This window comes from Homo sapiens (genome assembly GCF_000001405.40).
Source record: "Homo sapiens chromosome 16 unlocalized genomic scaffold, GRCh38.p14 Primary Assembly HSCHR16_RANDOM_CTG1".
In the NCBI taxonomy this organism is placed as follows: Eukaryota; Metazoa; Chordata; class Mammalia; order Primates; family Hominidae; genus Homo; species Homo sapiens.
In genome coordinates, this window is record NT_187383.1 from 837,561 (window position 1) to 898,508 (window position 60,948).

General features: G+C 42.3%; 1 long non-coding RNA gene and 1 pseudogene across 3 annotated transcripts; both read left to right on the top strand.

Moving 5' to 3' along the window:
* Positions 1-22,007: 22,007 nt before the first annotated feature.
* Positions 22,008-37,225, top strand: LOC107987382 (protein FAM153B-like; annotated as a pseudogene). Its single transcript, NR_171659.1, has 8 exons — positions 22,008-22,080; positions 24,198-24,278; positions 26,551-26,609; positions 27,285-27,363; positions 31,523-31,593; positions 32,056-32,082; positions 36,597-36,657; positions 37,075-37,225. The product of NR_171659.1 is annotated as a protein FAM153B-like (transcript).
* A 12,398-nt stretch (positions 37,226-49,623) lies between these two features.
* On the top strand, positions 49,624-59,908 carry LOC105379535 (uncharacterized). Of its 2 annotated transcripts, none has more exons than XR_951345.2 (4): positions 49,624-49,743; positions 49,881-50,050; positions 50,820-50,908; positions 59,170-59,908. It is a non-coding gene; the product is annotated as an uncharacterized LOC105379535 (long non-coding RNA). The 2 variants fall into 2 exon arrangements; XR_951346.2 differs by lacking the exon at positions 59,170-59,908 and adding an exon at positions 57,530-57,663.
* The last annotated feature ends 1,040 nt before the right edge of the window (positions 59,909-60,948 follow it).

Genomic DNA, 60,948 nt, shown 5'->3' on the forward strand with positions numbered 1-60,948 from the left:
AATTGGAAAAAACTACTTTAAAGTTCACATGGAACCAATAAAGAGCCCACATTGCCAAGTCAATCCATAGCCAAAAGAACAAAGCTGGAGGCATCATGCAACCTGACTTCAAACTATACTACAAGGCTACAGTAACCAGAACAGCATGGTACTGGTACCAAAACAGAGATATAGACCAATGGAGCAGAACAGAGCCCTGAGAAATAATGCCGCATATGTACAACCATCTGATCTTTGACAAACCTGACAAAAACAAGAAATGGGGAAGGGATTCCCTATTTAATAAATGGTGCTGGGAAAACTGGCTAGCCATATGTAGAAAGCTGAAACAGGATCCCTTCCTTACACCTTATGAAAAATAAATTTAAGAAGGATTAAAGACTTAAATGTTAGAGATAAGCTTTGTTTTTCATACTGCATATTGGAAACACAATTTTGGAGAATCTGTGATGGTACATTTGGGAGCTAACTGTGGCCTAAGGATGAAAACGGATATCCCCAGAAAAAAACTAGAAAGAATCTATTGGTGAAACTCCTTTGTGATGTGTGGATTCATCTCACAGAGTTAAACTTTCGTTTTGATTCAGCAGGTTGAAAACACTCTGGTTTACAAATCTGCAAAGGGACATTTCAGAGCCCATTGAGTCCTATGGGAAAAACGGAATATCCCCAGATGAAAAATGGAATCTGTCTGTGACACTGCTTTGTGATGTGTGAATTCATCTAAAATTTTTGAAACTTTCTTTTGACACAACAGTTTGGAAACACTCTTTTTGGAGAATCTATGAAGGGTCATTAGGGAGCCTATTGAGTCCTAGGGAAAAAATTGAATATCCCCAGATAAGAACAAGAAAGAAACCTATCTGTGAAACCGTTTTGGGATTTGTGGATTCGTCTAACAGAGTTAAGCCACTCTTTTGATTCAGTAGGTTGGAAACACTTTTTTTGATAATCAGTAAAGGGATATTAGTAAGTCTATTGAGGCCTATGGGGAAAGAAATGAATATTGTTAGATAAAAACAAGAAAGAAGCCATCTTTAAAACTGCTTTGTGGTGAGTGGATTCATCTCACAGAATTAAACCTTTCTTTTGATTCAGAAAGTTCTAAACACTTTTTTTGGAGAATCTGTGAATTGACATTTTAGAGCCCATTGAGGCCTATGGGGAAAAACTGAAAATCCCCAGAGAAAAACAAGAAAGGATCAATCGGTGAAACTGTGTTGTAATGTGTGGATTTATCTCACAGAGTTAAACATTTCTGTTGATTCAGCAGGTGGAAAATACTCTTTTGGAGGATCTACAAAGGGACATTTGGGAGCCCACTGAGGCCTATGGGGAAAAACCCAATACCCCAAGATAAGAACTAGAAAGAAGCTGCCTGTGGATATGCTGTGTGATGTGTGGATGAATCTCATAGAATTGTACCTTTCTGTTGATTGAGTGTGCTGGAAACACTCTTTCTGTAGAATCTGTGAAGGGACAACTGAAAGTCCATTGAGGCCTATGAATCAAAACCGAATATCTTCAGATAAAAATAGAAAAGAGCTATTTCTAAAACAGCTTTGTAATCTGTGGATTCATCTCACAGACTTAAACCTTTCTTTTGTTTCAACAATTTGGAAACACTCCTCTTTGGAGAATGTGCAAAGGGACAATTGAAAGCCCATCATGGCCTAAGGGGAATAACAGAATATGCCCATATAAAAACTAGAAAGAAGTTTTCTGTGAAACTGCTGTCTGATGTGTGGATTCATCTCATGGAGAAAAACATTTCTTTTGATTCAACAGGTTGGAAACACTCTTTTTGGAGAAGTTGTAAAGGGGGTATTTGGAAGCCAAATAAGGCCTATGGTGCAAAAATATGTTCAGATAAAAACTACAAATAAGCTTTCCAAGAAACCGCTTAGTGATATGTGCATTCATGTTACATAGTTAAACCGTTCTTTTGATTCAAAAGTTTGGAAACACTGTTTTTTTTTCCATCTGTGAATGGGCATTTGGGAGCTCATTGAGGCCAATGAAAAAAAACAAATGTCCAAGGATAAAAACTTGAAGGAAGCTATCTGAGAAACTGCTTTATGATAAGTGCATTCATCTCTCAGAGGTAAACCCTTCTTCTGGCTTAGCAGTTTGGAAACAATGTTTTTGTCCATTCTGCTCATTGATATTTGGCAGTGCTTTGAGGCCTATGGTGAAAAAGAAAATATCTTCTGATAAAAATTACTAAGAAGCTTTCTGAGAAACTCCTTTGTGATGTGCTCATTCATCTCACAGTGTTAAACCTTTCTTTTAATTCAGCAGTTTGGAAACAATGTTTTTGTCCATTCTGTGAATTGACATTCAGGAGCTCATTGAGACCAATGGCAAAAAAGCAAGTATCTCAGAATTAAAACTAAAATGAAGCTATCTGAGAAACCTTTTTGTGATGTGTGCATTTGTCTCATCGAGTTAAACCTTTCTTTAGATTCAGCATTTTGGAAGAACTGATTTTGTAGTATGTGCAAATGGACATTTGGGAACTTATGAGGCCTATGGTGAAAAAGAAAATATCTTTTGATTAAAACTAGAGAGAACTTTGAAAGAAATTGCTTTCTAATGTGTGCATTTATCTCACATAGGTAAATATTTCTTCTCATTCATCATTTTAGAAACACTGTTTTTGTAGAATCTGTAAAGGGATATTTGGGAGTGCAGTGAGGCCTTTGATGAAAATGAAAATATCTTCTGATAAAAACTAGAAAGAAGCTTTCTGAAAACTTGCTTTGTTCTGTGTGCATTCATCTGACTGAGTTAAACTTTTCTTTTGATTCAGCAGTTTTGAAGCAACGTTTTTGTCCATTCTGTGAAAGGACATTTGGGAGCTTATTGAGACCAATGGTGTAAAAGTGAATATCCCAGGATTAAAAAATGCAAGGAAGCTATCAGAGAAACCACTTTGTCATATGTGCATTCATCTCCCAGAGTTAAACCCTTCTTTTGATTCTGGAGTTTGGAAACACTGTTTTTGTCCATTCTGTAAATGGACATTTGGGAGTGCATTGAGGCCTATGGTGATAAAGAAAATACCTTCCGATTAAAACTAGAAAGATTCTTTCTGAGAAATTGCATGTTATGTGTGCATTCAAATCACATAGGTAAACCTTTCTTTATTCTGTAGTTTGGAAACCTTCCTTTTGTAGAATCTGTGGAGGGACATTTTGGAGTGCATTGAGGCGTGTGCTGAAAAAGAACATATCTTCAGATAAAAACTAGAATGAAGTTTTCTGAGAAACTTCTTTGTGATGTGTACATTCATCTCATAGAGTTAAAGCTTTCATTTGATTCAGCAATTTGGAAACACTGTTTTTGCCCATTCTACGAATGGACATTTGGGAGCTCATTGAGGCCAATGATGAAAAAGCAAATGTCCCAGTATAAAAACTAGAAGTAAGCTATGTGAGAAACTGCTTTGTCATGTGTGCATTCATCTCACCGAGTTAAACCTTTTCATTCAGCAGTTTGGAAACACTGTTTTTGTAGAATCTGTGATGGGATAATGTGGGAGCTCATTGTGGCCAAAAGCGAAAAAGAGAAAATCCCGAGACACAAACTAGAAGGATGCTGTCTGAGAAACTGCTTTGTGAAGTGTGCCTTCATTTTGCAGAATTAAACTTTTCTTTTGATTCAGCAATTTGGAAACACTGTTTCTGTCCATTCTGTGAATGAATATTTGGGAGCTCATTGTGGCCATTGGTGAAAAAGGGAATATCCCTAGAGTAAAAGTAAAAGGAAGCTATCTGAGAAACTACTTTGTGATGTGCACATTCATCTCACTGAGTTAAACCCTTCTTGTGGTTCAGCAATTTGGAAACACTGTTTTTGTACATTCTGCAAATGGACATTTCGGAGTGTATTGAGGCCTGCGGTGAAAAATGAAATATGGTTAGCTAAAAACTAGGAAGAAACTTGATGAGAAACCAATTTGTGATCTGTGCATTCATCTCGAAGAGTTAAACATTTCTTTTGATTCAGCAGTTTGGAAACACTGTTTTTGTACATTCTGCAAATGGACATTTGGGAGCTCATTGAGACCAATGTTGAAAAGGGAATGTCCCATGATAAAAACTAGAAGGAAGCTATCTGAGAAACTGCTTTGTGATGTGTACGTTCACTTCACAGAGTTAAGCCTTTCCTTTGATTCAGAAGTTTGGAAACTTTTTTTTGTACATTTAGCAAATAGACATTATGGAGTGCTTTGAGGCCTATTGTGAAAAAGAAAATATCTTCTGATAAAAACTAGAAACAAGCTCTCTGAGTCACTGCTTTGAGATGTGTGCATTCACCTCACGTAATTAAACCTTCAATTTTATTCAGCAGTGTGGAAACACTGTTTTTATAGAATCTGCAAAAGGATATTTGGGAGTGCTTTGAGGCCTGTGGTGATAAAGAAAATATCTTCAGATAAAAACTAGAAAGAAGTTTCTGAGAAACTGCTGTGTGCTGTATGCCTCCATCTCACAGAGTTAAACCTTTCTTTTGATTCAGCAGTTTGGAAGCACTGTTTTTCTCCAGTCTGAGAATGGACATTTGGGAGCTCATTGAGGCCAAAGGCAAAAAAGTGAATATCCCAGAAATAAAACTGGATGGAAGCTATCTGAGAAACAGTTTTGTGATGTGTGCATTTATCTGGCAGAGTTAAACCTTTCTTTTCATTCAGCAGTTTGGAATCCCTGTAATTGTGGAATCTCTGAAGGGATATTTGGGAGTGAATTGAGGCATATGATGAAAAAGAAAATACCATCCAATAACTAGAAAGAAGCTCTCTGAGAAACTTCTTTATTTTGTGTGCATACATCTCACTGAGTTAAACCTTTCTTTTGATTCAGCAGTTTAGAAACACTGTTTCTGTCCATTCTGTGAATGGAGATTTTTAAGTGCATTGAGGTCTATGGTGAAAAAGAAAATAGCTTTTGATAAAAATTAGAAAGAAGGTTTCTGAAAAACTGATATTTGATGTGTGCATTCACTTCATATAGTTAAACCTTTCTTTGTATTCAGCAGTTTGAAAACACTGTTTTTGTAGAATCTACGAAGGGATATTTGGGAGTGCATTGAGGCCTATGGTGAAAATGAAAATATCTTCAGATAAAAAATAGAAAGAAGGTTTCTGATAACCTGCTTTGTGATGTGTGCATTCATCTCACAGACTTAAAACTTTCTTTTGTTTCTGCAGTTTGGAAACACTGTTTTTGTTCATTCTGCAACTGGACATTTCAGAGTTCATTGAGACCAAAGGTGAAAAAGCATATATCCCAGCATAAAAGCTAGAAGAAAGCTATCTGAGAAACTGCTTTGTGATGTGTGCATTCATCTCACAGTGTTAAACTTTTGTTTGAATCAGCATAATGGAAACAATGCTTTTGTCCATTGTGCGAATGGATTTTTGGGAGCTCTTTGAGGCCATTGGTGGAAAAGTGACTATCCCAAGAGAAAAACTAAAAGGAAACTATCTGAGAAACCGCTTTGTGATTTTTGCATTCATCTCACAGAATTAAGCCTTTCTCTTGATTCAGCAGTTTGGAAACATTGTTTTTTGCACGATCTGTGTATGGACATTTTGTAGTGCATTGAGGCCTATGGTGTAAAAGAAAATATCTTCTGATAAAAAATAGAAATAAGCTTTCTGAGAAACTGCTTTTTGATGTATGCATTCATCTCACAGATTTAAACTTTTTTTTTTTGTTTCAGCAGTCTGGAAACACTGTTTTTGTCCAGTCTGCAAATGGACATTTGGGAGCTCATTAAGATCAAAGGTGAAAAAGTGAATATCCCAGGATAAAAACTAGAAGGAGACTATCTGAGAAGCTGCTTTGTGATGTGCACATTCATCTCATGTTGTTAAACCTTTTTTTTTTTTTCATTCAGCAGTTTGGAAACACAGTTTTTGTACAATCTCCAAATGCATATTTCAGAGCTCACTGAGGAAAATGGCAAAAAAGCCAATATCCCAAAATATAAAGTAGAAGGAAGCTATCTGAGAAACCACTTTGTGATATGGGCATTCATTTCACCCAGTTAAAACTTTCTTTTGATTGAAGAGTTTGGAAACACTGTTATTGTACATTCTGCGATTGGACATTTCAGAGTGCATTGAGGCATATTGTGAAAAACAAATATCTACTGATAAAAAGTAGAATGAAGCTTTCTGAGAAACTGCTTTGTGATGTGTTCATTCAACTCACATAGTTAAAACTTTCTTATTATTCAGCAGTTTGCAAACACACCTTTGCAGAATCTGAGAAATGATATTTGGGAGTGCATTCAGGCTTACAGTGAAAAAGAAAATATCTTCAGATGAAATCTAGAAGGAAGCTTTGAGAAGTTGCTTTGTGATGTGTGCATTCATCTCACAGAGTTAAACCATTCTTTTGTTTCAACAGTTTAGAAACACTGTTTTTGTCCATTTTGTAAATGGACGTTTGGGAGCTTATTGAGGCCAATGGCAGAAAAGGGAATATCCCAGGATAAAAACTAGAAGGAAGCTATCTGGTAAACCGCTTTGTGATGTGGGCATTCATCTCAAAGAGTTAAACGTTTCTTTTGATTCAACAGTTTGGAAACACACCTTTTGTCCATTCTGCTAATGGCCTTTTCAGAGTGCATTCAGACCTATGGTGAAAAAGAAAATATCTTCAGATAAAAACAAGAAAGAAGCTTTCTGAGAAACTGCTTTGTGATGTGTGCATTCATCTCACAGAGTTGAACATTTCCTTTGATACAGCAGATAGGAAACACTGTTTTTGTCCATTCTGCGAAATGACATTTGGGAGCTCTTTGAGCCCAAAGGCAAAAAAGGAAATATCCCAGGATAAAAACTAGAAGGAAGATATCTGAGACACTGTTTTGTGATATGTGCATTCATCTTGCAGAGTTAAAACTTTCTTTTCATTCAGCAGTTTGGAAACACTGTTTTTTTTGAATTTGTGAAGGGATACTTGAGAGCGCATTGAGACCTATGGTAACAAACAAAATAACTTTAGATAAAATGTAGAAAGAAGCTTTCTGAGAAAGTGCTTTGTGATGTGTACATTCATCTCACAGAGTTAAAACTTTCTTTTGATTCAAGAGTTTGGAAACACTGTTTTTTTTTATTGTTATTCTGCAAATAGTCCTTTTGGAATTCATTGATGCCAGTGGTGAAAAAGGGAATATCCCAGGATAAAAACTGGAAGGAATCAATCTGAAAAAATTGCTTTGTGATGTGTGGATTCATCTCACAGAGTTAAAACTTTGTTTTCATTCGGTAGTTTGAAACTCTGTTTTTGTAGAATCTGCAAAGGGATATTTGGGAGCGTATTGAGGTCCATGGTGAAAAAGAAAATAACTTCAGATAAAAACTAGAAAGAAGCTTTCTGTGAAACTGCTTTGTGATGTGTGCATTCATCTCACAGAGTTGAACCTTTCATTTGATTCAGCAGTTTGGAAACGTTGTTTTTTTCCATTCTGCAAATGGACATTTGGGAGCTGATTGAGGCAAATGGTGAAAAGGGAATATTGCAGTGTAAAAAATAGAAGGAAGCTATCTGAGAAACGGCTTTGTGATGTGTGCATCCATCTCACAGAGTTAAACCTTTCTTTTTCATTGAGTAGTTTGGAAACACTGTTGTCCTGGAATCTGCCAAGGGATATTGGGGGGCATTGAGACCTATGGTGAAAAAGAAAATATCTTCAGATAAAACATGGAAAGAAGCTTTCCGAGAAACTGCTTTGTGATATGTGAATTCATCTCACAGAGTTAAACCTTTCTTTTGATTCAGCAGTTTGTAAACACTCTGAATGGACATTTTGGAGCTCATTGAGGCCAATGGCTAAAAAGTGAATGCCCAGGATAAAAAGTAGAAGGAAGCTATCTGATAAACCGCTTTGTTATGTGTGCAATCATCTCACAGAGTTAAACCTTTCTTTTGATTCAGCAGTTTGGAAACACCGCTTTTGTCCATTCTGCAAAAGGACATTTGGGAGCTCCTTGTGGCCAAAGGTGAAAAAGCAAATACCCCAGGATTAAAACTAGAAGGAAGATATCTAAGAAAATTCTTTGTGATGTGTGCATTCATCTCACAGAGTTAAACCTTCCTTTTCATTCAGCAGTTTGGAAACACTGTTCTTGTAGAATCTGCAAAAGGATATTTGGCAGCGCTTTGGGGCCTATGGTGGAAAATAAAATATCTTCAGATAAAAACTAGAAAAAAGCTTTCTGAGAAACTGGTTTATGATGCTTGCATTCATCTCACAGAGTTAATCCCTTCTTTTGATTCAGCAGTTTGGAAACACTGTTATTGTCCTTTCTACAGATGGACAATTTAGAGCTCATTGAGGCCAATGGCGAAAAAGTGAATATCCCAGGATAAAAACCAGAAGGAAGCTATCTGATAAACCACTGTGTTATGTGTGCAATCATCTCGCACTGTTAAACCTTTCTTTTGATTAAGTAGTTTGGAAAAACTGTTTTTTCATTTCTGCAAATCGACATTTGGGAGCTCTTGGAGGCCAATTGAGGAAAAGCAAATATCCCAGGATAAAAACTGAAAGAAAGGCATGTGAGAAACTGCTTTGTGATGTATGCATTCATCTCGCAGAGTTATACCTTTCTCTTCATTCAACAGTTTGAAAACACAGTTCACAGATAGCTTCTTTCTAGTTTTTACCTTGCGATTTTCTCTTTGTCACCATTGGCCTCAATGAGCTCCCAAATATCCCTTCATAGATTCTACAAAAACAGTGTTTTCCAACTGCTGAATACAAAGAAAGGTTTAACTATATGAAGTGAATGCACACATCAAATATCAGTTTCTCAGAAACCTTCTTTCTAATTTTTATCAAAAGCTATTTTCTTTTTCACCATAGACCTCAATGCACTTAAAAATCTCCATTCACAGAATGGACAGAAACAGTGTTTCTAAACTGCTGAATCAAAAGAAAGGTTTAACTCAGTGAGATGTATGCACACAAAATAAAGAAGTTTCTCAGAGGGCTTCTTTCTAGTTTTTATCTGATGGTATTTTCTTTTTCACCATATGCCTCAATTCGTTCCCAAATATCCCTTCAGAGATTCCACAATTACAGGGATTCCAAACTGCTGAATGAAACTTTTCCCCACCTTTGTGGTTTTATCTACTTTTGGTCTTTGATGATGGTGATGTACAGATGTGTTTTTGGTGTGGATGTCCTTTCTGTTTGTTAGTTTTCCTTCTAACAGAGAGGACCCTCAGCTGCAGGTCTGTTGGAATACCCTGCTGTGTGAGGTGTCAGTGTGCCCCTGCTGGGGGGTGCCTCCCAGTTAGGCTGCTCGGGGGTCAGGGGTCAGGCACCCACTTGAGGAGGCAGTGTGCACCTTCTCAGATCTCCAGCTGCATACTGGGAGAACCACTGCTCTCTTCAAAGCTGTCAGACAGGGACATTTAAGTCTGCAGAGGTTACTGCTGTCTTTTTGTTTGTCTGTGCCCTGCCCCCAGAGGTGGAGCCTACAGAGGCAGGCAGGCCTCCTTGAGCTGTGGTGGGCTCCACCCAGTTGGAGCTTCCCAGCTGCTTTGTTTACCTAAGCAAGCCTGGGCAATGGCGGACGCCCCTCCCCGAGCCTCGCTGCCGCCTTGCAGTTTGATCTCAGACTGCTGTGCTAGCAATCAGTGAGACTCCGTGGGAGTAGGACCCTCCGAGCCAGGTGCGGGATATAATGTCGTGGTGCGCTGTTTTTTAAGCCAGTCCGAAAAGCGCAATATTCGGGTGGGAGTGACCCGGTTTTCCAGGTGCGTCCGTCACCCCTTTCTTTGACTTGGAAAGGGAGCTCCCTGACCCCTTGCACTTCCCAAGTGAGGCAGTGCCTCGCCCTGCTTCGGCTTGTGCATGGTGCGCTCACCCACTGACCTGTGCCCACTGTCTGGCACTCCCTAGTGAGATGAACCTGGTACCTCAGATGGAAATGCAGAAATCACCCGTCTTCTGCATCGCTCACGCTGGAAGCTGTAGACCGGAGCTGTTCTTATTCGGCTATCTTGGCTCCTCCCCCGATTCAGCAGTTTTTAAAGACTATTTGAATAAAATCTGCAAAGGGACATTTGTGGGCTCATTGAGGCTTATGGTGAAAAAGCAAATATCACAAAATAAAAACTGAAAAGAAGCTATCTGTGAAACTGCTTTGTGATGTGTGGATTCATCACACAGAGTTAAACTTTTCTGTTAATTCTGGAGATTGGAAACACTTTTTTTGTTGTTTAAATCTATGAATTGACATTTGGGAGCACATTGAGGCCTATAGTGAGGAAGCAAATATCCCCAGATAAAAACTAGAAAGAAGCCACCAGCTAACCTGATTTGTGACATGTGGATTCATCTCAGAGAGTTAAAATTTTCTTTTGATTAAGTAGTTTTGAAACACTGTTGTTTCAGAGTCCGTGAGAAAACATCTGGGAGCTCTTTGAGGCCTATGGTGAGAAAGCAAATATCCCAAGATAAAAACTAGACAGAAGTTGTCTTTGAAACCGCTTTGTGATGTGTGGATTCTTCTTACAGAACTAAACTTTTCTTTTCATTCAGCAGGTTGGAAACAGTCCTTTTTTAGTATCTGTGAAGGGATGTGTGGAGTCCATTGAGGCCTATGGTGACAAACTGAATATCCCCAGATAAAAACTAGAAATAAGTTATCTGTGAAACTGCTTTGTGACAAGTGGATTCATCTCACACAGTTAAAGCTTTCTTTTGATTCAACAATTAGTAAACACTGTTTTGTTAGATTCTGCGAAGGTATATTTGGGAGCCCATTGAGGCCTATGGTGAAAAAACAAATATCCCCAGATAAAAACTACAAAGCAATTATCTGTGAAGCTGCTTTGTGATATGTGGATTCATCTCACAGAGTTAAACCTGTCTTTTGATTCAGCTGGTTGTAAACAATTCTCTCATAGAATCTGCGAAGGGATGTTTGGGAGTTTGTTGAGGCCTATGGGAAAAAGTGAATATCCCCAGATTACAACTAGAAAGAAGCTATCTATGAAACTGCTTTGTGATGTTTGGATTCATGTCATGGAGTTAAATCTTACTTTTGGTTCAGCAGTTTGGAAACACTGTTTTGTACTATCTATCTGCAAAGGGACATTTTTGCTCATTGAGGGCTTTTTTGACAAAGCAAATATTCCCAGATTAAAAATAGAAAGTTTTCTGTGAAACTGCTTTGTGATGTGTGGATTCATCTGACAGAGTTAAACCTTTCTTTTGATTCAGCACATTGGAAACAGTCCTTTCATGGAATCTGTGAAGGGACATTTGGGACTGCATTGAATCCTATTGTGACAAACTGAATATCTCCAAACAAAAACTAGACAGAAGGTATCTGTGAAACTAGTTTATGATGTTTGGACTCATCTCACAGACTTAAAAGTTTCTTTTGATTCAGCAGTTTGGAAACACTATTTGTGTAGAATCTGTGAAGGGATATTTGGGAGCTCATTAAGGCCTATGTTTAACAAGCAAATAGTTCCAGGTAAAAACTAGAAAGAAGTTATCTGTGAAACTGCTTTGTGATCTGCAGATTCATCTCACAGAGTTAATCCTTTCTTTTGATTCAGCAGTTTGGAAACACTATTTTTGTATAATCTGCAAGGGGACATTCAGCAGTGCCTTGAAGACTATGGTGAAAAAGAGAATATCCACAGATAAAAAATAGAAAGAAACTATCTGTGAAACTGCTTTGTGATGTGTGGATTCATCTCACAGAGTTAAACCTTTCTTTTGGTTCAGCAGTTAGGAAACACTATTTTTGTAGAATCTGCAAAGGGACATTTGGGAGCCCAGGGAGGCCTACAGTTAAAAGGTGAATATCCCCGGATAATAACTAGAAAGAATCTATCTGTGAAACCACTTTGTGATGTGTGGATTTATTTCACAGACTTAAACCTTTCCTTTTATTCAGCAGTTTGGAAACACTGTTTTTGTATAATCTGTGAAGGGACATTTTGGAGCTCATTGAGGCCTATGGTGGAAAAGAAAATATCCCCAGATAAAAACTAGAAAAATGTTGTTTGTGAAACTGCTTTGTGATGTGTTGATTCTTATCACAGAGTTTAAACTTTCTTTTGATTCAGCAGTTACAAAGAGTCCTTTTGTAGAATCTGCAAGGGGACCTTAAATAACTCATGGAGGCCTATGGTGACAAACTGAATATCCCCAGATAAGAAGTAGAAAGAAGCTATTTGTGAAACTGTTTTGTGATGTGTGGATTCATCTCACAGAGTTAAATCTTTCTTTTGATACAGCTGTTTGGAAAAACTTTTTTTAGAATCTGCAAAAAGATATCTAGGAGTGCAATGAGGCCTATAGTGAAAAAGCAAATATCCCCAGACAAAAACTAGAAAGAAGCTATCTGTGAAACTGCTTTCTGATGTGTGGACTCATTTCTCAGAGTTAAACCTTTCTTTTGATTCAGCTGTTTGGAAACACTGTTTTTGTGGGATCTGTGAAGGGATATTTGGGAGCCCATTGAGACCAATAGGGAAAAACCAAATATCCACAGATATAAACTAGAAAGAAGCTATCTGTGAAAGTGCTTTGTCTGTGTGGATTCACGTCTCAGAGGTAAACCTTTCTTTGGATTCTACAGATTGACAACAGTCTTTGTGGACAGTCTGCGAAGAAACATTTAAGAGCCCATTGAGGCCAATGAAGAAAAACTGAATATCCGCAGATAAAAACTACAAAAAAAATCTGTGAAACTACTCGATTATGTGTGGATTCATCTCAGAGTTTAACCTTTCTTTAGTTTCAGCAAGTTGGAAGCACTCTTTTTGTAAAATCTGTGAACGGACATTTGGCAGCCCATTGAGGCCAATGGGGAAAAACCGAATATCCCAGTTAAAAACTAGCAGGAATCCATCTGTGAAACTGCTTTGTGATGTGTCAATTAATCTTCCAGAGTTAAATGTTTCTTTTGATTTAGCAGTTTGGAAACCGTATTTTGGAGAATCTGCAAAGGTACATTTTGTAGCCCATTGAGCCCTATTGGGAAAACCAGATATCACCAGGAAAAAAACTAGAAAGAAGCTGTGAAACTGCTTTGTGATGTGTGGATGCATCTCACTGAATTAAACCTTTCTTTTGACCCAGCAGGGTGAAAACACTCTGTTTGCAGAATCTGAGAAGGGACATTTGGGAACCCACTTAGGCCTATGGGGAAAAACTCAATATCCACAGGTAAAACTTAGAAAGAACCTATTTGTGAAACTGCTTTCAGATGTGTGGATGCATCTCACGGAGTTAAACCTTTCTTTTGATCCAGCAGGTTGAAAACACTCTTTTTGCAGAATCTGAGAAGGGACATTTCAGAACCCACTGAGGCCTATGGGAAAAATCTCAATATCTGCAGGTAAAACTTAGAAAGAACCTATTTGTGAAACTGCTTTCAGATGTGTGGATTCATCTCACAGAGATAAAACTTTCTTTTGATTCAGCAGGTTGGAAACACACTTTTTGGAGAATCTGCATAGGAATGTTTTGGAGCACATTGAGGCCTATGTGGCAAAACCTAATATGCACACATAAAACTGAGAAGAAGCTATCTGTGAAACAGCTTTGTGATGTGTGGATTCATCTCACAGAGTGAAACATTTCATTTGATTCAGCAGGTTGGAAATGCTCTTGTTGTAGAGTCTGCGAAAAGACATAAGGGAGCACATTTTCTTCTTTGAAGAAAAATCGAATATCCACAGATAAAAACTAGAAAGAAGATATCTGAGAAACTGCTTTGTAATAAGTGAGTTAATCTCACAGAGTTAAACCTGTCTTCAGATTCAGCAGGCTGGAAACAATCTATTTGGTGAATCTGCAAATTTACATTTGGGAGCCCATTGAGGGTTATCTACTAATAGGTATAATTAATATTAATTCTAATAAGATCCCAGTTATGCTCCCAAAGTAATGCTTTATAACAAGCATCAGTCCTATGTTTTAAAAAAAGAAAAGAAAAGAAAAAAAACATGATCTGAAGTCTGCACACAAGTGTACATCACTTTTTTTGAAGGTAGAGTCTTGATGTTTCCCAAGCTGGCCTCAAACTTCTGGAATCCTCAAGTGATCCTCCTGCCTCAGCCTTCCAAGTAGTTGGGAATACAGGCATGCATCACTGTGCCTTCTTATGCATTTAATACTCTATACAATTATTATTGATTTAAAATGCATTTTACCTTTTTCTTTAATAGATTCTGGGAGTTCTAATGAACCTGCAGTCAGGTAGGATTTTACAGATTTAAAAACTATCTTAACTAAGGAAATATAGATGGAAGAGGTTAATATCTGTTGTGTTGTATTCTGGGCTAAACCCCTATTATGTGCTATGCATTTGTCATCCCATAAAGCCATTGCAACATCTGTGTTCTTATAACCTACTGTTTATTACATAGACAACTGTGGTTTAGAGGTTGATTAATTGGCTCATGATCCCGTAGTTAACAAAGTAGCTGACCCACAGTTAAACCATCAGCCTGTCTGGCTTCCAGATCCCTTATCTTGCTCCTCAACATAGATTGATAGAGATGTGTGCAGCACTTGGATCAAGGTATATGTCTGGATCAGATTAATTTAGACAGTCAAATCTAGTTATATGTTAACTCTCATTTAAGGTTATTGTTAGAAATGTTATTAGTCCAAGAGTTTCTCCTAATAAATTTGACAATTTCAGTGGTAGCCAATATCTTATTTTACCATCAAAGGCTTTAGGGCAAAGTAAAGGTTTGGCCATATGATTATAATTTTACAAAAGCAAGATTAGACAAGTCTTAGAAATTATTTGACTTCCCAGTTTGGTTTTCCCTTTAGGCTAGTATTTCTGCTTACTTCCATAATACTTTTTTTTGGACTTTTTTCTTTTTCCATGACATTTCTATAATCCTGTCTTGATGTTTTAAAACTTCCTTCTCTGCTTTTCTTCGTGTTTCTTTTGTCATATTATTTCTTCAAAATCTGCCAACTGTGTATTCCCAATTTTCTTGTAGACAGAATCAAAAGCACATAGAATTATAGAATTTTAAGGAATCACAGGAACAATTAAAATAACCTCTAGTACTTCAACCTGTGTTAAACCTTCTGGTCAAGTGTTTCTCTAGATAGAGAACATGAGACTCAAAGAGATTAGGATAGTTTTTTTATATATATAGGAAGTGGCAGAAAGGAGATTTCAACTCATTTTAAAGCTCAGTACTTGTCTTTCTTTTTTTTTAGCCTATTGGCATGTTTTTCTGTTTGTTTTTTGTTTCATTTTGTTTTTTTGAGACGAGCCTCGCTCTGCTGCCAAGGCTGGAGTGCAGTGGCACAATCTTGGCTCAATGCAACCTCTGCCACCCGAGTTCAAGCAATTCTCCTGCCTCAGCCTCCTGAGTAGCTTGGATTACATGCACTTGCCACAACATCCAGGTAACATTTGCACTTTAAGTAGAGATGGGGTTTCAGCATCTTGGGCATGCTGGCCTTGAACTCCAGACCTCGATCCACTCATCTCCACCACCCAAAGTGCTGGGATCACAGGCATAGCCATGATGCCCCATTTGGCATGTGTTTTAATAATACAAAGCAGGGCGGGGCACAGTGGCTCACAACTGTATGTCCTCATTTGCATGAGCTAAGTTTTTCATAGCAATCAAAAGCAAAGCTAGTGCAGGTATTTGCAATTTTCCTTAATGTCATCAAGCCCAGGATTTGAGAGCCATTTTCATTGGCCCTAGATGACCTGTTCATATGTGTCTTCATTGTGCCCAGCTCAGAGCTTCAAAGCTGTCTTCATCCAGGCCTGCAAAGGTGTTCACAGTGGTCCTCATCTAAGCCAGCCAAGTTGTTCTCTTCTCATCCACATGAGAGCCAGCCCAGATGTCCATAGCCGTCCTCAACGAGGCCAGCCAGTTAATTCACACTCATGCTTATTGGGGCCATCCACCTTCATAGAGGCCATCCCAGGTATTTACAGCCATCCTCACTAAAGCCAGCCCATGTGTCCACAGCTGTCCTCAGTGGGCATAGCCTGGGTGTTCATAGTTTTCCTCATTGGACTTAATACAGGTGTTCTGAGCAATTCCCATGGTCCCAGGCCAAGTGTTGACAGGTGTCCTCAATGGGGACAGCCCAGATGTTCACCGTTGTCTTAATTAAGCCAAGTGCAGATGCCCATAGCTGCCTCACAGGGCTCAGCCAAAATGAACAAGGCTGTTCTCCTGAGCCCACGCCAGGTATTTACAGCTTTCTGCATTGGGGTCAGCCCAGGTGTTGGTAGCCATACATTCTGGGTGAATCGCAGTTATTCCAAGCGGTTTCCTTGGGCCCAGCCCAGGTGTCTACAGCCATCCTCATTGGTCCAGCACAGGTGTTCAGAGCTATCCTCCTTGGCCCCAGGCCAGATGTTGACACTCGATCTGACTGGTCCCAGACCAGGTCTGCAAAAGCTGTCTTAACTGGGAGCAGCCCATGCTTTCACAGTGGTCTTCACTGGTGTCAGCCAGGTTTCTCAGAACTGTCACTTGGCCAAACATTGGTGTACATTGCCATCCCCATGGAGCACAGCTCAGGTATCCATAGCCGTCCTCACTGGGGCCAGCTGAGGTGTTCCCAGCCAGTCTCATTTGTCTCAGTGCAGGGGTTCACAGCTGTCCTTATTGGCTAAGCCCAGTTGTTCCTTGCAATCATTACATGAGCAAGACCAGGTGTTCATGGCTGTTCTAATTGGGGGCGAGCCCAGGAGTTAATAGTGCTCCTCATCTGGGCCAGCCCAGGCATTCACAGCCATCTTCATCATGATCAGTTTCAAAGCTGTCCTCCTGAGTCCAGCCTGGTTGTTCACTGCTGTTTTTACTGGGCCCAGCCCGGGTTTTCCCAGCTTTCCTCACTTTGGCTAGCACAAGTGTTCACAGCTTTCCTCATTAGGCCCAGGCCATGTGCTCATAGCCATCTTCATCAGGCAAAGCCAAGGTGTTCACAGCCATTTTTTCTGGGTCCAGCCGAAGTCGCCCTCACTTGGGCCCAGCCCAGGTGTTAATAGTCGTCATCAGTGGGATTAACCCAGTTGTTCACAGTGTCTTTCTTGGGCTGAGTTTAAGTGTCGAGAGCCATTCATCTTGGGCCCAGCCAGCTGTTCATAGGAATCCTCATGGGGGCAGGCCCAAGTGCTCACAGTGGCTCTCACTGAAACCAGGGCAGGTGTTTTTGTCTGTGTTCATTGGGTCCAGCCTAGACATTCATAGCTGTGCTCAAGGTGACCAGCCACGATCTTGACAGCTGTCTTCAGGACAGTCGTCCCTGGTGCCACAGCTGTCCTTATTGGCTTAGCCCAAGTGTTCTCAGCTGTTCTCGTTGGAGCCAGGCCAGGTGTTCACAGCTGTCCTTACTGGCCCAGCCCAGGTTTCTGCAGCCACCCTCACTGGGCTCAGCTCAGGGCTTCACAGCTGTTTACTTTGGGCTGAGCCCAAACACTCCAAGCTGTCCTTAGAGGGCCCAGCCAAGGTGTTCACAGCTGTCCTCATTGGTAGCTAGCCTAGGTGTTAGTCCTTGTCCTCAGTGGGCCCAGACCAGTGTTCACAGACATCCTCATTGGGCCAGCCCAGGAGTTCAATGCTGACCTTGCTGGGTCCTGCCTAGCTCTTCATAGCTGTCCTCACTGGGCCCAGGCCAGGTGTTCACAGCCACACCATCAATGTCAGCCCAGGGGTTCACAGCCTTTCTCGTTTGTATGAACTCAGTTTATTATAGCAACAGTTTTTGATGGCTGTCAATATCAAGGCAAGCCCAGGAGTTCACGGTTCCCTTCAGTAACATTAAGTCCAAGATTAAGACCATTTGCCCTGGCCCCAGGCCACCTGTTCATAGCTGTCTTCATTGTTTCCAGCCCAGAACTTCCCAGCTGTCTTCATCCAGGCCTGCACCAGTGTTCACAGTGGTCCTCATCTAAGCCAGCCAAGGAGGTCTCTGTCATCCATGTGACAGCCAGCCCTATGTCCCTAGCCATCCTCATCAAGGCCAGCCGGTTTGATGACATGTGTGCTAATTGGGGCCAGCCACCCTCATAGAGGCCATCCCAGGTATTGACAACCATCCACACTGGGCCCAGCCCAGGGGTCCACACCTGTCCCCTTTGAGCTTAACCTTGGTGTTCATGGCTTTTGTCACAGGACTTCTGCCAGTTGTTTCCAGCAGTTTCCGTGGTCCCAGGCAAGGGCTTCACAGACGTCCTCAATGGGGACAGCCCGTCTGTTCACCGTTGTCTTAATTAGGCCTGGTGCAGACGTTCACAGCTGTCCTTCTTCGGCTCAGCCAAAATGAACAAAACTCCTGAGCACACACCAGCGGTTTCTAGCTGTCCACGTTGGGGTCAGCCCAGTTGTTCATAGCCCTATATTCTGGGTCCATCCCAGTTATTCCAAGCTGTACTTTTGGGCCTAGCCCAGGTGTCCACAGCCATCCTCCTTGGTCACTGCACAGGTGTTCACAGCTATCTTCCTTGGCCCTAGGCCAGATGTTCACATTTGATCTCACTGGGCCCAGACCAGCTATGCCAAGTTTTTGCTCTTGAAGTTGAGGTTTGTTGAAATTGAGGTTCCTGAGGTTGGATAGCAGTGTCCAGATGCAGGTGACTCGTGCACAAGCACTGGGCTGCCTGGCTGTGCCCTGGGCTTGTGTGCCCTTCAGTCTGTGCTGGGCTGGAACCTGCTCTAAGGTTTCCAGATCTCTTCTTTTCACCCTCCACCCCAACAGACCCTCAGGCCTTTTCTGTGCTCACTTCCCAAGCTCCCCTTGGACTCTGCTCCAGAGTCCAAGTCAGCCCCACCTGGGACCTTGACTGCCACTTCATCCCCATTGCTCCCCTCAGCCTGTGATGATGATATATCCAGACCCCTTTCTGCCCCAGAGCTGCAATGGGTCTCAGAGGAGCCCTGAGAAGGCTCCTCTGAGAGCCTTCTCATGGTCTACCCTGGGAAGGTGGAGACACATCTGATACTGTCACTGCAGGGGGTGCCCCATGGGCCAGCTGCTCCACCAGGGCTGCACTGACCCATCCCCAGCTGTAAGTTCCATGTCACTGGTGTGCACAGGCACTCAGCTCTTTAATTAACTTTGTCACATCCACATTCTTAAGTGTTTGGTGGCACCAGGACCTGGCAGGGCTAAGGGAAGGACCCCTCGAAGCTCAGTTAGTTCTCTATGTCCAGCAAGGATGAGTGTGAGGCCCGGAGCGTCGGGCATTGGGGAAACCATATCAGATGTTCCTCTCAAGCAGGTGCCCATTGCAGTGCCTGCCACGGCCAGAGGGCACTGCCTGAGCTAAATCCCCCATCTCACCTTCCTAGACCTTCACCTGGTTTCAGGGCTCCTCAGCCACCCGCATGTCACTGAAATATAGAAGAGCTTGTGAGGAAGCTTCTGGGGCACCAGCCTTCTAGAGGAGGCTGAGGGCAGCTGTGGATGGTTATTTATGGGGATGTTTTTGGCCTAGGCTGCAAGAAGATGGGTAAGTGGCACAGGGATGGCAGCTCAAGGTGCCCTGGCTTCTCTGCATGTCTGTCACTGGGTGGAGAAGGCCGGGCCTGCCACCAGGTTCCATCCTAGCTTTTTCTCTGTATCCTCAGTTGGGGTACCTACCTGTCTCTGCCTCAGTTTCCTCCTCTGTGAGACAGGGATCCTAATAGGCCCTACCTCTGACAGTGGTTTTGATGAAGTACATGATGTGGGTGAAGCACCTGGAGCAGGCCCACTCTCGAAGAACGCACAACAGACTCTCCAGGTTAATGTTGAGAAGGAGCTGGGGTGGGGCAAAAGTGGGCAGGCCATTTCAGCTCCAGGTACCTGGGCTGACAGATTGGATTAAATTAGCATGTGCCTTGCTGAGTGCACAGGGGTCAGTTGCCCAGGCAAGAGGCACCAGGGTCAAAGCTGGTAATGCCTTGGCCTCATCATCCCAGGCTAGGGCCAGTGCATGATGTATTCGGCCAGCGGTGGGCTCTGGAGCCCTGCAGCCAAGGGGTCCTGGCGACCTTCACAAGGTCATTCACAGGCCACTAGGTTGGCCTGTCCTCTTCCAGCCAGGCCTCACTCTAGGAAAAAAGAAATTGTAACCTCGTTGGCAGTTTCCTTTGCATAGAAGTAGGAAGTAGCTGCTAGCAAGGCTGGTGATGAACTCCGCAAAAGCTGGGAAATCTCATTTGAGCAGGAGCACCCATTATCTTGGCCAAGCTGCTGCAGCTGGGCTGAGCAGGTGTGGAAGTGTGGGTGGTGGTCGTGTAAGTTCTCCAGCCAAGGCCAAGTTCCTCTGCAGACCTGTGCATGATGGCATATCCAGATGATTCCAACCCCCTGCTGTGGATTCAATCCCATTCCATAAGACTTCTCTGCAGTCTCCAGACATCAACAAGGACCAATAAGCTAACTTTTCTGTGTCTTTCCTGAATTCTTGTCCCTGTAAAGCAAATTGAAATGTTTGTCTTCTACTAGCATTTGGGGGTATTAGTTTTTTTTATTTAAAAATAATCACAGTAAAGATATCAGGAATAACACACTTGTAGGATATTCACAAGGTACAGAAGAGTGGACACTGAAATCTGGACTTGTCTTTTCCTCTTCTGCAGCCTGCCAGCTTCTGCCTCTGGAAGTAACAACTGTTAAGTTTCTGCACATCTTTCCAGATTTATTAATTGAACAATCATATAGCACTGACAGCATGGCAAAGCCTTATAAAAGGGCTTTGGCTACCAGTGTAAAAGACTCAATTATTTTCCTTCACTGTGATCACTTAGGTGGCACCAGGAAGGAAAGCCTTATGCTCATTCCCTTTTATTCTTCCTAACATATTCTGTTTTTAAAAATGTCTTTTCCAGGGGCCAGGCACAGTGGCTCATGCCTGTAATCCCAACACTTTGGGAGACCGAGGCGGTGGATCACGAGGTCAGGAGATGGAGACCATCCTGGATAACACGGTGAAACCCTGTCTCTACTAAAAATAAAAAAAAAATTAGCTGCACGTGGTGGTAGACACCTGTAGTCCCAGCTACTTGGGAGGCTGAGGTAGGAGAATGGCATGAATCCTGGGAGGTGGAGGTTGCAGTGAGTTGAGATTGCACTACTGCACTCCAGCCTGGTCAACAGAGTGAGACTCCATCTCAAAAAAAAAAAAAAAAAAGTCTTTCCGAATTTGGCATTAAGAGATATATATCTGTTGTCTAGTATTTTTTAATTGAGTTTTCTCTCTCTCATATATGTGTATATTTATATGTGCACACCTGCCCAATTTTCTATTCTGTTGTTGACAATTAAAATTCTCCATTGACACAGGTAATATGTGTTTCTTCCCAAATCCTGTTAACCACCCCTTCAATTAGATAATCCCTGAAAAAAATTGCAGCATCTATATTAATGCAGTTTTTATGCCTCAGTAATGACCCATTTGATTTAATCGTTCTTAAAACTTGTAATGAATCAACAGTGATGGAAAGTTATACTGAATCATTTCATATCTGTTTTGATTACTGTGAATTATATTCTAAGAGATAGGCTTTAAAATTGAACTTATATTAATACATTTTAAATTTAATTTGGAACTAGTTTAGAATCGTTGAAGCTAGGACTCTCTGTTGACTCAGAAATTGTAGAAATGAGTGGGGATGGCATTTCACATCCAGCCTGGAATCTCCCTTTATTCTCAATGTATTGGCTTTTCTTATCTTTACCCTTAAATTTTCACTATCAAATATATTTGAGAGGCAGATCCTTTTCCTCCTGTAATATTTGTTTCATACACACAGAATAATACTCTGTGTCTGGGATTCAGTTTTTGAAATGAAACATGGAGTCTGAGTGACCCCTTGTTGATGTGACAATGGGTTGGTCAGGATCACAGCAGTTGGGCCCCATATTGTGACATGTATGCTTGTGAAAATTCTACTGTGACATGTCACTGACATGATCTGATGATGTAGGTCTTGCCTTTCATTTTAACTGCCACTCTGGCAACTGAACTTTGGCAGTAAACACAGCTTAGTTGTCTCAGAGGATTCACAATGGGAAATGTTTGTAGTTGCTGCCTCAGAGGTATGTATGTTCATTTCCATCTTCTGACCACAATTTCTTCAGATGTGCCAGTTTTTCTGTATGTTAAATGTCATTCTGATTATTTTTTATTTTCCCAGCTCCTATTTGTCCACAGATTTCTAAATATGTTTTAGAGTTTTATTACTCAATTTGTATTTTTTAATTCTTCTATCAAGATTTTTGCCTCAAATGATTTTTTTCTAGAAAAACGCACTGTTTCCAATGCCAATTTTTTTTTTGGACAGTCTTGCTCTGTTGCCTAGGCTAGAGTGCAGTGGTGTGATGTCGGTTCACAGCAACCTCCACCTCCCAGGTTTAAGCAATTCTGCTGCCTCAGCCTACTGAGTAGCTGGGATTACAGGCATCCACCACCATGCCTGGCTAATTTTTGTATGTTTAGTAGATACAGGGGTTCACCATGTTGGCGAAGGAGGTCTTGAACTCCTTACCTCCTGATCCACCTGCCTTGGACTCCCAAAATGATGGGATTACAGGCATGAGCCACAGTACTTGGACATTTTATTTTTTTGGCAGAGTCTCGTTCTGTCACCCAGGCTGGAATGCAGTGGCATGATCTCAGCTCTCTGCAACCTCTGCATCCTAGGTTCAAGCAGTTCTCTTGCCTCAGCCACCCAAGTAACTGGGACTATGGGTGCCTGCCACCATGCCTGTCTAATTTTTGTATTTTTAGTAGAGACAGGGTTTCACCATATCATCATATTGACCAGGCTGGTCTCAAACTCCTGACCTTGTGATCTGCCAGCCTTGGCCTCCCAAAGTGCTGAGATACAGGGGTGAGCCACCACACCTGGCATTTTTCCCCCACATTCTTTCATAGACTAGATACAGAAGAAACCACTGAAAAACAAACTGGGGTGCCACATTTTCAGTTAATTCCCATTAATTGCTTGTTCAGAATGTTTCAGTTGAAGGGAAGTTGATTCTTGGCACAGCCATCAAGTGGTAGTTAGTTTGGAATGTCCTACATTCCAAATTAACTTGGGGGCCAAGCAGAACTTGGTCCCTTGGTGTGGTCAGTTGATCATGGAGGAGTGCTCACTGCCAGACAGCAGACAATACAGGGTGCTGGGTAGGATGACCAGACATTTGAATTTGTTCCTCAGAGAGGCTTCATTTGCAGGAAAGTGCCACATTTTAGCACTGGAGTTAAAATGTAGAGACAGGAGTTTTGTTTTGTTAAATGATTTGAGGTTTTTTCTGGAGTCACCACCTCTTTAATACACCAACCTTCCCGAAAGGCCCTTGGTGCAGGAGGATTGAGAAAGGGAGAGGAAAGAGCTCCAGGTTCAGGGTCCAGGCCATGATTTAGAGGCCTCAGATGTTCAGGGATCTCTGTCCCCAGAAAACCAACCAAATTCTTGTCCCAGATCTATCATTCATCAGTGTTGTGACTCTAGGCAGGTCGCTTCAATTCTCTTCATTTCACTTCCCTGAACCATCAACTCTTGAGTGGCAGCCCCTGCTCTGCCTATCTTTCTGGGGTGATGTGGGCATCACAGGAAATTTGAATGGAACTTTTTCACGAGTTCTAAAGCATGAGATCCATGTCAAGAATGAAGCTAATTTTACCCTCCACTGCCCTGGAGTCTCCCAGTGGCTTCTCTATTAATCACTACCAAGGGCCTGGCTTATTCTTCCAGATGTGAAATAACTGAACACTTTATGGTACTTAGGAAGCACCGATCTTAAGGCTTTAGGTCCATTTAACTATTTTTACCCTTTTAACATAACGTAGGCCATTATCAACATTTCCACATTCAGACTAGGGATTAGAGGCACAGTGGAGTCTGTAGAACTTCCTCAGGTTCTAGCAGCTTCTCAAAAGTCCTTGAGCTCAGATCCTATGCACCAGACCATATGCTCTTGGTCACTCCAATCTACTACCTGTCTGTAATGTCTCATCTCAATACAGGCATTTGCCTGCACAGTTATAAGTGCAACCCATAGTGCAGGTTCATTCTGAAGCCCAACTCAGATTCAGGGGGCTTTGCTCTGCAGATGATGAACAATGGGATCAAACATTTAAGCTGTGAATAAATAATTACTCATTTCTCTGATCTTTTGCAGCAAGATATCAACAGTTGTCTTTATTTTAGTTCATTTCCCAGCATATTCTGTTGAAGATCAAAGAGTGGATCCTGGGGTGCCAGGGGAATCCACCGTCTGCCACCACAAGTGTAAGAAGTGAATCCTCCATCACTGGCTTCACAGCTGTGTACACTCTAGAGTTGCATCAACAGAAGTTATCTTGGAAATTCAGTCATTCAGTTCATTCATGATATGATTTCTAGATTCTTCAGTGTCTCATATTTCAGACAATTATAAAATTGCAATGCTATATTCTTTATATCGTGTACATATGTAAATGTGTTAAGTCAATTACTAGTGCTACAACTACAGGAGTAAAGGTGTATTTCCATTCCAGGTTTGGGTTTACTTTTAATAGTAAATAACATCTCAGTGCAAATTGTAGATATTTTGCTGATTGTTAAAACATTAACTAAGAAGGATCTTTTTCTGAGACAGTGTTGCCAGATTTGTAAAGCAATGGACATCACTTCAAAATGTTTGGAAGTAACCTAAAAATGGAGGAAGTGGTACTGAAAATTTCCATATACCCACCTTCCTCAGTGTTTTTTTGTGAACCCATCTTACATGAGTGTGATAACGCTTGTAACAATGACCGAGCCAATAGTGATACATTCTTATGAACAGAAGTCCAAGGTTAGCATCAGTGACTGAGCCAATAGTGACACATTCTTTTGAACAGAAGTCTAGGGTTAGCATCAAGGTTCACTCTGTGTTGTCCAGTCTTTGGGTTTTGACAAACTGACAATGTCCTTTGTCACCCTGATGGAATAATTTCACATCCTAAACATGACCTGAGCTGCACCTACTAATTCCTCTCCTTTTCTGATGATTCCTGACAACTGTGGATGATTTTACTGCCTCTATAGGTTTCCTTTTCCAGAATTTTATGGAGTTGGAATCATAAAGTATGTAGCTACTTATGACTAACTTATTTTACTTAGCAATATACATGTGAGATCTTTTGTATTGTTTTGAAGCTTAACAGCTTAATAACTCTTATCAGTGAACAATAGCCCATTGGTTTCATCAAACAGTATTAGTTGGCTCACTCACCTCCTGAAGACCATCTCAGCTGCTTCCAATTTGGGTAATTATGAATAAAGTTGCCCACATTCTTGTGCAGATTTTAACATGAACATAATTTTTAAATATAGCTGGGTAAATATATAGAATTTTGATCACTTGCTGGTAAGACTATGTTTTCTGTTGTGTTAGGCAGAATTCACCAGTATAATTATGTGGGCATGTTTTTTTAAAGTTATTACTTACTGATTAAATTCTATAATAATAGAGGCCTACCCAGATTATCTATCTCTCCTTTGGGTGGTTATGATAATTTCTCCCTTTGAATGCATTTGTCCATTTCATCTAAGCTAGGAAATTTGTGGACATAGACACTTGAATCTCACAAGTTTCCTGCTTGGTTCTTGTCAAAGGCTACTGTGCTTCCTGTCATTCCTACTCTAAAACTTTTCAATAACCTTTCACTCCTGCACTTAAAAAATTGCAGGCATAAATTTGTTGAAAGTATTCTGTTATTATTTTCTTAGTGTTCATGGGATCAGCAGGGATAATTCCTCTTCTATTCATATTATTTGTACATTGTGTTGTTTCTTTGTGATTAGCCTGGCTGGAGGTTTACCAATTCTATTGATCTTTTCTAAGAAGCAGCTTTTGGTTTTGTTAAGTTTCTTTGTTTATTATTTGTATTACATTGATTTCTGCAAATATTCTTATATTTTTGGGGAGGGGGATTGCCTGGTTTACAATTCACTACACTTTTTTTGTCTAGTTTCCTAAGGTGGAAAGTAAGACAACTGGATTTGGATTATGTTTAGTTTACTGCACAGAATTGGGAAGGGCACTGATGCCCCTGAAGTGTGCACTTGATTATTAAAATAATAAATATGATGTATTTTGGCCACAATATTGATTTTAAAGCCAATAAAATGGATGATAAGTGCAGGAGGAGCATATGTAGATCCAGAAAAGATAAATGACATTATAACATTTCAACAACAAAAAAAGGAAATTTACCAGGCCTCAAAATGCACAAGGGGGTGATGGGACACTGTCATGAAATCAGCTGTGCATTTGTATGCTGCCCTGTGTGAACTCTGCCTATTTTGTAGCGGTGAGGGTTGCTTAGCCAGAGAACCAGGCCCTAACTTCTGTGCCTTTCCTGATGGTCTCATTTGCCTTCCCTCATCACCCAGGATGGTGTCCCAGTGGCAGCCAAGTTTCTGCCCTTAACCCACCTCCTTTACACACACCAGCCCCCTGCCCCCAGCACCCAAGTTTGCCTAAGGGATTCCTTCAGTGGAACCAATATGCTGACAGTTACTCTGTGTTTCCTAGATCACGATGAGCACGTGGCACAGGAAACTTCTTCTGAGGATGTCCCAGGCGTTCACATGGTAAGTTCTTCTTTATGTTTCTAAGATGGAAATTTTGTTGCTCTTGGTTTTTTATTTTATTTGAATTGAGATATGAAAATCTTACCATGTACATTATAGATGACTTACAGAATTTTTTGGTGGGAAAATGTGAGGGTTCATTACCAGGTAAGAAATGATCTCAGATGGTATTCTTAGATGGCACCTTCAGTTATGAACTGTATGGCAGAAAGAATTTTTTTAGGGGAAAAGCTTTCTTCTTATAACATTTTGACTATACAACCAGAAGAATCTTGGAAGTCTTGCATAAAAACCTAGTGCCTTTCCAGAAATGTCTTCTAGGCTTTATTTTGGGACCATCGCCTCAACCACTGTCTCCCATCTGTTTTTGTAATGTCACCAAGTAAAGAAAAGGTCTGTATGGTGAAACACCATCTCTACTAAAAATATAAAAATTAGGCAGGCATGCTGACCAGCAACTGTGATCTCAGCTACTGGGGAGGGAGAGGGAGCAGGATCGCTTGAGCCTAGGAGGCGGATGTTGCAGTGAGCCAAGATCATGACTCTGTACTCCAGCCTGAGGGACAGAGCGAGATTCCAGCAAAGAAAGAGAGAGAGAGAGAGAAATAAAAACCTGTGCACACAGGACACAGCATGGTCTGACCCTTATAGTGTTTTGTTTTTCTCTAAATGCAGGTGGACAAAGCCACAGAGACAAACAGTACATATTCTGGGATCACCCCTATGCTGAGGAAAATTTCTAGTGTTGACAAAGGTGACACTTTCTTGCCTCATTTTTTCTGGAGAGCCACTCTGGTTTGAACTTCCTGCCAGAAATGTGGTTCATGCACTTTTGTCTTCAAAAGTGAAGAACCCGGTCAAGAAATGTGACCGTTGACTCTAGTGCCTGGAAGGAACTGTGCCATTTGTATAGAAGAAGGTGCTGTGCATTAGGATTGGGAGGTATGGAGGAATGAGTCAATGTGGAGTGATTGTGAATGTCTCTGTGAGTTTGTGTGCTTTTCGCCAGAAAAGATGTTCCCAAGTGCAAAGCACAACACAAAGATTGATATTCTAAAAACAACATTTCATCACCACTGCGTTTTCCAAAAATCAACCCATTCATTCCTCATGACAGCTGTAGCTGGAGGTTAAGTTTGATATGCCCAGTCCTCACGTGGAGATGATGTAGAGATGAATTTTTCAGGCTTTTGTTCTCCTAAGTGGAAATGGCATAGATGAACTCGGGAATGGGTGGAAGGGTGATGCTGTGGGCTGCTAGTCTGAAGTTATCACATGGCCCTGGTGTAACTTGTCACCATGTCACAGAGTCCTTAGCATCTATGTATATATGTGAAGTATGTTGGCCTATAAAGATCTCCAGCACTGTATACCACAATAGAATGGTCTCAATGGTCAGCTGACCCAGAGTTTGAGTAGGTTCATTGTACAGTGGACTTTGGTGTGGTCATTAATATGAAACATACAGAAGAAGTTGCCAGGCCTTTGGTCTTAAGTGATGGGGTATTCCTCAGCCCCTGCTCAAGGGCAGAGAACATTCACAGATATATTCTATTGTATTTAATGAGATCATCACCACAAACGTTAGAAATGCTCCAATTCAGTAGCACACATACCCAAGACACGGCACACAACAAGATCTCAAGGAGCCAATTGGCTGTTAGCCTGGTTCCCATCTCCTCTGCTGGAATCTTCTGCACAGCTGGCTAACAGAAGGTCAGCATCCCCACCTATTGCCACCCATGAAGGGCTGTCCCAGTCCTGGAGCCAGTGTGAGTATGAGCAACAGCGGGCCCCATGACACACACACACACTGTGTTAACAGAAAGAGCAGAAGGACAAATATCACAGGCCAAGTAGGGGTCATCTTTAAATGGTAGGATAATTGAGTATTTTCAAATCTTGGTTTAGTCTTCTTTAAAACAGAAGGTTAATGAATACACAGAATATTTTGGCTAGAACTAAATCTCCTGTTGAAGAAAGGTAGCTTTTTATCTTGTACAAATTGTGGCCAGGCACGGTGGCTCACGCCTGTAATCCCAGCACTTTGGGAGGCCAAGGAGGGCAGATCACCTGAGGTCAGGAGTTCAAGACCAGCCTGACCAACATGGAGAAACCCAGTCTCTATTAAAAATACAAAATTAGCTAGGTGTGGGGGCACATGCCTGTAATCCCAGTTACTCAGGAGGCTGAGGCAGGGGAATTGCTTGAATCCGGGAAGTGGAGGTTGCGGTGAGCCAAGATCACGCCATTACACTCCAGCCTGGGCAAGAAGAGTAAAACTCCATCTCAAAAAAAAAATATTCTAGGAGAAACGAAAAACATAGCAGCAGGACACGTGGATCCTGGGGAGGAAATGACCTCAAGGGGATCAAGAAGGAAGAGCAAGTTATCTCAGGTCAGATTAGGAAGGAGGAGCCATGAGATGCTACAGGGAAACCCTGTGTGGTGTGCCCTGTTTGAGATGGGTTATGTAATGTCAAAGAGGTTGCCTTAGCTACAGGACCAAGGCTCTGTCTTCTGTGGCCTTCCTGATGCCTTCCTTCACCATTTGCCTTCCCTCAGCACCATGGAGGATGGACTGGCAGCAGCTGAGTCTGTGCTGTGGACACACCTTTCCACACATCTATCCACACACGCCAGCCCCGTGTCCACAGCTCCAAGATCACCTGAGGGATTCACTCCGTGGAGCTCATGTGCTTATAGTGACTCTGTTTCCCAGGTGACCTGGAAGACTGGGAGGAGGATATGCCAGGGCAAACATCCTCTGAGGAAGCCACAAATGTTCACATGGCAAAGTCGTGTTTTTTCCTCTGAAATGGAAATTTTATTTCTCTCGGTTTCTCTCTGTTACAATTGAATTAAGATGTACACATCTTACCATGTACACTATAGGTGACTGATAGAATTTCTTGGTGGGCAAATGTCAGACTTAATTATCAACTAAAAAATTGTTTCAGGTGGCATCCACATTTACAGACCGTATGTCAGCAGGCATTTTCCTCAAGATAAATGCCTTCTTATGAGAAGCATTTGGAATTGTCTAACAAAAACAATTGAAAATTCAGTACAAAACTCTTATGCCTTTCCAGGAATGTCTTCTAGATATCAGGGCCATTGTCTCAATCACTATTTACCATATTTTTTTAACACCAACAAGTGAAGAAAAGACTTGTGCACAAAGGACACAGCCTGGTCTGACCCTCATAGTGTTTTGTTATTTTTCTGTAGATGAGCGGGGACCCAGCCACACTGGCAAAGAGTAAGTATTCTGGGATCATCTCTTTTTTTAGGTTCAAAATGTTAGTGTTGCAAAGATGGCACTGCTTTGCCTGCTTTTGCTCAAGAGCCACTCTGGCTTGAGCTTTCTGCCAGAAATGAGATTTGTGAAGTTTGGTTTAAAAAAATACTGAGAGTCCAGTAAACAACTCTAACCACGGTACTGTCATCCCTGGAAGCAACAGTGTCACGTAAGGTGGGGTGGTACATCAGGGTTGGGAGGGACAGAGGAGAGAGTCTATATGGAATGATTGTGGATGTCTTTGGGAGTGTGTGTGCATTTCCCCAGAAAACATACTCCCATGTTCAAAGCACAACACGAGGATCAATGTGCAAGAAAAATTCCATCACAACGGCACAGTTTGCATGGATCAACCCATTCATCCTCCACCACAGCTGTACCTGAAGATAAGTTTAATATCCCCAGTCCTCAGATGGACATGGTGCAGAGTCGAATTTCCCAAGCTCTTGGTCCTTTAAATGGAAGAGGTACGTGTGACCTCGGGAATGAGTGGAAGGTTAATGTCATGGACTACTACACTGAATTTGTCACAAAGCCCTAGTATAATTTCTTGCTAGGCCAAGTTATTCCAGCACTTCTGTGTGCATGTGGAAGAATGAAAATCTATTCAGATCCCAAACACTATCATTATTGGATGATCTCAACGGTCAGCTAACCCAGGGTTTGTTTGAGTTGGTACATTGCCCAGTGGGATTTAGTGTGATCACTAATGTAAAACACACAAAGTCCTCAGGCTTTTGGTCTACAGTGGTGAAGTCATTCCTCAGCTCTTGTTCAAAAGCAGACAATAATCAATGGCATATTCTGTTGTATTTAGTGAGATAATCACCACAAGTCTTAGAAATTCAGTGGAACCCTATCCAAAGACATAGCATCCAATAAAATCTCCAGGATCAACTTGGGTGTTAGCCTGGGACCCATTTTCCCTGCTGGAATCTCCCACACAGCTCGGCTGGAGACGGTCAGTGTCTGCACCCCGTCCCCCTCGCTGCTCCCTATGACAGACTGTCTCTGTGCTGGAGTCACTGTAAGCATGAGGAGCAGTGAACTCCATGGTGCACACACATTGTGTTGAAAAGGAAGAGTGGAAGAACAAATGTCATGTGCTAAGTTGGAGTCATCTTTAAATGGTAGGATAATTGAGTATTTTCAAATCTTGGTTTAATTGCCTTATAACAAAAAATTTTTTAATGAAATCTTTTGGCAATAACTAAATCTCCTATTTTAAGAAAAGTTGCTTCTTATTCAGTGCAAAATCTTCTAGAGTGATGACATACAGAGCAGCAGTACCTGTGGATTGATTGTGAGGAGGAAATGAGTTTGGTAGGGATCAATAAGAGGGCAAGTTAGCTCAGGTCAGATTAGGATGGAGGAGCCCTAAGAGGCTGCCAGGGACACACAGCCGGCACTGCAGGAAGGGCCCTGTTTGAGATTGGCTATTTCATGTTTACGAGTTGGTCTGGAGCTAGAAAGCCAAGGGCCCTGATTCCCTTTCTTCCCTGCATCTCTCCTGTGCCTGCTATCCTCCTCCCACACCCACCTCAAGCAATGTTACTGAATTGTTCATGAGCACCACCAGCAAGGTGCTGATGGTCACTCTGTATCCTCCTAGTTCTGATGAAGGATCTACTACAGGAGCTGTCCAGTTACAACGGAGAGGAGGAGGACCCAGAGGATGTGAAGATCAGGCCACCTGGATTTGTCTGAGAAAAACTGTTGCTTTCTTAGCTTTATCTTATTTGGATTAAATTAAGATATGAGAATCTGGCAATATATATCTTAGATTAGTTACGCAATGTCCTTGGGGAGAATTGTAAGTGAGAGTCTGTCCCCCCTGAGGCTTGATTTAAGACAGTGGGAGAAAATGAAAGAATCAGTCACACATTGTGCGGCAGTGAGCCTTACCAATTTTGTTTTCTCTTTGGAGCAAAATCACTTACTTGCCAACCAACACGGACTTGAGAGGAAACATCCTCCGAGAAAAATTTGTGTCTTTAATATGAGTCGATTTGCTCTGTTCTTCTTTTGGGTTCCTTTCAACACTGGTTTCCGTCTTGTTTTCTAATGTCACTAAGTGAACAAAGTTTTGTGCACACAGGACACAGCATGGTCTGATGCTCATAGCAATTTATTTTCTGTCATTACAGAAATCCTCAGGAGTTATACAAAAGGGTATGTATTGGGGAACCCCTCTCATACTGATGAGTAATCCAGATGATGAGCAATGTGCCACTGTCTCTCTGGCCTTCCTGTAGACAGGCAGCCTGAGTGGAGCTTCCCCTCATGAATGAGGGCATAGGCTGTGATGGGAGAAATTGTTGTTCCAGATAAAGCATGATGGTCACATTCTGCAGTCCCTGGGAACAACTGTGGTCTCTGAAGTTAGGTGAGGTTGTGCGCATTGAGTTGCTGCGTGTCTTTTTGAATTAATGTGGTGAGTGTCCAAAATACGTAATGTCAAGGTCATGTACAGGCTCAGCCTCTATCATGCAGCCTAGTTCTGGTTTCCGTCTTCTATGCTCAGGAAACACAGCAACATGAAAAGATAACCAAAAGGCTTGCCCTAGGGTGTTACTGGCAGGGCAAGCACTTGCCTTCCTAGGAGGATAGAGGGTGACTCATGCATTATGAGGTGGGGAAAGACAAATGAGGCTGTTTTGCAGCAGAGGCTCCATGATGTTCCCATTGAGCCCACTGTTGACAGAAGTTTTTGTTTGCTTCTGAAGGCCTTTGCAAAAAACAAGTCAAGGTGGTTGGCTGAAGGTTATATGAAAATAAAATTAGCCAAATTCTGGATTGAGTTTCTTTTGGGAGCTTGCGTTTGGTGGAAATATATTGTATATGAATTGAATTTGATTGCTCTGTAGGTGTCAATACTTATCCTATATTTTAAAACAATGAGGCTGGTGTGATTTTAAAATGCCCCTCGTTAACCTCATAAACTATCTCCTCATAGCCCATTTCCTCCAGTCATCTTTAATCTCTAAAATATAGTTTTTTTTTTGTGGTATTTGGGGCCCTCTGCTGTGTGTGATTAAAGGCACAAATCAGCGTTACCAGCATTGAGGCTCTAAGAATTCACAGAGTGCTGTCCAGTGGGTTCTATGAGAGAGACAGTAGGCTACAGCCTTGGCCTGGGCCTGAAAAGGAACACGATTTGGAAGAGCAGAAGGAAGGCATGAGGGCAACAAAGCCACAGGGGGAAGCCAAGGTGCAACATCAGCAGAGACAGTTCTGCATCATCACCTGGGCATGGCCGGGATGTTCATATTACAACTGACGGAGAATGGGTCAAGCTCCAACTTCATAGCTGGTTTTAGCACTGTTGGCCTGTCTTCCTAAGAGCCTGAAGAGAGAAGCTACTTTCTTGTTTCTTGTCTTCTCTATTTCCTGTATGTTGATGGCAATGGCACCACCAGAAATTAATGAGAGGCAGAGAACACAAGTGAGTTCTTGAAACATCCAATTTTGCCCAGAGAGGACATGATCAGCAGGGATGGATTTCAGGGTCAAGCCAGATACAAAGTATTTCCCAGGCCTGGTCTCTGGCTGGGACAGAGATCAGCTCTTATTTTTCACCTGCTTCTGGGAGTCACCTGACAGCTGGTCCTTGTGTAGTTGCTGTTGGCCAAGTGTGATTTGGCCCAGAACCCTGTGTGACTGGAAGGAGTGTCAGCTTTCAGGCAGGAAAGCTGCCCCACACTAGATGCAAGAGAGGTGAGAAGAGATCCTGCTTCAGTGCAAGGTGAACTCAGCCAAGGGAGAGGGGCTGCTCCAGAGTCCAGGTGGTCCTTGCAACTCTCCCATGTGACCTATAAGACAAGACTTTTCCTGTTTCTCTGAGATAGTCTTGGAATTATTAGTCTCAAATTCTGTTTTGTTTTACTTATGTGTTGATGAATCCTGGCCATGGCTCGTCAATGGGAGGGCAAGGACTATGTCCTCCTCATTCCTTGTCATCCCAGAGCTCAGCCCTTGGCAGCCCATCTTGGGCCCCAGTAATGTTCCAATGCTTCCAACCCCTTTGCTGAGATCCAGCGCCAGTGTGAAAAGGCTTCCTGCTCATCTCCTTCAATCTGTTTTTTCTCATGGTAATCTAGAAACCTGAATGGATTCTGATCCAAGGTCACAGGAGAATAGGGTGGGGTCCTGAAGTCAATGAAGAGTCCCCCTCATCTCTACTCTGGCTACATTGGTTCACCTTTTCTCCTTGCAGAAGATGCTCTTTTTCTGTTTACAAGCCCTCCTTTGCTGGACCAGGCTTTTTTATTTTTGTTGTGGCATCCCTGCACTTCACAGGGGGCCTGGAGCTTGTTCCTGTGCCCCTGAAGCACCTATCCATAAATGATCAGATCAGAGCAGCAAACCACTCTGCCAGGAATCACCAGGGGGGAGAGTCACATCTTCCTCATCTTTGGGTTTAGACCTGTGCATTCCAGTGTGGTCCTGAGTGGCATATGTGCCCATTCATATTTAAATAAATGAAAAAATTCAAAACCTCCTCACAAGAGCCATGCTAGAAGTTCCCAGTTGCCAAATGTCTACTCTTAAGAGACCATCTCCATTCTCCCAGAATCACCTGGGAAGCAGCTGCTGGGAGTCTGGCCCAGGTTCTGTTCAGTGCACCCACCTAACTCAGTGCATGTGCATCAAGGCTTAATCTCAGGTTCTCAGATTGGAGGTAAGAGATGCTATGAGCCAGTGTCGGTGAACAGTTGAAAGGGATTATTTCAGGTCCTCTGTCTCACCTGAAGGTGCACAGCTGTGAGCAGTGCCTTCATAAAGTCCCCTGAGTTCACAGAGCCCAGGGAGAATCATAGTGGACAAAGCAGTCATGTTGATGTTTGTGTCTCTGTACATGGGCTCATGGGCACTACCTCTGGATCCATCCAGGAGGAAATAGACTGGTCAGGTAGGGACCAACACCCCAGGGTTGATCAGTGAGAGAGCGTTCTTGGAGATTGGGTTACACTTGTTTTGGAGCCTAGGATGGGATCAATGAAGTGACTAAATATGAAAGGAAACAGGTATAGAAGTCTGACTTGGGTTTTTTTTTTTTTTTTTTTTTTTTTGTATCTTAATGACAAAGTTGTAAGAGTTGTGTTCTTATGGGCTTTGTGTGAGTTGTGTTTGTCACCATCATTTCTTGCTCTGGTGTTTAAAGATTACATTTTGCAGAGGACCAGATCATTTCTGCCTTTGCCACAGCAAGCACCAGAGCCCTGGGTTTTGATGAGGTAGCATTTTTTTGTGAATAGAGATCACAAGATGAGTATGCAGGTGTAAAGTTGAGTGTGGGGTGGGACAGAGCCCCTTCCAGGTGCTGCGTAATCCTGAAGGTAAAGTCCTTCATACATGTGCCAGGAGATGAAAGGAGCCCACTGTCTTTCTCTACACTCTCAGGACCTGCAACAGCACCTTCCTGTCCTGTCCTCACCATCTGCTCCTGCTCTAAGGGTGCTCCCTGGGTTGGATGACATAGGGAATCATTCCTCTGGAATTCATACGTGTGCCCCAGCATCCTGGAGTCCTGAGGGCCGAACACATGATTGAGCACATTTTTGGCCTCCACTCCTCACCCAGTCCCATCCAATCCCAAATCCTTGGGCTTTGAATGAAACCTAAATTGGTTTTCGTTGGAGAGGCCCGAGTCCAGCTGTAGCTCAAGGCCCTCTGTGGCTGGCAGGAATCCTAGGGGATATATGTGGAGGGGCTGCTGTGTTGCTGTAGGCAGTGGCTCTCACCGTCTGTGTAGCCTGGTCCCTGGAATCCACTGGGCCCAGGGCAGAGCCTCTGGGCAGCTGGCACGGGGTCATTTATCTTGTCACACCCTCCTCTCTGGCCCAGCAGCCTTGTCCTGCTCCCCATACTCCTGTCAGGCCCAGCTTGTTCTCTGTGTCAGGTCTGCCAGGTGCCCTCCCTCTTAGTCTTCCCACAGCTCAGGCAAACCCTGGGAGGGCCCCCTCATTTCTGTGCTGAAAACTGCTGGCCTCACCTGCAGATTAAGGCAACTGGGACAAGGGGCTTTACTCTGAATTCTGTTCCATTGTTTCCAAATATTCAGAAGCTGATGGGATTGTTTTGAGGGCTGAATATTTTCCAAGTCTCTAAGGTCATTCCAGGCATAGAACAGTCACTGTATCTGTGACATCAGCCATCATTGCCTCCCACAGGCCCCAACACAACCCCAAGCCTGTGGGAGGTGCTGCCGACCCAGGGTGAGATCCGTCGGTTGATTGTAGGCCCTGGAAGTGAAGCCTTGACCTTCTTTCTGATATTCTTCTTTTGGAGAACAGTAGGACTGGTGGAGGTCCACATGGAGAAAGGAAATGGGATTCATGAGGGAACAGAAGCAGGCCCTACAGGACGAGGAGGGAGGGAATTCCATGTCATGCACAAGGTTGTGAAGAGGGTGGCTGCCTCTTGGAGGAACAGAATGATGCGGCTTACCCTCCCTTGGCTCAGTGATGGTATGTGAGGGCTGGGCAAGTATGTGGGAAGTCAGAGATCCCTCCCTTATAGCACAGAAGAAATGATACAGGCTGTGGAGAAGGCTCCAGAAATGAGCACATCAGAGGCTCTGGGGTTGGCTCCACAGCCCTGGAACAGCAGGGTCTGAGTGGTTGTCTCGACTCTAACTCTCCCCTTTCCTTCTTATGGCCACCCCATCACCACTGCTCCTCCAGACACTCTGATGCTTGCTTCACAGAATTGGAAGACTCCACCATTACAGGTGGCCACCAGCAGGTAATTGATCTCCTCTTATATGCTCTCTCTCTTTTATCCTCTTTCTGACTCATGAGCTCCTTTTTTAGCTCTGGTCCTTTTCCTCTTTCCCTCTCTTCTGATTGTTCTCCTGAAGAACCTGGTCTCATCCCACAGTTGAGGTTCTTGGGTCTTCAGTGTCAATAAAATCCTCTCCAGCCCTCCTGCCCACTGCCTTGGCATTGCCCTGTTCACTGGCCCCCAGGTTGCAGCTTTCAATCTTGCTGAACAACACTTCAGGGTCCAGGGAGGGGACTGGGCTGGGGTCAGAAGAGCTGGACCCCACCCTGCTGGAGGGACCCCCAGTAACATCTGGTCTGCTCTGGGCACCCCCTTAACAGATAGAACTTTTCTTGCACTGGCGTCTCTGGACATGCACAATTGTTCTCTTTCTCACAGATGTCAGCAAGTCCTTCCTCTGCACCTGCAGAAGAAGCAACAGAAAAGACAAAAGTGGAAGCGGAAGTGTGAGGGGAAGTGGAAGCAGGCAGAATGATGAGGGAAGCACAGACGTGCCCATGTTCTTCATGGCTACACTCACATTCTTGTTGTCCCATCAGGAAAACCAGGAAGCCCAGGAAGAATGTCCTGAACTGTTGGGACATTTTTAGTTTATTTTAGAGACCTCTGAAGGTAAGTGAAGGATGCCCTGAGAACATCCTCCAGGAAACAGACACCCACTCCATAGCAGCCCCTGAGCCTGCTGGGCTGAGCCCTCCACAGGCTGCGTAGTGAGGGAGACACTGAGGTGCTGGTCAGACCACCATGTGCTGAATTCCAAGGGCTGTGCACTCTGTTATTCGTCTGCAGTGACACTTCATCTCACCACCATCTCATTTCGGGGAACCTAGCTCTGTCCTCCCAGCCTCTTGAGGCCAACAGGGAGCATCACTAGTTCATCCTGAGGAGACACTAGGGTTGACATGAATCCCCCCCAGTTCAGGCCTCCTGGGAAAGGTGTGAGAGGGATGGGGGCATCCCCAGTTCCTTGTCACACAAGCAAGCAGCCCACTCGGCCCAGTATTGCAGGCCAGTGGGCACTCAGTCGGTCCTGGCATCAAGCAGAGGACATGGCAGGATCTAAGAAGCACTGAAATGTGCCCAGCCCCAGGGGTCCTTCAGCTTCTGTGGGGGACTGGGGGCCTCCAATCCCAGGGGTCCTTCAGCCTCTGTGGGGGTCTGGGATGGCCTCATGGTCCCATTTTTCAAGATGAGGTTGGAGGCTTCTGTACATAGAGAGCACTGACTTGGGCATCAGTTGTTCTGTATCTGTGCCAAATGCCAACCAAACAAACCCCTGAAGACATTTCAGGATGATGCTCACCTGGGAGGGGTTGAGGGCATGATTTAGGGAGCCTCTGTTTTTTAAATGTATTTTTCAATCTTGAAGTAAGGTACACATATGAATGTTTGTGTGTGTACATATACACTGCTTTTCACTCTTTCAAATGTATGTCTTCTGTAACCCTTTTATGCTAGAATATATGAACATGAGAAATTTATGTCTTACCAAAGCATAATTTTAAAAATTACAATGCAAAGACAGGTCCGGTGGCAATGCTAGGAAGACGAGGTCTTATTAGGCAATAAAAATGACGTGCTCCAGGAAGCTATGCATATTCAACGTGCAGCTCTTCTGTCTGGATGGCACAGAGGATCTGGGTGGCAAGGCAGAGTCACCACCCCCACCCTGTGTTATGAGCGCTCCTGCTCCTCTTAGGGCCCAGGGGCATGGGACTCTGCTTGTTGATCCTGGAATCCTCGAAATTCCCCCATTTCTCTCTGTCTGTTTTGCTCTCCAGGGAACCAGCCCCCTGAAGGTGCCCATGTGAGCGCCCAGGTCCAGTTCTTCCTCCATGACACTTACAGACACTCTCTGTGGACAGATAACACCTCAGCAGAGAGCAGCACACAGGGCTCAGTGCCTTGACATCTGAGTAGACCTGACTGTCAGGAGCTCAGGGGCCCAAGGTCACCTTCCAGTGCCCAAGGACCTCTCTGAGACCTGCACCACCCTAGGGAGCCCCTCCTCCCTCCACCTCTGTGCCTCCCCAGTGACCCTTGCACCTCTGTCTATGTTGCAAATTCCTCGAACACCAGGAAGGGCTTGATGTGGGGATGTCAACATGGCTCAGATTGATGTGGATCGTGATCATTTTGGGAACTGTGTTACTCCAAAAACTTTTATAATCTTTGCTTAATTTGTTTTTAAATATTTTCCTGGCCGGGCATGGTGGCTCATGTCTGTAATCCCAGCACTTTGGAAGTCCGAGGCGGGTGGATCACCTGAGTTCAGGAGTTTGAGACCAGCCTGGCCAACAAGGTGAAACCCCGTCTCTACTAAAACTACAAAAATTAGCTAGGCGTGGTGGCGCATGCTTGTAGTTTCAGGTACTCGGGAGGCTGAGGCAGGAGAATCGCTTGAACCCAGGAGGCAGAGGTTGCAGTGAGCCAAGATCATGCCACTACATTCCAGCCTGACGACAGAGCGAAGTTTCCTCTTAAAAAAATATTTTTTTTCCTGACTTTAACCTCTGTTTTTTAGAGGGCACAAATTGTTCTTGTGTTGTTTCTATTTTACATTTTTCCTGAAGTTATTTTCCAATTGTTTTCATTCCTTCTGAAGTTTTGTTTACTCAGTTTTGAGTTTTTGTAATTTTAATAGACTTCTTTCATGCTTTCATTTTCTTAATGACTTTTACCTCATTTTTAAAACAAATCCATAGTACGGTAAGTTACATCAAGATGGACTGTATTTATGTTTTGTAGTGGTTTATATTCTGTATGTATTTTACATATATAAGTGTTAATGGCCTGGTGCAGTGGCTACTGCCTGTAATCTCAGCAGTTTGGAAGACCAAGGCAGGAGGATTGCTCGATCCCAGAAGTTTAAGACTAGCCTGGGCTACATAGTGGGAACTCATCCCTACAAAAAAAAAATTTTTTTTAATTAACTGGGCATGGTGGAATCCATCTGTAGCCCCAGCTACTAGGGAGGCTGAGGCAGGGGGATTGCTTGAGTCTGGGAGGTTGAGGCTGCAGTAAGCCATGACTGCACCACTGCACTCCAGCCTGGGTGACAGGGCGAGACTCTGTCTTTTAGAAAAAAAGTTTATTAATATTAATATCAGTTAGAAATCTAGTTGTTCATTGCAGAACTAAACCAGTTTATAGCAGAAATAAGCACTTGGAGGGAAATGTTACATTTTCACTCCAGGCCTTGAGTCCTTAGCCACCAGCTGTTTGTCCTTCAGGGTTCTGTGGTTCCTGGTTCCAGAGAAATCATTTGCTCCAACGTAATGAGTGAAGAGTTCTTCAGGTGATGGCTGCTGGGCCCAGCTTGGCTGTTGTCTTTGCTGTCTTGTAAGCCTTGTGTTGCTCAAGTTCAGTTGTGTATTAGTGCACTAACTGTACTGCAAGCTTCTCCAAGCATGTGCAAGCAATTTGAGAGGAGCCTAATGTTTGCAAGGAATTTGAGAGGAGCCTTTTAAGGATGTTTTATTGGGTGGGTCAGATGAGGGAGATAACATGGGGGCAAGAAGGAAAGTTATTAATTCACGTGAAACTACCAGCCGTTCATCACCTAACTTATGATTTCAGACACTGAGCACATTGCAGGTTGAGAAGGTGCTTGGTCCTTTTTGTAGCCTTATGCTGTGCTCTTCAGAGTCATGAGTGTGCTGCTTTTTCTCACCATTTTGTTTCTTGTAGATTGTTGTCCTTGATGCTGGAAAACATTTTGAAGACAAGACTCTAAACAGTGACCTATGCCGCACTAGTTTATTGGAAAATGAGAAATTTACATTACTGACAAGCTTGGAAGATTCTTCTGTCCTGCAGTAACCTGTGTTTCCCTGGTCTTTATCTTGCCACTCTGCTTTATTCCCCTTTTTTGTGGCAGTAGTTATGATGCCAACTTTTGGGGATTCTTTGTCCTCCTCTTTTCTTCCTACATGCCAACATTCAAATGGCCACTTCTATTAAGTGATGGAATTCAAAAATTTGTTTCTGTATATTAATCCTAATATGGTTTCACTCATCCCTCAATTTAACATTTAGAGTACAAAGTAGTCACCTAGAGGTGCCACTCAATATACAGCACTGTGTTTAGAAATTGAGGGAGCCATGAATTATTTAGACTCTGCTCTCTGAAACTTCAGCCAGGTGCAAAGAAGAGATGCAGAACCACATTTCAGATTGTGTTATGTACACCCAGCAGCACCAAAATGAGCCTGGGAATCATGGGGGTCAGAAATTTACCTCTGAGGCAGGTATGGCTGAAGCTTTATGAAAAGAGATGGGGCCTGTGCCAGGCCTTAGATGTAGGAGAAGGAGGACGTGTCAGGAAGCAGAAACAGTATCATCAAAGGTGCTGCTGTGAGGCATGTGGGCAGTGTTTGGAGAAGAGCCAGGGACTTTCTGTGTCAGGTTTACAGCATCTGTGGGAGGCCGCATTGGTAAATAAGCCCAGAGAAGTAGGCTGGGGCTACTTACATTAAAAGTATGCATGGCTTTAAAGGCCAGCTGAGTGGTATAAGTAGAAACTGTAAATAGTATCACATTTATTGAGGACAGCTTTTGCTGCCAATAGAGTTTTTAAATTTTTTGTGATTGTGTAATTAATGGATGAAGAATTATTGACCTAAATGTATCCAATCTTTGAGTGTTTTAGTATGCTAGATTATTGTAGGTGAAATGGCTAAGTCAAAGGTGATGAGTGTTTTTGAGACTGTTAATGCTAATTGCAAAATTAACCTCTTAAAAAGGCACTGCCAGCTTAGACCATGACTGAGAGCTCTTGTTTTATCTTGTCCTTGCTGAGCTGGGTGTTATAACATTGAAACCTTCTGCAGTCTCTCTCTCTCTCTCTCCCCCCACCCCCTCCTCCCTTCCTCCCTTTATTCCTTTTACTTCTCTTAGGATAGGCTCATCTGTACTTTTTTGATAGAGGTAACCATTTGCCACACCATTTTCTGAAGGGCCTGCTCTCTTCCCATTCATTTGTGATGGCACATTTATCCTACCATAAGCTTTGGTAACATGTCAGGATCTTTCTGTCCTGTCCTCTCAAAGAGGTTAATTTTTTTTTTATAATGACTTATAATTGACTGAAGTTATAATAGTTTTCTCATGTCAAATATAGAAAGAGGCCAGGTGCGGTGCCTCACGCCTGTAATCCCAGCACTTTGAAAGGCCAAAGCAGCTGGAATGCTTGAGTCCAGGAGTTTGAGACCAGCATGGACAACATGGGGAAACCCAATCTCTACCAAAAAAAAAAAAAACATTACCCAGGTGCAGTGGTGCATGCATGTAGTCCCAGTTACTCAGGAGGCTGAGATGGGAGGATGGCTTGAGCCTGAGAGGTGAAGATGGCAGTGAGCTGAGATCGCACCACTGCATTCAGTCTGAGCAACAGAACAAGACTCTATCTCCAAAAAAAATAAATTGTACACTTTGACTCATTTATGTCTGATGGGTATTTTGATTACAAATTATTTAGTCAGTACTTTAAAGCCTGCTTAATTTTTTTTCTTAATTTTATTGACTCATTCATGTCTTAGTCTTTTTTATTACAAGTTACTTATTGTTTAGTCACTACCTTACAGCCGTTTTATTTTTCTTAATTTTATTGACTCATTTATGTCTTAGCCCTTTTTATGACAAATTATTTATTGTTTAGTCACTACTTTAGAGCCTGTTTCATTTTTTCTTCATTTTATTAAAGGATGATATTGATGATGAAATGTCCTACAATGATCATTTAGAGGTTTATTTTGAACAACTGGCAATTCCAGGAATGATGGAATAAAACATATGAAGTAGAAGGACTGGAACCTCCAGAAAAAATACTTTAAGTTACCTGCAAGTGATCCTAGTCAGGTATGTTACAGTCTTAATGGCTTTTCAGAAATTTGACAGAAAATTACTATTAATCTCACTGGGTGTTTACATGAATTTTAAGCCTTTGCTTTTCTTTTAACTTTGTTTTTTTACAGGTATGAATTGATAAGAAATGCCTGCACCTTACCTCCTTCCTATCTTTCCCTTGCCTACAGAAAATTAAAAGCAAAGACAATGGACATCTACATATTCTTCATTCAGATCAACCAGTGGCTAGCATTTGCCACCTTTGCATTTTCTTTCTCTTTCCATAAGTACTTTCTTCTCTGAATCATTTGAAAGTAAGTTGCAGAGAGCAAGATGTTTTACCCCAACACTTCAGCGTTTATCTCTTGTGAATAATGACATATTTCTACATAATCACAGTTCTACCATCTAACTGTAATACAGTAATTTGATGTACAGCCCATATTCAGATTTACCTAATTGTCTCCAAAATGTTCTTTATTTTTGTTTTAAATCCACAGATTAATCAAAGATTAACCTCGCCTTTGGTTATCATGTCTCTCTGTTCTTTTACTTTGGAGTACTTCTTTCAATACATGAAATATTTTGAAAAATCTAGGCTCTTTGTTTTGTAGAATGACCCATAATCTAGATATATCTGATTGCTTTTTTCTTCTCCTGACTAGAATAGTTTGATCATTTTGGCAAGAATAGATTAAACAGTGTTCTCATGAGTGGATCCAGATTAAACAGGGAATAATGCCTAATTCAGATTAGGCAGTGTTGTGTACTTAACGCCTCACACCAGATGTTTGAGTCTGTTTGTCCCACGATTGTTGATGCTATGTTTAATAATTTTGGTTGAGGTAGTATCAACTGGACATCTCCTTGTGAAGTAGCTTTTCCCTTTTGTTGTTAGTCATCTGTGGGATGAGATATCAAAGCACTGTGAACATCTTATTCCCTGGCAACCTTCACCAGCTGGTTTCAGCGTCATTGCTGAAGCCTCCTGGAAACATTGATTAAACCCGTGGTTCCAATGGTGATTTCTCATTCCTTTTACACTGATTACCTGCCTCCTTGAGTAAGGTAGATGTTGTCTGCTCCCTATGTTTTCCCCTTCAAAATGTTTAATTTTAATTTAAATGATTAATACAGCTGAGTTACCCTTTCAACAGGCAAATGAAAACAGTAGCCTAAAGTGTCAGTTTCAACCAGAAAATAACAGCTCTGATTTCTCATGGCTCACACTCTTCTGAAAAGATTCAGGAAGAGGCTCAGGAAGGCCATGTTGTTTGTCTACCTGGGACTAGTAAGTATAGAAATAGAATTCCTTTGTTTTTAAATTCTACCTTTGACTTTACTTTTAAAATATAATTTATTTAGTGTGATTTAGCTCATGCCTGTAATCCCAGCATTTTGGGAGGCCAAAGATGGAGAATTGCTTGAGCCAGGAGTTTGAGACCAGCCTAGGCATCATAGGGAGACTCTACACAAGCACACAAGCACGCACACACACACACACACACACACACACACACACACTAACTGGGAATGGTGGCATGCGACTGTGGTCCCAGCTACCTGGGAGGCTGAGGTTGGAGGATCATTTGGTCCCAGGAGGTGGAGGCTGCAGTGAAATGTGATTGTGCCACTGCACTCCAGCCTGGGTGACAGAGCAAGACCCTGTCTCACAGAAGAAAAAGAAGAAGAGATCATCCATTTGTCTTCTTGATTTTTGTCAAAATGTGATATGTGATAGTTGATAAGCTTTGTATGAATCTGTGGCCATTTAATTTTGGGCTAAGGACTTGTTCTGTTATAGCACAGTAATCATTTTACTAATTAGTGACTATTTGTCATTAAAAACAATATATTTAGTTTTAATACAGTTGAGTACTCACAAATTTCTGGGGAAACTTGGTCAGGACATTTTAACTGAGAAGGCACCTTCTCACTGATAGCCATGCTGCTCGGTGGTGCAGCTCATATGCAGACAACTCCCTTCATGTAATTTAGTAGGAAAATGACAGAAATAGTTGTAGAACTATAAACTAAAGCAGAATTCTGGTTATTGAATCACAGCACCTACTGAAAGTTCTCAAGTTCTGATTGAGTTCTAAAAGATTTTGAAGATTGGAATTCTTCATAGGTAAGTAAAAATTTTGGATGACCCATTTCTAGTCCATCTTCTAAAGAAATATTTAATCTGGGCCATGTGTGGTGGCTCATGACTGTAATCCCAGCACTTTGGGAGGCTGAGGTGGGTGGATCACGAGGTCAAGAGATTGAGACCATTCTTGCCAACAAGGTGAAACCCCGTCTCTACTAAAAACACAAAAATGAGCTGGGCATGGTGCCGTGTGCCTGTAGTCCCAGCTACACAGGAGGCTGAGTTGGGAGGATCACTTGAGCTTAGGAGTTGGAGGTTGCCGAAAGCTATGATCATGCCACTGCACTCCAGGATGGACGACAGTGAGACCCTGTCTCTAAAACACAAACAAAACTAACAAAAAAAGTGTTTAATCCATAAGATGACCACATGTACAGAAGCCTCCTGGCAATCTTAGCCTGAAGCCATGAAGGAAGGCATAGTGTGAAGGCAAGTGCAGGCTGGCCTATGGCAGGTGAGGATCAGGACAGGATATGGAATGAACATCTGCATCAAAGCTTTATTGCTTGAAACATTCCTATCTGTAGGTCAGCCTTAAAATACACCATTTCATAAAATATTATCTTTCCCATATTTTGAGGCCATGCAATTTTTGATACCTGAGGGAACTGTATTGTGTTCTTGATTTGATGAGATCAGTAGCTTTCTTATCTTATTGAATGACATCTACAGAACTCAGAAACAGGCTACATATTAAGCAAATTGATATCTTTCTTATTATAATATTACTGTGTATAAGAAATAGAGATGGCCAGGTGTGGTGGCTCACACCTGTAATCTCAGCACTTTGGGAGGCTAAGGCAGGTGGATCACAAGGTCAGTAGTTCAAGACCAGCCTGGCCAATATGGTGAAACCCTGTCTCTATTAAAAATACTAAAATTAGCTGGACCTGGTGGCATGCACCTGTAATCCCAGCTACTTGGGAGCTGAGACAGGAGAATTGCTTAAACCCAGGAGGCAGAGGCTGCAGTCACCCAAGATCTCATCACTGGACTCTAGCCTGGGTGACAGAACAAGACTCTGTCTCAAAAAAAAAAAAAAAGAAAGAAAGAAAGGAAAGAAAAAAGAGAGGGTCCCCCCCCCCACCCCACCAACTGATGTCAACTGCAGGGAGTGTCAGGTGCATGGTGCTATCAGGTGTTGAAAGTGCTCCTTACCTAAAAAGGAAAAGTCCCAAAAATAAAATTATCAAGGGAATTTTAGGTATCAGCTTTATATTTGTGTAAGTTATTTGTAGAGTTGGATTTTAAGAGTTTTGCCTGCTTCAGAATTCTCCCATTTTGTTCTTTTTTTCTTTTACATGTGTCTTATTACCTATTATTACATAAATATTATTCACCTATTAGAATCAGTCATTGTCCTCTGATCCATTTCTTCAGTGGTCAGGACCATCTGTGGTTTCCCCACCATCCAGCATTTTCTCCTAATACTGTTATAGTTTTATAAACTATGATGTGAGTTTTGCATGTGGGTTACTTTTTTCTCACTTAGACCAAGTTTTCCAGTATTTACTAAAAGAATTCTTACTTTTTTGCTTTATTCTGTACATCTCTGTTTTGTACATATTAAATATATTTTTAATTTTAAATTGTAAAATATATGTAACATAAACTTTACCATCTAATCATTTTAAGTGTACAGTTCAGTAATGTTAAGTACATTTATCAGGGTTGTTCGATGTTTTGGCTTCTTTGGACCACATTGGAAGAATTGTCCTGGACCACACATAAAATGCGCTAACACTAATGATAGCCCATGTGCTTAAAAAAAAAAGAAAGAAAGAAAGAAAGAAAAAAGCTCTATGCATAAATCTCATAATGATTTTTTATTTGTTTGTTTTGACATGAACTTCGGTGGACACCTTTCAACCCTAACAGTCAGATCTAAGATTCTTAGTTGAAAGGATTTCCCTACTCAGTACTTTGAATTAATCAACCCTACTGCCTTCTGGCCTCCAAGGTTTCTGGTAAGAAATCTACTGATAATCTGACTGAGAATCCTTTGTATGTGAGGAGTACTTCTCCCTTGTTTCATTCAAGATTCTTTGTCTTTTGATACCTTGATTATAAACTATCTTGAGTGAGATACTTTGAATTTATCCTATTTTGAGTTTGTTGAGCTTTGTGGTTTTTTTGACAGCAAGTTTTTGTAGAGACAGGGTCTCATGGCCAGGCACAGTGGCTCATGCCTATAATCCCAGCACTTTGGGAGGCCAGCTGAGACCAGCAGATCACCTGAGGTTCGGAGGTTGAGACCAGCCTGACCAACATGGAGAAACCCAGTCTCTGCTAAAAATACAAAATTAGCTCGGCATGGTGGCACGTGCCTGTGATCCCAGCTACGCGGGAGGCTGAGGCAAGAGAATCACCTGAACCCAGGAGGCAGAGGGTGCAGTGAGCTGAGATTTCACCATTGCAACAAGAGTGAAACTCCGTCTCAAAACAAGAGAAAAAAAAGACAGGGTCTCACTCAGTCACCCAGGCTGAAAGAGCTCAAGCAATCCTTTCACATGAGCCTCCTGAGTAGCTGAGATTGTATGTGCACACCACCATACCAGCTTTTAACTTTAATTATGATTTTTTCACAGAAACAGGGTCTCCCTATGTTTCCCAGGCTGATCTTGAATTCCTGGCCTGAAACAACCCTTCCACCTTGGCCTCCCAAAGCATTGAGTTTAGAGGTGGGAGCCACCATGCCAAGCCTTGTATATTTATAATGTTTTAATGTTTTAAATCAAATTTGGGAAGTTTCTTAGATTTTCATTATTTCTTCAAGTATTCTTTTAGTCCCTCTGTCTGTTCTGTGATTCTTACAAACTGTTGTTGGTCCACTTGATGGTGTCCCACAGGTCCCTTAGGGTCAGTTGATATTCCTGCAACCATTTTATTTCTGTTTCTGACACAGGATTATTTCAATTGCTTTGTCTTCAGATTTGCTAATTCTTTCCTCTGCTTGGTCAAATCTGTTTTTAATCCCTTCTAGTAAATTTTTCTTTTCTTTTTTTTTTTTTTTTTTGAGCTGGAGTCTTGCTCTGTCACCCAGGCTGGAGTGCAGTGGTGTGATCTCAGCTCACTGCAACTTCTGCCCCCCAGGTTCAAGCAATTCTCCTGCCTCAGCCTCCCAAGTAGCTGGGACTACAGTGCGTCACGTTTAGCTAATTGTTGTATTTTTAGTAGAGACGGGGTTTCACCATGTTGCCCAAGCTGGTCTCGATCTCCTGACCTCATGACCTGCCCACCTCAGCCTCCCAAAGTGCTGGGATTACAGGCATGAGCCACCGCACCTGGTCTCAGTGTAGTGAATTTTTAAGAAAATAAAAATAAATACGAGAGATGGATCTTCTGGATTGCTCATGACTTTTGAGAGTATGACAGAAGTTGAAGAGTAACTGACTTATTTATTAAACAGATGAACAAGACACTGAATCATGGAAAAATGATCTATTCAGAATTTTTATTTTTGTATAAGTTACAATGTTTTATTTGCATTCACATTACTGGATCAAGGGAAGACATTCTTAAGTGCAGACTAATCAAAAGCTGACTGTATTTCCTGAGTTGAAATTTTAGGTGTGTTTTGCGACAGTTTGTAAGAAAGACAAGTGGAAGTTTCCTCTGCTTTAGCAAAGCTGCTTGAACATGAACCTTCTGGAAACTTTCATGCAAGTCATAGGAGCAAGTCGTACAGATTTTCAAGGATTTGTTTTATTCAGTAAAATAAAGTGCTGCTATACTGTAAGTTTTAGGAGGCAGGAGTTTTTATCTTTTGCTTATTAATATGTCACTGATGGTTAAACAGTATGTAATGCAAAGTAGGTGTTCACTAATAATTATTGAAGAAATAAAGTGTCATTTCTGTGTTGTTTTAATTTGGATTTATCAGTAAGGGCAACTTATTTGACTATTAGTTCTAATGATTAAAATGTAATGAGCATTAAGGAAATAAAAGGTTCTATGTGGATTTTGAAGGTCATCTCTATCAATTTGAGGTTGAATGGGAAGAACAGTTTTCTTGACATCCTTCAGCTGTGTTACGAGTACAATTTTGTTTTTTACTCAGGCAAAAGAAAATATGTGTGTGTGTGTTAAATACAGTCAGTCCCCTTTATCTGTGGGTCCTGCATCCTCACTTTCTACCAACCTCAGATCAAAAATATTCCAGAAAAAAAAGGATGTTTGCATCTGTAGTGAACACGTACAAGCTTTTTTTCTTGTCATTATTCTTTATGCAATAAAGTGTAACAACCATTTAAGTAGCATTTCCATTGTATTAGGTATTGTGAGTAATCTAGAGATAATTTGAAGGATATTGGAGGGTGTGTCCAGGATGCAGGCAAGTACTATGGGAATTTATGTCAGGGACACCTACAGATTTTTGTTTCCAGCCATGGTTCCTGTATAGTTTAACATTCCCACATGCTGAGGGTGTGATGGGTATGAGTTGGGTTGATCCCTCATGTTTGAGGAAGTGTGTCCATCATGATTGCACACCCTTGTTGTAAACTTTGGATATGTCTATTTCGATATTTAAAACATTTTCAGATTAAGTCTGAAAATGCCAAGACATTAATAATATTTTAAAAGAGAATTGAGAAGTATTATTATAATAATAGAACTCATTATTAGAACTTTCTAATAGTAGAAAGGAAGTCTATTTATTTTATAAAATTGTCAGTTCACCTTAAGATCTAATAGTCCTTTCCAATTAGCAACAACTTAATTCAGACTACCTCAAAAGAATAATTTAACATTTATTTTTGTAGGAAAAAAACAATTTTAAAATAGCCTGGGAAAATTTAGGTAAGTTTTCCTTAATCCTGACTCTTAATTTGTGGCTAGAAGTGGTAATGATATGAACATAAGTTGTGCTATTTATTAACATATTGCTTTTCATAAATCCGTCCCTTTTTTGTAATTAGGTAAAAAGAGAAAAGAAAGACATTCTTGATTTTGGTGACTAGAGTTGTAGATGCTGGAAAGCTTTGCCACTAAAACTGACAAACCAGATGCTCGTCACTGGCCAATCACGCTGATTCTTAATGCCATAAGTATGAACATACAGTAAAAAACTGTTGATGGAATACATCGGTCTTATGAAATGAAATGTTTTGGTTAAGGATTTTTTAAACAAATTTCACATTACACTACTGGCTTTACTAAATCTGAGTCTTGTATTTCTGAACAGGGCACCATGGCCCAGCACTGTCACCTTTTCCAAGGAACCTGCTGGAGCTCCTGTGGAAGCTGCTCCTTGGGCCGATGAAATCCCTTAGCTGGTAGGACCTTCTTTAGTCACCACAGGATGCCTGCCATTCATGAACAGGAAGGAGAGGATGGGCTTTGAATAAAAAACAGGTAAGTTTCCAAACTGCTTTTCTCTCATTAAGATTTCAATCTTGGCCAGGTGTGGTGGCTCACGCCTGTAATCTCAGTATTTTGGGAGGCCACGGCGGGCAGATCATGAGGTCAGGATATACAGACCATCCTGGCCAACTGGAGAAACTCCATCTCTTCTAAAAAATACAAAATTAGCTGGGCGTGGTGGTGGGTGCTTATAATCCCAGCTACTTGGGAGGCTGAGGCAGAAGAATCACTTGAACCCAGGAGGCGGAGGTTGTGGTGAGCCAAGATCCCTTGCACTCCATCCTGGGCAACAAGAGCGAAACTCCTTTACAAAAAAAAAAAAAAAAAAAAAAAAAAAAAAAAACGGTCCTCTGAGTTGCACATGGCTTGTCCACTGCCTGGTTACATACAAACTGTGTGCTCAGTCTGCTCTTAGGACCTTACAGAAGAAGTGTCTGGCCCACATCAGTGTGAATGCTTTTGCTTGGAATGCTTGCCCACAGCTCCCCCGGGCTGGCTTCTTCTGGGAAGCTTTCCTCCATTCTGCAGATTACTCATAAATAGCAGTCCTTTAACTCCATGGTTTCCCACACTCCTTGTGCAGACGGTAATGTGACGTCCCTCTCCTTATCTATATTCTTCTCTGGAGCACAAGCTCTAAGGATGGGAATAACATCATCTCAGCACCTAGCTCAGTCGTTTAGACAAAGGAAACATGAAAGAAATATTTGCCAAAATAATTGAATACAGGATCTTCAACTCAGATTATTTTCTTTGTTAGGATCCGGAAAATATTTGTGAGGCCACTTGGACTTCAGTGTGAAATAAATATTTTCTGGCTTTGGGAGGTGTCCCTCTTGGTGGAACACAGTAAGTGTCAAAGATGGACACATAGTCCATTATTTGTAGTGTATGGGAGCAGACCACAAATTAATGTTTGGAGAACAATTTTGTCGTAACAGACACTGTTGAGGCTCAGCTGTACAGAACTGGAAAAGTCTTTCAGCTTGGCACATGTCCTGATTCAGCCTTTGTTTAACATATATTCCAATCTGGATTCTATCTTCACTGGCTAGAAAGACCATCTGATATGTGCACCACAACACAGGAGCTGCTGGAGAGGGGGTAGTATTATCACCTCAAACTCACAGCCACTCCATATTTTTCAAAAGCCAGCTTAGAGAGAGGTGTACTGATAGCTGCACAGAGAAAATGCGGTCCATCCATTCTTCTCAGTGATGTACATTTCTCAATCGGCAACCACGTGGTTTTAGCAAAAACCACAGAAGTGGTTTTGATGTACCAGCCTTGAGTGTCACATCTCCCAACCATACCAAATGGGTCACCTAACTGGGGGTGGGGGGTGGCCGTCATAAACGAGATTTAGTATTTACTGTAAAATTGTGTTTTTTTTTTTTCTTTTGAGATGGAGTCTCTGTTGCCTGGGCTGGAGTGCAATGGTGTGATCACTGCTCACTGTAACCTCCACCTCCTGGGCTCAAGCAGTTCTCCTGCCTCAGCCTCTCAAATAGCTGCAATTACAGGTGCATGCCACCACTCCCAGATAATTTTTATATTTTTAGTAGAGACAGGGTTTCACCATGTTGGCCAGGCTGGTCTCAAACTCCTGACCTCAGGTGATCTGCCTGCCTTGGCCTCCCAAAATTCCGGGATTAAAGGCACTAGCCACCCTGCCTGGCTGAGAATATTTTCATTTGCTGATTTGTCCCTTGTGTATTCTCTTTGTTCAGATGTCTATTCAGATATTTTTCTCACTTTTAAATTGTTTTTTAATTGTTAAGAATTTTCTATTTAGTTTAGATCTAAGCCCTTTATCAGATATGTGTTTTGCAAATATTTTCTCCTAGTCTGTGGCTTATATTCTGTCTGTCTCTCTCTCTCTCTTTTTTTTTTTTTTTGCATGCCCCACATCCCGGGTTCATGCCATTCTCCTGCCTCAGCCTCCAGAGTAGCTGGGACCACAGGCGCCCGCCACCGTGCCCGGCTAATTTTTTGTATTTTCAGTAGAGACGGGGTTTCGCTCTGCTAGACAGGATGGTCTAGATATCCTGACCTCATGATCCGCCCACCTCAGCCTCCCAAAGTGCTGGGGTTACAGGCGTGAGCCACTGCGCCTGGCTGTATTCTGTCTCTTAACACCCATTTTATTTTTACTTTTGGAACTAAAGAAGAGGAACAGTAGTCAGCTTTCTGTTATTCTTGTCACAGTAATGGCAGAACCAATTCTGCTAATGCTACGTTGAGCAAAGAAAGTCACATGGTCAAGTCCAACATTAATGAAATGGGGTAGTACGTGCAGGTGGGGGAGGGGAAAAAGAAATGCTTCTTAAGAGGGATATAATCTGCCATACCATCCAGGAACCTACAATGGCTTTCTATTACCTTATTCTCTGTTTTGTTTCATGTTGGAATCTTTCTGAAAGATCCTTCAACCTTTCTGTAAGAATCTAATCTGATAACACCATCAAAAACACACTTCTTTTGGCATAATTTAAATTCTAACACATCATTCACATTTATCTATGTTACATATATAAGAACTTACCCACCATATTCCTCCTTGAGGAATTACAGCATGTAATTCTGTAAACCATGTAATTCTATAACCATTTTTACAATCGTCTAACAATGTTATAATGGATTGGTTGCTTACTATCAATTTTTTAAAAGTCATGGCTTCTCCAGGCATTTCTTGCTCATCAAAATTATTTCATGAGATGGGTCTGTCCTTGTATATTTGAAAATGATGTTTGCTTCCTTCTACTTAAAAAACAACTTGAACATACCTGTTTGGATCACATGGTCTTGTCCTGATTACTTGGTAGAGGTTTCTTCAGCATTGTTATTATTGTTGGGGTGGTAATTATTAATGTATTTCATATTCTGTTTTAAAAATTAAAATTTTAAAGACCAATGTCTTCTTTTCAATTCCAGTACATTTTTCAGAAGTAACTAATGCTATTGGCTTGCGCATTATAATTCCAGACCATTTTATATGTATTTAGTTATATATACAGTGTGCATATACATGTGTCAAATTATTCCATTTCTTCTAGCATTAAACATTGCTATGGAAAATTCTGAGAAAAATATATATTTGAACCCAACTTCTTCTTTTCTCAGATGTCCCCTCCTTAGGAATCTTTTTTTTGATCCTTGAAGCTTGGTAACAACTTTAAATAGGTATATCCCGGCCCAGAGCAGTGGCTCATGCCTGTAATTTCAGCACTTTGGGAGGCCGAGGCAGGTGGATCACCTGAGGTCAGGAGTTTGCCTGGCCAACATGGTGAAACCCCGTCTTTATTAAAAATACAAAAAGTTAGCCAGGTGTGATGGCTGGCACCTATAATCCCACCTACGTGGGAGGCTGAGACAGGAGAATCGTTTGAACCTGGGAGGCAGAGGTTGCAGTGAACTGAGATCATGCCACCGCACTCTGGCCTGGGCAACAAGAGTGAAACTTTGTCTCAAATAAATAAACGTGTAATTTCATCTCAAATAAATAAATGTGTATAGCTCATTGTTCATTATTGTATGGCATTTTCCTGGACATTTTGTACAATACATATGTGTACTTAACAATGGAAGAAAAATATTCCAAATATAGTAGAAGAAAAAAAAATTTTGGCCAGAGGTTTCCAACACATTTTATTTTGCAGATCACAGATTTAAAGCTTTTGAAGACCATCATCTCTATCAATTCCTATAAAATGTCCAATCAATTTCAGTTTCATAGCAGGCTCTTCTGTACTGCATGCCATGCTTATAGCTGGAGGTCTGGTCACACACACATGAAGGTTGCCCGCTGGTTCCTGGAGATGGTCATGTCCAAGAAGCCTCTTCCAGGGAGCTTCATCTTCCCGGCGGGGGGGGTTCCTTTGGCAAGAAGTGGATACGTTTACACATGAGGCTTTGGTGCCTGTGAGCAGGAAGTGTCAGAAACTTTCAGGATATGCTGCTTCTCTTAGGAAGTCAGGGACCCAAGGATCTAGTGCCCTTGCGCTTAATGAGAAGGATTCCTCCTCATTGTTTAGTGGGTTAAAATACAAGGAAGCCGGCAGGGTGCGGTGGCTAGCACCAGTAATCCCAACATTTTGGGACGCCGAGGTGGATGGATCACCTGAGGTCAGGAGTTTGAGACCAGCCTGGCCAATATGGTAAAACCCTGTCTCTAACAAAAAATACAAAAATTAGGGGTGTGGTGGCACACGCCTGTAGTCCCAGCTACTCAGGAGGCTGAGGGGGAGAATCGCTGGAACCCAGAAGGCAGAAGTTGCAGTGAGCCGAGATCATGCCACTGCACTCCAGCCTGGGTGACAGAATGAAACTCCATCTCATAATAAAAAGTATATATATATATATATATATATATATATATATATATATATGGAAGCCTCTGTTTTTAAGTAACACAGATAACACCTTTTTAGATCACCTATTTATTCTAGAACTACAGTTTTTGTTGTTGTTGTTTTGTTTTGAAACAGAGTCTCACTCTGTCATCCATACTGGAGTTCAGTGGCAAGATCTTGGCTCACTGCAACTTCCGCCTCCCAGGCTCAAGTGATTCTCCTTCCTAAGCCTTCCAAGTAGCTGGGATTACAGGTGCACACCACTACTGCCCGGCTAATTTTTGTATTTTTAGTAGAGACAGGGGTTTCACCATGTTGGCCAGGCTGGCCTTGAACTCCTGGCCTCACACAATCCAACTACCTCAGCCTCCCAAAGTGCTGGGATTATGGGCATGAGTCACTGTGCCCAACCTAGAACTGTAAAATTTAATTCAAGAAAATATAGGTCCCATGAAAGATTTAAGAGTTTCATAAAGCTAAAAAGCTAAAATCTAGTCTTTTCCGGTAAATTGCACTTTAGTCAAAACCCTCCCAATGCTTCTAAAATAATACTAAAAGGGGCATCTAGTAATACAGGAGCAATTTTTTTTTTTTTTTTTTTGAGGTGGAGTCTCACTCTGTCGCCCAGGCTGGAGTGCAGTGGCTCGATCTCAGCTCACTGCAAACTCTGCCACCCAGGTTCAAGTGATTCTTGTGCCTCAGACTCCCAAGTAGTTGGGATTACAGGTGCCCACCACCATGCCCAGCTAATATTTGTATTTTTAGTAGAGACGAGGTTTCACCATGTTGGCCAGGCTGGTCTTGAACTCCTGACCTCAGGTGATCCACCCACCTCAGCCTCCCAAAGTGCTGGGATTACAGGCATGAGCCACTGCACCCAGCCATACAGGAGCAAGTTCAAAAATTAAATATTTATTTGAATAACAAGCTTACATTTGAGCTGCAACATTGGCAATTCAGACTTTGAACATGGATCACAAAAAGCATGTATAAAATACTACTGGCCCAGAGAACAAAACACTGCTAAGAATTAGGCTAAATAGCTGCTGCTTTTAAGAAAATAAAAGGCCTGAAATCAATATACAAAATTTTACAAAATGTATTTGCCAGGCACAGTGGCTCACGCCTGTAATTCCACACTTTGGGGGGCCAAGATAGGAGGATCACTTGAGGTCAGGAGGTCAAGACCAGCCTGGCCAACATGGTGAAAGTCCATCTCTACTAAAAATAAAAAATTAGCTGGGTGTGGTGATGTGCGCCTGTAGTCCCAGCTACCCAGCAGGCTGAGGCAGAGGAATTGGCTCAAACCCAGGAGGCAGAGGTTGCAGTGAGCCCAGATCATGCTATTGCACTCTGGCCTGGGCGACAGGTGAGATTCTGTCTCAGGAAAAAAAAAAAAAAAAAAAAAAGATATTAAACAGTAGCATATACAGAACAATCTTTGTTATTGACTAAACTTAAAAATTATTTGCATAGTTAATTATATATTGCAAATGAGCATAATACATGAACTTCCTTTTGGAGGGCAATTCCTTGTTACACTAAGAAACATCTAATTTTGGCCGGGCGCAGTGGCTCATGCCTGTAATTCCAGCACTTTGGGAGGCCAAGATGGGCAGGTCACCTGAGGTCAGGAGTTGGAGACCAGCCTGCCAAATATGGCAAAAACCCATCCCTACTAAAAATACAAAAAAATTAGCTGGGTGTGGTGGTGGGCGCCTGTAGTCCCAGCTCCTTAGGGAGACTGAGGCAGGAGAATCGCTTGAACCGGGGAGGCAGAGGTTGCATTGAGCTGAGATTGTGCCACTGCACTCTGACCTGGGCAACAAGAGTAAAACTCAGTCTTAAAAAACAAACAAACAAACAAACAAAAATACCTAATTACATCGCATTGCAAAAAAATCTCATTTTTGCTGTCAATAAACAGTTAATAGTATTACTGTAAATATCAGGAAGGCTACAAAAAAAGATTTCTTTTTGTCTTCAAAGTGTTTTTTATGCAGTGAAGCACTTACTGTGTTGAACAGAATGCAGTACTGGAAAGTGTCCTGGGTGTGCAATGCTCTTGAGTGACAAATTAGGCTTTTCTATTTTTTTTTTTTTTTTTTTTTCTTTTTTAGACAGAGTCTCACTGTTGCCAGGCTGGAGTGCAGTGGTGCAATCTCAGCTCACTGCAACCTCTGCCTCCCAGGTTCAAGTGATTCTCCTGCCCCAGCCTCCCGAGATGCTGGGACTGCAGGCGCCACCATGCCCAGCTAATTTTTTTGTATTTTTAGTAGGTTTCACCGTGTTGGTCAGGATGGTCTCGATCTCTTGACCTCGTGATCCACCCACTTCAACCTTCCAAAGTGCTGGGATTATAGGCGTGAGCCACCGCGCCCGGTCCAAGACTAGGCTTTTCAAATCAAAGAGAATCTTGCAACCCTCTTACAACTGGGTTACCATCGTGTGCCACTTACCAATGCTGTCTTTCCAGAAAACCATTCAAGATACTAAAAAAAGATCAGACTTATACGATAAACATACATAAAATGAAAAGACACCAACTGCTATTGGTAATGTCTGTCATATGTGAAAACACTTTTTATTTTATTTTATTATTTATTTTGAAACAGAGTTTCACTCTTGTTGCCCAGGCTGGAGTGCAATGGCACGATCTCGGCTCACTGCAACCACCGCCTCCTGGGTTCAAGTGATTCTTCTCCTACCTCAGCCTCCCAAGTAGCTGGGATTACAGGCATGCGCCAGCGTGCCCAGCTAATTTTCTGTATTTTTAGTAGAGGCGGAGTTTCTCCATGTTGGTCAGACTGGTCTCGAACTCCCAACCTCTGGTGATCTGCCTGCCTCGGCCTCCCATAGTGCTGGGATTACAGGTGTGAGCCACCGTGCCTGCCCGTGAAAGCACTCTTAAAAACAGAGTACCTCTGCTGCCTGGTCACATTCTGTACCTGTTCCCAAACCCTGAAGCCAGTGATGTCAGTGGCTGCATGGGCACTGAACAGGTACATGATTCCTGCAGCTTTCCTGTTGACCTGGACCATGTTCATCAATGCTTTTCAGTACGTTAATTCTACATCTTCTTGGATGACCACTAGTTTAATTTTGTTTCATTTTTCAGGAATATCCAGCCACTGGTGCACAGCCATTGCCACTTGTGCCCCCACGGGATCTTGTCAACTCCAGTATGTCCCCTCAGCACTGTGTTATCTGGCATAATAAATGTAGTTGGGCTGTAGTTGTAGTGAGTCCTCCCAAAACAACCCAGGAGTTTAATACTGTTTGGCCACTGGTTACAAACATTCCTGCTTCTTCTGCTGTGACTTTAAAAGCCTATCTAATTGTCTGGGCATGGTGGCTCAGGCCTATAATCCCAGCACTTTGGGAGGCCGAGGTGGGTGGATGACCTGAGGTCAGGAGTTTGAGACCAGCCTGGCCAACATGGTGAAACCCCATCTCTACTAAAGATAAAAAAAAAATTAGCTGGGCATGGTGGCGCATGGCTGTAATCCCAGCTACTCGGGAGGCTGAGGTAGGAGAATTGCTTGGGCGACAGAGTAAGACTCCTTCAAAAAAAAAAAAAAATCCTATCTATTCAGGGACATCACCTTTCCCTGCCAGTCATTTTGTTACCAATGAAACTATTCAAATCAATTTTTAGTTCAGAAAAAGTTTATTTTATTGTATCTTTTAACTTTTTTATTGTTCTGCATTTTTTACTTCAAAAACACCTACTATATGTATTTTTTTCTCTTTTGTTTCCTTTTTTTTTCCAAGAAATGTTTTTGTTACTTTCCTTTTTGATTTCTTCACTGACCATTACCATTATTTATATACCATGTACTTGGAGAGTTTCCAACATTTCTCGTTATTGACTTTTAATTTTATGCCATTTTGGTCTGAGAAGATACTTGCTATGATTTTCATTTTTTAAATGCTCTTTTGAGATTTGTTTGTTTTGTGTCCTAAAATGTGGTCTATCCTGGAGAATATTTTGTGAGCTGATTTTGTGAGCAAGTTCTGCAGTTGGTGGGTGAAATATTCTGTAATTACCTATCAGGTTTCTTTGATTTATACTGGAGTGTAAGTCTGATCTTTGTTGCTTTTCTGCCTGGAAGGTGTGTCTGTTGCTGAAAGTGGGTGTTGAAGTCCCCAGCTATTATTGTCTGACTCTGTTGCTCGAATAACTCTTACTTTAATAACTGGGGCTCCTGTGTCAGGTGTGTTTACATTGACAACTGTTCTACCTTCTTACTGAATTGATCCCTTTATCATTTTATAATGACCTTTATTTTCTATTTTTGTGCTTTTTTGACTTAAAGCCTATTTTGTGTGACAAGCATAGCTACACATACCCACTTTTGGTAACACCTTTCATTTCTTATCATCTTCATTGAATCTCACTTCTTCACATTTACCAAAATGTCTACTTTTGAGCCATGGCACTTCTTTGAATCTTCAGATCCACCATATCCTGATCAAGCCTTCCTTTTTATCTGTACTCTGAGGAATCAAAAACAGGCATTTTTACAAGAAAGTCTAGGAGGGAAACATAAATCTACGTGTCAAAAGAATGAACATAGAAAATAATGTGTCCTGGTTAACAAAAGTTCTCATTGTAAAGTGTTATGCACAAGATTATGGAATTTTATGTGCCATAAATGAAATTGTCTTGATTTGTCTAAAACTACTTTTAAAAATTACATGTTACTCTAATAAATTTTGCTGCTGCTCACTCTTTGGGTCTGCTCCACCTTTAAGAACTGTAACACTCACCATGAGCATCCGTGGTTTCATTCTTGAAGTCGGCCAGACCAAGAACCCACCAATTCTGGACACAGTAGGAGAAATGTCCAGGTAGGAGCTAGGTGCTGCGGGGCTGGATGCAGGTAGGAACAGGGTGTGGTAGGAGCAGGGTGACAGCTGGGCCAGGTCCAGGAAGGGGCAGAGTGCGGGTAGGAGCAGGGTGCTGGTGGCGCAGGGCGCAGGTAGAAGCGGGGTGCAGGTTGAGCCAGGATGCTGACGGGGCAGGGCAGGGTCCTGGCGGGGGGAAGCGTGGGTAGGCGCAGCGTGCGGGTAGGATCGGGGTGCTGGAGGGGCATGGGAGGGTAGGACGGGGTGCGGTAAGGGCAGGGTGATTGCAGGGCGGGGCGCGGGTAGGATGCGGTGCTGGCAGGGCCAGGTGTGGGTAGGAGCAGGGTGCTGGCGGGGTGGGGTGCGGTTAGGACTGGGCAGTGGGTAGGTGAAGGGTGATGGCAGGGCAGGGCAGGGCATTGGTAGGAGCGGGGTGCCAGCAGGAGTAGGGTACAGGACGCGGGTAAGATCGGAACCTGGTGCAGGAAAGGCCACCAGTAGCCTGGGTCCCAGAACCTCTGCAGGCGCAGCCGCTCCTTTCACCTGGTGTGCCAGCTTGCAGTTTGTGCATTTGTCCCTTTTGGCTGCACAGAGAAGGCAGGGAAACTGCGTGGGAATGCAAGGTCGGGAACGGCCGGGGGTGCGACCAAGGGGACTTGGAGAACCGCCCCACCTCCCCAGGTTCCCCTGGCAGAGCGCACCACCCCCCGCCCCCGCGATTTTTCACAGGCCCAGGCCCTGTGGAGCTGGGCCTCTGTGGAAGGGGTGGGGGCAGGGCAGAGGCAGGAGGACAGAAAGAGCTGGGCAGGGAAGGGGGCCAAGAGAGCCTTTCTCAACATCCAGGTTAGTGGATAGGCTGGGGGTCCTGCAGGGCTAGCCAGGAAGAAATGTAACCATGTGTGGAAAAACAGGAATTGGGAAGGGGTGAGGAAGAGGAGTTGGTCACCAGGCAGCAGGTGTTGCCTTAGGCAATCATAGGGGCTGAGGGGCTGGCTTCTCATTGTCAGGCCCTGGGCTGGTAAGTTTCAAGGAAATCAAATGAAACAAATGTAACTTTCTTTAAGACTAGCAGAATCAATTTCTCTGTTTATTCAAGGAAGCTGTATACATCCGGTCTATGGGAGAATTGGGCACCTTTCAGTCTCATGCATTTTGTCACAGGGAAAAGAACTGGAGAACAGTTTGTTGATTGAGGAGCTGAAGTATTAAGTACAGAGCCACATACATACTTAAAGACCCTGTGAAAAAAATTAATGAACAAAAAATAATTGGAAGAAGGTGAGCAATTATCTGAAACTTTCAAAGGATAAAATGACTACTGGGCATTTGGCTAAGTAGGTAAAATTAAGTGGAGACAGGAGGAACTGTACAGAGCATAAAACTTACATAATCAAAAAGTTTGGGGCCAGGCGCAGTGGCTCAAATCTGTAATCCCAGTCCTTTGAATATTTATCTGACTGGGCCAGTGCACCTAAATAATTAATAAATATCCTCCTGAACCCCACTGTTCTCTCTGATTCCTTAAAAATCCCGCTACAAATAACTACTTGTGTTAGGCACACAAGTCCTAAACAACTCTTGAACACAAAATTTTTAAACCAGATAAGTTTTATCCTTTATAAAACTGGAATAATTTATCAGAGGGTGAAGGGTGAGAGGAGGAAGAGGATCAGGAAAAATAACTAA